Source organism: Alosa pseudoharengus, unplaced genomic scaffold (assembly GCF_046254945.1).
Source record: "Alosa pseudoharengus isolate Yale_2024_CS ecotype anadromous, Long Island Sound unplaced genomic scaffold, YU_APseudo_1.1 YU_APseudo_1.1_scf_3, whole genome shotgun sequence".
Lineage (NCBI taxonomy): Eukaryota > Metazoa > Chordata > Actinopteri > Clupeiformes > Clupeidae > Alosa > Alosa pseudoharengus.
Genome location: NW_027468718.1, coordinates 23,655,113 through 23,708,104, shown reverse-complemented (window position 1 = coordinate 23,708,104; position 52,992 = coordinate 23,655,113). Strand labels below are relative to the sequence as shown.

At 40.6% G+C, this 52,992-nt stretch overlaps 3 protein-coding genes across 5 annotated transcripts; 1 reads left to right on the top strand and 2 right to left on the bottom strand.

The window, feature by feature from the left end:
• Positions 1-1,389: 1,389 nt before the first annotated feature.
• On the top strand, positions 1,390-12,615 carry mxra5b (matrix-remodelling associated 5b). The gene is made up of 7 exons (XM_076263632.1): positions 1,390-1,809; positions 2,343-2,546; positions 2,807-2,936; positions 3,152-3,542; positions 3,783-7,709; positions 8,244-9,144; positions 9,449-12,615. The coding sequence occupies exons 2-7, from the start codon at positions 2,368-2,370 to the stop codon at positions 11,355-11,357; spliced, it is 7,437 nt and encodes a 2,478-aa protein (XP_076119747.1). The 5' UTR covers positions 1,390-1,809; positions 2,343-2,367; the 3' UTR covers positions 11,358-12,615.
• A 13,352-nt stretch (positions 12,616-25,967) lies between these two features.
• On the bottom strand, positions 25,968-33,190 carry arsh (arylsulfatase H). Of its 2 annotated transcripts, none has more exons than XM_076263630.1 (11): positions 32,810-33,190; positions 32,496-32,576; positions 31,717-31,869; positions 31,501-31,622; positions 31,292-31,414; positions 30,790-31,210; positions 30,554-30,690; positions 30,216-30,350; positions 28,744-28,906; positions 27,705-27,826; positions 25,968-27,583 (listed from the first exon to the last, which is right to left on the bottom strand). In XM_076263630.1, exons 2-11 carry the CDS (start codon positions 32,516-32,518, stop codon positions 27,213-27,215), a joined length of 1,770 nt encoding a protein of 589 aa, XP_076119745.1. In that variant the 5' UTR covers positions 32,519-32,576; positions 32,810-33,190; the 3' UTR covers positions 25,968-27,212. The 2 variants fall into 2 exon arrangements, with proteins under 2 accessions (XP_076119745.1, XP_076119746.1); XM_076263631.1 differs by having other exon boundaries at positions 32,496-32,573.
• A 524-nt stretch (positions 33,191-33,714) lies between these two features.
• LOC143100442 (uncharacterized) lies at positions 33,715-49,363 on the bottom strand. Of its 2 annotated transcripts, XM_076263628.1 has the most exons (19): positions 49,043-49,362; positions 47,499-47,534; positions 47,321-47,368; positions 46,926-46,973; positions 42,063-42,125; positions 40,431-40,481; positions 40,304-40,336; positions 40,153-40,203; positions 40,010-40,042; positions 39,773-39,820; positions 39,633-39,662; positions 39,401-39,451; positions 39,263-39,295; positions 38,573-38,617; positions 38,296-38,328; positions 37,679-37,696; positions 34,731-34,844; positions 34,560-34,613; positions 33,715-34,378 (listed from the first exon to the last, which is right to left on the bottom strand). In XM_076263628.1, exons 1-19 carry the CDS (start codon positions 49,101-49,103, stop codon positions 34,350-34,352), a joined length of 879 nt encoding a protein of 292 aa, XP_076119743.1. In that variant the 5' UTR covers positions 49,104-49,362; the 3' UTR covers positions 33,715-34,349. The 2 variants fall into 2 exon arrangements, with proteins under 2 accessions (XP_076119743.1, XP_076119744.1); XM_076263629.1 differs by lacking the exon at positions 38,573-38,617 and having other exon boundaries at positions 49,043-49,363.
• Between the last annotated feature and the right edge of the window lie 3,629 nt (positions 49,364-52,992).

Sequence of the window (52,992 nt, the reverse complement as noted above, 5' to 3'; positions counted from 1 at the left end):
CAGAGATAGCCTTGGGATAATTTGCATCTGTAGTCCCACTTAACATGGACAATAGCTTCATACAACAGAAGGAGTGAGACATTTGCAATAGCCATGTCCTCTTAAACTTACAGTACTATTATTAATGTGGTTGCAGATCACATCCACATGTTACCATTTTCTTGTTGCCATTCCTCTAAATCCCTGTTCTCCTCACATGATGGATTTAGGAATACCACATCATACTCTGAGTTATCAGAGTAATAAGTACAGTCTGTAGGTCCATACTTAGAGATGAGTGATTTACTTAGCCTTCACTTGTACAAAGGTTTTACAACAAGCGTTTCATTCCCAATCATTATATCCATTAGTCTCCGTCAGAGTTTCTCCACAAGGCTTCTTTCACCAACTGGAGATTATTGTACCAGACCCAGCTTTTGATCATGAAAAACCCTCAGAAGTGAAGTAAACACACATGACTCATTTAACTGCATGTGGCTACTGTTCAGTTTGTATACAACCAAGACCAATTTGATTATGCATTCTCCGCCAGCTATAAATTCTAGGGGAAAGTTGGAACTCTTGCAGCAATTTTCTATGGTCAAGTGTAGTGTCTTGCTCAACAAATAGGCAATGCAGATGTAGAATGTAGAAATGCAACAAATTACTCAGACCAACCAAATGAAATGACCAACCATGGTCATTTTTTAATAACTGCATAGAGAAGTGCAAGAGGCCTTGTGCAAAACAAAGTAGGGCCTATCTTGCTTTACAATGTCTCAGGTTTTCCATTTGTTATGAGTGTTTATGTACAAACGTTCAATAGTTCACAGATGAGTTCACAGTATCTCTCAATCATGACCAGTTTTTCATACAGCTGCATTGGCCTGCTAAAAACAGCCATTACAATAGCATTGAAGCAACTATCTAATAACCCATTAGGCTAGAGGGTATGCACATTAAATCCCATTTATTTTGACGTCCCTATACGGTTAGCCTACACTACTTCCTCTTCCTTGACAAATGGTTTATTCTTGGATGCATGTATTAATAGTAAAGAATGGTTTCAAATAACCAAAGGTCAAGGGAGTGGGCATTTTTTTTAAATAGCATCATGACTTACTTATGCAGGTTTCCTCTAGGGCTCAAGCAGCTTTCCCTTTTGTAATTATGAGTTTGCCTGAGCGTTTCCCTTCATATTACCACATATTATTGAACTGTTTGCAGTAATACATTCGTTGTTACAAATTAGCATTGTGGTTACTTTGGAAGTTGACTCAGATATATTGGTGTATTTGTGGCAGGCCCCTCCTCTATGATCGCTTTCTCCAGGCTGAACGTCATGATCATCTTGAAAGTCCACCTCTCGGTGGGACAAAAAACTTGCACCCCAGAAGTAGCGGCTGGAAATAACATCCTCTCTCATAAGTTTCACACCTCTGATTTACAAGCGCTATTTTGCTTCTCCTGCACTTTTGAAACATCGTAGAAATTGATCACAAGTTTGAAAATAAGGATCAATTTCCCTTTCTGACGATCACCAGGATTACAATTTCAAGAGGACACAACATTGTTCTATAGCTTAATCTAAAGAACTCGTCGGATGTATGCAGGATATAGCCCATAAAATATCAATCTTAAATAGTAGCCTAGGCTAAATCAGCGGAGCTCCAGAATTATCTCTATTTTTTTATAAATACCATACGTCAGTCAGAGGATGAGAAGACTCTAAAAACTGGATTTGGATGGACTCACACTCCAGTGAAGTGTGAAGTGCCAGCAACAGATGCAAAACTTCTACTAACCCACCACGGATTATTTAATTGTATGGTACGTTTGATGCGTTCTCTTTTTTACTGCAAACACATTTTCACATCCGCATATTGTCATAATATGTTCTTTTTTTTTAATGTTTTTGCTTCAATCAATAAATAGCTCACTCGGGAAATTTACCTTTGTATGTAGCCTACTCAGCTCTCATATTCGTTGGCATTGCTAGTAATGAGCCAGAAGTGACATAATGGCAAGCCTGCATATAAAGTCTGCAAAGTGGAAATTGAAGTGTAACTATAAATTACCTTTATAACAGTCACGTGGTTTTGTACCTATGTTGGACTATATTATTTGCCTTTGTTACTCATCTTTATAATGGGATGTGCACTGGGAAGCTGTAAGTGCCATTACTAGGTGTGATCAAAGCCTACTCCATTCTGCATAGCCTGGCAACATGAACATTAAAATGAAATGAATTTGAGGGCTAATGAAACGCCCACAAGTTTGGCATGTAAGTCAACCATAGGCCAGGCACTAAATCATCAGTCACAAGGCATTACAGTGGCTATGTGTCTGTGTGATATTGACAGGATCTCAGTTAGAACTTGGGTGAAGATGGGCCTCCCTGGCACGTGTACCCTGGCACTGATGCTACTGGGATCTCTGCTGGAAGTAGGACACTGTTGTCCACATCCATGTGCCTGTTACCTCCCCACAGAGGTGCACTGTACCTTTCGCTCCCTGCTCAGTGTGCCTGCTGGAATACCCAGACAAGTGGAACGCATGAATCTGGGGTGAGTGCCCCCTGGAAATTATTCTGGTATTGCAATGACATGCGTTAACTCAGTAAGATTGACAATGAAATTCGATTGCTTAAAAAAATAAAATGTTTTTGTTAGTTAGCTATAATAAGCTATGTTATTTCTGGTAAACTAAAATGAGGCCACAAGACATTTAAAATACTTCAAAAACTTCATATGCTTTATTATGTGTACTATGAGAATAGTTATATTTTATAGAATTAACATTTATAACAAATTCTTGCATCTTCCAGATTTAACACAATAAATCAGATCACAGAAAGCTCATTTGATGGACTGAGAAAACTGGATCTTCTAATGATGCATGGAAATGATATACATGAAATCCCCCATGGTGCCTTCCAAGACTTGGTGTCTCTACAGGTACATTTCCCCCCAGTAGATCACCATCTATACCTGCCTGTATAGTCATATCACTGCTTGCATCCTGTCAAGCTAAAATGTATGTACTTGTTCACAGAAGTCAGGACATACTAAAATACAATATTTTCTTAATTGTGACATTGAAAATATTATCACAATATATCACAATATCAACTGGGTACCAGCAAACCAGTAAAATAACTGTTTGCTCACAGGTGCTGAAAATGAGTTACAACAAAGTGAGAGTGATCACTGGGCACACCTTGTTTGGCTTGACAAGCCTGGTGAGGCTGCACTTGGACCACAACCGTATTGAGTTTGTCCACCCTGATGCTTTCCATGGAATGACTTCTTTACGACTGGTCAACCTGGAGGGCAACCACATCCAGCAGCTCCACCCGGCCACCTTCAGCACATTCTCCCTGATACAGCAGTTTCCCCTGTCCACCATCAAGCACCTGCACCTGGCTGACAATCTGCTGACCACTCTCCCAAAGAACTTGCTAAAGAACATGCCCCAGTTGGAAAATCTCGTAATTTATGGAAATCCCTGGAGCTGTGATTGCAGAATGAATCATATCTTAGACTGGACAACCAGCCATTCAGGTAATAAGGCATTGCATGTTGCAATATTTGATTCCATATTTCATTGCATTTTTAACTGCTTTTAATCTGCTGTTTTAATAATAAGAAAAATCTGTATAAGTCTACAAATGGAAAAATGTGTCGTTGGCTTCACAGGTTTGTTTTTTTTTTTAAAGAAAAAAACATCTGTCATAATAATTCTCAACACAGTAATAAATAACATTACATATTGATACATAGGTGATTTATTTTGTTTTTCAGGAGTTCTGAAATGTAAAAAGGACAAAGCATACCCTAAAGGCCATCTCTGTCCAATGTGTGCTTCTCCAAAACATCTTGTGAAGAAAACAATCTCAGACCTTCAAGACCTCACTTGCACTGGACCTGTCATTAACTCCTCAGAGAAGGACCCCACCCTTCAGCCGAGTCTGAGTGATTTACTCTCTGCTGAAGAATTGAGAGGGCCGTTTGGGAACATTACACTCAATCTGTCTGATGAACATGGAAACAAAGTGGATCTCAGTTGTCGCATTGAGGCACAAAGAGAGTCCACCAAAATTGCCTGGGAACAAATAGGATCTGAGGAGATTGTGGCTAACCTAACTCTCTCCCTTGACCTGGAGTGCCCAATAGAGCGGCAGGAGTATGAGAGATTGTGGAGACTTATTGCATACTACAGTGAAGTGCCTGTCCACCTACAGAGAGTGATAATGCTTAGCAAAGAACCCAAGCTGAGTTACAGATATAGACAGGATGTTGAAAAAGATGCTTATTACTACACTGGGGTGCAAGCCAATATAGTATCCCAGCCATCCTGGTTGATGCAGCCCTTCATGAAGCTACAGCTGAACAGACCACATTCAACCGCAAAAAATGTAAAGATGATCCTAGGAACCCATTTCTCATCAAACTGGGAGATAGAAATGATGAGACGACAGCGAAGGGACTGGGTAATGATTGAACACAACAACAAAACACAGACTGCCATGACTGCTGTAACAGGGGGCATGATAGAAATGGACTGCAATGTGCTAAGCTCTGGCCATGCATCAGTTCAGTGGATGCTGCCAGATGGCTCCAAAATCAAAGCGCCTTACACCAGCCCTGACAAGAGGATTGCTGTATCCAGCAGTGGGAAGCTGGTCATGAAAACACTAAGCCACTCCGATGCTGGTGTATATTATTGTATTGCTGAGGTGAGGAATGATCAAGATTTTCTTCCATTCCGCTTAGCTGTGGTGGAGTCCTCAGCTCCCCCTCCAGGTGAGAAGGCAGGGCCAGCAGTGACACACTCAGTTGGAGAGCCCATCTCTCTTCCATGCGTCACTTCTGCAGCCCCTGATGCTGAAATCAATTGGATTTTCCCAGATGGAAGTAAAGCAACCACCAAAGCCAATTCATCAAAGGCTTATGTTTTCTCCAATGGAACATTGTTTATACCACACAGTCAGCTCAGTAACAATGGCTATTACAAATGTGTGGCTATTAACCACCATGGTACAGACACCTTGGCATCAAAGGTAACAATTACAGGTAAGGAGGCCCTTCAGCCATTGAGAAGGTATCCCATGAGGCCACAGTCAGCTGCAGGAATCTCCACTAAAATAAAAGCTTTCATAGATGATGATGAGTCTTCAGGAGATTATGGCATATGGGACAAAACTCCAAGCAACCTGAACAATGGTCGTATAAACAGGCAGCGAGTTCCCCATACGAGAATACGAGGGTCTCCACAAAGACATCCTCAACGAAGACCTCTAAGCCCTAGAAAACCTATTCGAAAAGGATACCATGGACAAAATAGGAAACCTATTCCTGAGCCAAGGAGAAATTCTGGAACATCAAAAGCCAAAATAGACCCACAAAAATGGGCAGACATTTTGGCAAAAATACGTCAAAAAACAGCTCCTAAACCCACTACACCAAGCCCCGTTCACACCAGTTCACCAGTCCGAAAAATTAATCATAAAGACCTGTCCAACTGGCCTGACCCTGGTGACAGTGTAGAAGGATCGACTCCAGATGACACTGCTCTGCCAGAGGAGGGATTAAATGTTGTCAACACTCAAATTCCTTTGCAAATACCCCAACACCAAACAGTGGCAGCCCCTACTCATACAGAAGACCAGACTAATGATATTTACCAAATATATACACCTAAATCAAACACTGAGGTAAAGGAACAGACCTCATCTCTAGATATTGCTGTAAATCCTACTTTAGCATTGGACAATGGACTGTATGAAACTCCTACAGTAAAAATGGGAGATAGTCAGGCCTTCACTGTTTTACCAATTACTCTGCCACCAAAACATGCAGTAATAGAGGACTCAGTCATCCCATTGCACACATTTGATACTGATCTTGAGGTAAACACAAACAACAAAGTGAATGAAAACAGTCTCACTTCAAAGTTTACAACCTCTACACCAACTGCCAAATCTACATCTACTGCTGTGGCCAAACAAGGAGTCCCCATTAACTCAGTGCCCCCTAGATCAAACGTCCAGTGGAATTCAAGAAGGAGGTATGGCAATAGAAGACGAATGAACAGACTCAGACCGAGACCACCCATCTCACGCTTAGCAACTCCTAAGCCACAGCAGCCATCAACATCTACCATCCCCTCATCACATGTCAGATCTACAGAAGCTTCACCAGTCAGTAAGAGCATATTACCCACATCTGGACCTTTTACAAAACATACAATTACTCACTCAGAGAGAACTCTCTCAGCCCAAGATGACAAAATGCTCACAAGACAACAAGAACAACATGAAGAAGTTGAGCTTGGAAAGCAGCAAGTTCCACCAGCAAGCACTTCCTCAACATTACTGTCACTTGTAACAACACAAGGACAGCCTCAAGTATACGAGCACACAGCTTCTTCAGTAGCAAACCCAACGTCAGAGCCAGGCCACAAATCTGTCTCTGTGGCTGCTGGCCACGAGGAGTCTACAACAGCTCTGTCAGACTTGGAACTGAATGCTAAGATCATAAATGAAAATGTGGCAACAACTCTGACCTACATAACAAGCCATGTATCATCACAGTCAGGGGTAAATAGTGTACATGCTTCAAGTGAGCCAACCTCTCATACCGTCAGCCTAGGCGAGGACGTCTCCTCTGTCAAAGACATTAGCAATCAGAATAATAATGAAAAGCACCTAGAGGATTCCTCACCATACATACCTATAACCATCAAACCACCAACAACAGCCAGTGAATATCATGAGACTCCATATACTCCATCTAAAGAATCTCCACAAATAGTTTTGACCACTCAGCATAAACACAGTGTTGTTTCCCCAATCGCAAAGACACCTTTGTCAGGTGAAAACAAAGAAAATGACCTTCAGCCCAAACAAGACAATGATGTTGAACAAACAGTCATCACAGTAACAACTACAGAGCCAACAACCACAACTGATATTACTACTATAGCTGTTACTACAGCAACAGTATTAACATCCACCCCAACGTCCACAATGCCCACCACAACGTCCACCCCAACATCCACAATGCCCACCACAACGTCCACCACAACGTCCACAAAAGCCTCCACAACAGCAGCACAAAAAACAGCTGCTATGTCAACAACAGCTTCATCAATATTAAGACCTAGTGTAACATTACCTGGAAACAACAGGGTTTCCCATGGATCAAGGTATCCTGGAGGAAATTACATTCCTGACCGTCACAGTGGAAGAATACCGAGTACTAACTACAGATACCCATATTACTTCAACAATAGGAATCCATTAATCATTCACAGACCTGATAGAAACCGAACGCCATCTGTCACAAGTTCCCCAGAGCAAAATGGGAAAATAAACTCCAAGAAGTCAACAAATGGAAAGGCGCCAATTACTTCTTCAACTGCAGCCAAAACATCTACAACTAGAACTCCAGTGACTGTCTTAAAGACATCTGCTTCGTCAAAACCCAAAACTCAGCATCAAACAAGTCAGACCTCAACAAATCGACATTCCGCCACAGTATTTTCGTCCAACACATATAATGGGTCATCTCAGAGACCTGTCACAGTGCCTCGCCTAAAAGGAAAACCCAAGATCACCACCAACAATATCTACACATTTATAGTCAATGCTTCAACTGATGTACAGCTTCCGTGTGATGCTGTTGGGGAGCCTAAGCCATTCCTCACATGGACCAAAGTATCCACAGGTAGGGGGACATCTATTTGTAAGTAATGCAATATTCAGTTCCATACGCAACTATGTAAAGTAACATTATTATAATGAAACCAATAAAAAACACAAGTTCATAGCAAGTAGCCAGTAATACAAAGTTCTTTATTTTCCCCATGAGACTGAGGATTGTGACACTTACTTGTCACTATCCATAAGACACATGTGGTACGGTAAACGGTACACCCACTGAAATTGGAGACTGTGGTTCAAACCGAGGCCATGGGACAAGCCTGTCCAGGAGAATGTGCAATCTGTAGTTTTATGTGAACAAAATGGTTTTTCCTAGCCTCCTGGGCCCAATATTTTGTCTGTAAATTTTTAGCTTTGTAATGAATCATAGCCAATTTATCACAGAGGCAAAATAAAGCAACGTGTCTTCCCCAAGACTTATTACTTATAATGATTTCATTGTTATTGGATAATTAATCTTAGAGATGACTACCTCATGAAAATAAATGTATTATAAAAACATTTATGTCAAATGACTCTATTTTTCCATTTGTTCTAGGAGCTATCATGTCAGCAAACAGCAAGCTCCAGAGGTTTGAAGTCCTGCCAAACGGAACCTTTTTGATCCGTAATGTGCAGCTTCAGGACCGAGGCCCATATCTCTGCACAGCCCAGAACCTCTACGGGGTGGACAAGCTGACCGTCACCCTCTTTGTCATGGCGCAACAACCCAAAGTGCTTACCCCCAGGCATCGCGACGTGACTGTGTACCTGGGTGAAAGCACCAGCCTGGGGTGCCAAGCACAAGGTCTGCCAGAGCCACACATCACCTGGGTGCTTCCCAACAAAACTGTGCTGCATGCACTCAGCACTATGGAACAGCGAGTCATGCTCCTGCCCAATGGTACTCTTCAGGTCAAGCAGATCAACTACCCAGACCGAGGGATTTACAAATGCATAGCCAGCAACGTGGCTGGGGCTGACACACTCTCTGTGCGTGTGCACATTGCAGCATTGCCTCCTATGATCCAGCAGCTGCACCGTGAGAACATCACCCTCTCTGAAGGGCAGACCGTCTACATCAACTGCAGTGCCAAGGGAGCGCCCCAGCCAAGCATCCGCTGGGTGGTCTATGACGGCACGCAGGTCCGCCCCTCGCAGTTTGTGAAGGGAAATATGTTTGTCTTCCCCAATGGCACGCTGTACATTCGCAATCTGTCTGTGAAAGACTCGGGAAGTTACGAGTGCATGGCCATTAACGTCGTAGGGGCTGCAAAGCGGACGGTGAGCTTGGTGGTGAGGAAGAGCTCCTCCACAGCCAAGATCACATCCACGTCTCCTCACAGCACGGATGTGCTGTACGGGGGGAATCTGCGTCTGAACTGCGTGGCCTCTGGCGATCCAGCGCCCAGGATTGTGTGGAGGACCCCGTCTAAGAAGTTAATAGATGCACATTACAGGTGTGTATGACTGAATAGAAAAAAGCCTGAACATCAGTGTATGTGTAGTGTAATTAATTATCATTGTTCCTTAAGTCAAAGTTAAAAAAGGTTATCATAGTGTCATTTTGAATTCTGCTCTCATATCAAGGTCAGTGTCATTAAATAACAAATAAATGCATCTTCAAATAAAATCCAGACATATAGTGTACTGTAGAGTACATCATTGTAAGTCATTGTAACATTGTAAGTATTTCATTGTGTGTAATAGTAATCATTTACTTAATTTATTCATCTTCATATTTTGTTTGTTTCCCGCTTTCAGCTTTGATCGTAGGATGCGAGTCTTCAGTAATGGCACACTAATAATCCAAGGAGTAACAGACATAGATGAGGGAGACTACTTATGTGTTGCCAGAAACAAAATGGGCGATGATTATGTGCTCCTCAAGGCCAACGTGATGATGAAAGCAGCCAAGATTGAAGGAAAGCAGCTGAGCAGCCAGAAGGTCTCCTTTGGGGGGGACTTAAAAGTAGACTGCATCGCCTCCGGTCTCCCAAACCCAGAGATCAGGTGGAGCCTGCCAGATGGAACTATGGTTAACAGTGTTATGCAATCAGACGACAGTGGTGTGCGCACTAGACGGTATGTGGTATTTGACAATGGCACTCTTTATTTCAATGAAGTGGGAATGAAAGAGGAGGGTGACTACACATGTTATGCTGAGAACCGACTGGGAAAGGATGAGATGAAGGTTCACATAAAGGTTGTGCCTGAGCCCCCAGCGATCAGAAATAAAACTTCTGAAACTATAAAAGTGAACTACGGACATACCGTGGCACTGACATGCAGCGTCAAGGGGGAGCCTACTCCTACCATCACATGGCTGACTCCAACCAGCCGCATCATACCCCCCACCTCAGACAAATACCAGTTACATTCAGACGGGACTCTGCTCATTCAGAAAGTGCAGAGGTTAGATAATGGGACCTACACCTGCACTGCCAGGAACACTGCGGGTATGGATAGGAAACTGGTGAGGCTTGAAGTTCTTGTCTCTGCCCCCACCATCAACGGGCTTCAAAGCTCAGCCAGCTCCACTCAGGAGACAGCACTGAGGGATCAGCGGAAGCTCCTACACTGCAAAGCAGAGGGGACCCCGATACCACGGGTCATGTGGGTCCTGCCCGAGAACGTGGTGCTGCCCGCTCCATACTACGGCAGCAGAATCACAGTGCATCGCAACGGAACACTGGACATCCGCTCCTTGCGATCGACCGACTCTATCCAGCTGCTTTGCATTGCGCGTAATGAGGGGGGGGAGGCGCGTCTGCAGGTTTCTCTTGATGTGATAGATGAGGTGGAGAAACCCAAGCTGAAGGACCCCGCGACAGAATCTACATCTCTCACCAGTGGAGTTTCCATGACTTTGAACTGCACCGTTGAAGGCAGGCCAACTCCCCAGGTCACCTGGACCCTTCCCAATGGTACAACAATCATGAGTGGCACAACTCTTTACAAATTCCACCACAGGCCAGATGGCTCCCTGTTCATCAGAAACCCATCTCTGACTGAGATCGGAAGGTACCAATGTGTTGGCAGAAACTCAGCTGGCTCTGTTGAGCGTACTGTCACACTAGAGTCAAAGAAGAAGCCTGATATCAATAACAAATACAACTCAGTGGTGAGCATTATCAACGGCGAAAACCTGCAGCTGAATTGTCTCTCCAAAGGGACGCCCCTCCCTAAGCTTACCTGGACTCTGCCTGGTGGTGTTGTGCTCATGAGACCCCAGACAATGGGACGTTACACAGTTCTGGAAAACGGAACTCTTATGGTGAAGCAGGCATCTGTTTATGACAGGGGGACATACCAGTGTAAGTCCACTAATGAGCACGGCACATCTGTCCTGTCCGTGCCAGTGATTGTCATTGCCTATCCGCCACGCATAACAAACGGTCCTGGAGCAGTGACTTATGCCAGACCTGGTGTGGCCATTCAGTTGAACTGCATGGTCATTGGCATCCCCAAAGCAGAGGTGGCCTGGGAGATGCCTGATAAGACTCTGTTTAAAGCCGGCACTCAGCCACGTGTCTATGGGAACAAATATCTTCATCCACAAGGCTCCCTGGTCATTCAGAACCCATCCAGTAGAGACACTGGTTTCTATAAGTGCACTGCCAAGAACGTTGTAGGAAGTGACACAAAGTCAACATATTTACATGTGTTTTAATGGAAAATAATTGATGTTATACATGCCCACAAAACTGCGCAAACTCAGTGCACAAGATACTGTTCACACAAGCACATATGAGTCATTTTACTACAAAAGAATGCTCTATATCTGGAGCTGGTTTATTATTTTAATTCCATTTACATTGAGTTTAAGTTTCAAGCATCTTTCCATATCTCAACAAATGTCTATGTGATAATGTATGTAAAAATGAGCTTTTTAACAAAAGCTGAATTTATGGATTTATTGTCATGAATTCAAATGCCAAAACTCGACATATTGAATTGTAGACATCAGGGAACAAAATTGTAACTGCTGTTGCAAAATGTCATACATTATTCACATAACTAACATGATGCGTTATGTCCTTCACAGACATATTTGATATTCACATCTGTAGGCTACTTGTTATTTTTATTTTGTAAACTAATACCTTATAATACAAATTGACATGTTTTGTGCCATATTTGAATAAGAAGGGAATGTTTTTTACTGTTAATGAAATGGACCAGTTCCTAATCGTGATTTGATAGTTTTTGTTTCTTTTGTTACCAAATAAGCTTTAATGTTTGTCAGATGAATTGTGTGGACATCAATATTACATTTACTGTATATTATTTTAGGAGTCTGTTCACTCTGTGCTACTACATGTTTATTTTCTTAAATTATTTGTCTTAACAAGACTGGTGAAAAATAATAACTGTTATGATTTGGTGTAGCTATATTTTTAACAGCCACATCCACATAAAGGGCAAAACAAACGTAACATGTTTATGTTTATATCCAAATTAAAATGATCAAGTGCACTGAATTTGAACCTTTTCTTCAGCTTACTTCTATGCGCCCCACATGGTAAAATCTGATGACTTTGATAAATTGAAAAAGAAAAACTTGATCATTTTAATTTGACCACCAAGGTGGTCAGATATTTTTTACTACTGGAGCCACTTTCAAGTGATGAGGATTTATCAAATGTGATTGGATATTTTCTCCCACAAATAATACAATATGTGATCTATTATCAGCAGGTGTGTTTCATTGATGTCACTGTACATCTGTTTTCCTTGGATCTCAGGGCTGTTTATGATTATCTCAGGAAGCGAAACTGCTTCTCTCAGCACAAGCTGTCTAGAAAGTATGATATAAAATAGTTTTCAGGAGGTTAAAAGTTCCTAAACACAAAGGTCTTTCATCTGTCTCATTAGCTTGTTGCTGCATAACTATCTGAGCTGATAACCATTATGTCGCACAATTCAAAGCTAAAAGCTAAATGCATTTATCTGTCACTTTGCAAGAGACAGAGGGCAAAAGCTGCGCCTCCAGCCATATGTTCAATGAGAAGAGCAGCTCCACTGTGCCTGGTTAACCTAAGGACATGCAGGGTCTGTTCAAGCCCAACTCCACCTGGAGTATTTCAGCAGACAGCAGTTCTCATCTCCTTTGCCAGGTCATTGGGTCATTAGAAGCTCTGTTCTCATCTAATAGCTTTACCTTACTTGCCTTACACATTGAAAAGAAATCCTATGGGACATAAGCTTCACCCCTGATGTGCCTGCAGAAAGGAAAAAAAGCAGCACTCGCTAATTTTCCATGATGACAATCCTATGTAAGGGAAAGGTCATTAGGTCATCTCCTAAATTGTTTGACTGCAGCCTGGATTGCACACTAATTGCAATGGTCAGGTGCCTGCCCGATCCCTGTTGTTAACTGTAAGGTTCTAGGCTTGGCTAGTGCATGCGTGGTTTGTTGGTGAATGGGACAGAAAAGGGAGGGAAAACAGGAAAATGATTCAGTCTCCCTCAGCAAGACTCGCCTCTAGGCCTCTAGTCAAAAAACAAGAAAATGGCACAAATGTGTTTACCCACAAATATCCTATCTCTACACAAAGTCACACAGGAGCTTCATTGCAGAGAGTTGCTGTAAAGCAAAAGTCATGGCTACTGTAGTGTACTACACTCCTACTGTGAAATCTCATTTTGAAGTGAGTTGTATGTTTGATTTAGTTGGAGCACTGATACCAGAGGGACACACGAGAGGGTGATACCCAGTCAGAGCCAGAAAGCAGCTAGCAGGGGACAGCAGGGTGCACGAGCAAGCGAGCAATAGGAGGGAGTGCCACTAGCTGTCCACACAAGATGAAGAGGGCTAGGGAGACAGTTTCAGTGACACATCTTTGGCTTTTCCCCTCCCCGCCCGCACCCAGGGAAGTAAGAGGGCCAGCTGTTTCAGCTGGAGCAGCACTCCTGCCTCCTGCTGCAATAAATTGGGGAGAATGACTGACACTTTAGAGATGTGGGGCTATGCTTAAGAGAAGGGTTTGGAGGGAAAGCAGAGAGATAAATTACAGTCTCCATGTTAGAAACAGCTGTGAGAGGCAGCAGCACCCAGAGTGCCTATGCCTGTCTAACGTGGGGCTAGTCCTAAAATGCTTATTACAAAAGGGAAAATTTCCAAGAATGCAGATGATCTATTCATACTTCACAGATTGACAGAATGAGAGACAGTCAGAGAAGTGACACTAGTGACTAATTAGAAGATCCAACTTAGAATGATTAGTTCCACAGACATGAATTTCCTCCATTTATACAGAGAGTTAATTCCCATTGGCAACAACATCTTGTTCTCTCAGTGCCTACAAAAATCTCAATGAGTATTGATTCAAGCCGTCTTTGGTCCTTTTGATGCGTGTCCTGTTGTTATCACGGAATACAAATAAAGCCCCCCCTCTGAGGGACAACAAAAGGAGACAGAGCACACTGTGCCCCACTGGCAGTGTGTGCTGCAACTGCTTAGTGTCTGGGCTGATAGGGGTGGATGTTTCCTGGGTCTCGCTTTTGCTTCTCTGATTCCTCTTTGTACTGGAGTGTGTCATCTGTGACCCCCCGAACCCACTCAAGACATCCTTGCTTCTTTCCGACAGCAGGCTTGCATTACCCGGCATTATAACACAGCGAGAACAAACAACCATTATGAAGTTCGACGTTACAGAAGACTGCGGCAGTGAGCACATATGGGATGCTTTGCTCTGTTTTGCATCAATGGAGAGTGGAGAGCACAGGGGCTGCTCTGACCTCATTTATGTGGGCCAAAGTCAGCCTGCAAGTGTCCACAGCATGCAGTACACTGTGTCCATGGCAACACAAGAAATGCTGATTTGCTGAAGCACCGTCAGCAAAAATATATGCAAAGTAGTTTACTACGGTACTTTTAAAATTATTATATTAAAGTTGTTCACTGCTTTATAATGATTATATCTCTCTGAGGAATAATTTCACTCATTTTCAATTTTTATTTGCCATTGTCATTAATGTGAAATAGTCAAGCACTTCACACTAACTCACCCCAAGAGGAACTGGAGATGTGGTAGTTCTAAGCTTACCACATGTGTCAATATTATAATAGTATGAGACTTTGAGGATGTTGATCTGAGTCCATTTGCTGAGCATGTTCCATGGGACCACAAACTGGTTACACTCGAGGAAATAGGTCAAGACTGGGGAGGAGCCCACAGAAATACGTAACTCGTCTCACACAAGAAATTCTGTGCAAAAATCAAGGTCCTGAGAGTTATGACAAAATAGTGGAAACATCTGGGTTGCAAGAGAAAAATCCCTCCTTCGGCTTACTGGGTCACTGTCAAGATATGATTTGTGGTCAAAGCCTTCAGTTCATCTTAGTTTATCCCAAAGAAGCACCTCTGATGCCAGTTTGCATCAAAGACTACCTCCCATCTACTCAGTGCCACTCTGTTGAGGACAAACTAAAACAGTATCACACATGTGAATGTTTTCTTCAAGTCTCAACTCATTAACATTATGGCTAAGGTTGTAGAGGTCATTAACAAGACTGTAACAGCCTTAGTGTAGTGTGCCAACTGTAATAATAACAATAAAGCCTGTGTTAAATATTACAGCAAAAAGAACTACCTCATTCTAGCCTGGCTAGCAGCATGGGAACACCCAGGCTAACCTCCTTCAAAAAGCACAACTTGTGATGAAAGCACATAAACATAGCATAAGAGTTAAAACTGCAAATCCTATACTGCACTGAAATGGGTCTATTAATGAAATAAACATGAAAGTAAGCACTAGTGTCTTAATTTGCACCCCGGTAAGACTGGCCGTGCACACTGTCAATGTTGCTACTTGTTGCAACTATGAATGAGATTTACATGGTGTCCTTTGACAACATAACTTGCAACCTGAGGCAACAACAGGAAAATCATGCTGTTGTTTGCAATGTTTTTGCTTTTGTGTTTTGGTTCGCAAACAACAGCATAATTTTCATTGATACAAGTGTGTTAACATTCTGATGTGATGTGATGACAGTATATCGTCCTTCCCATTTCAATAATCTGCATAGCAAATATTTTAAACAATACAGGATATGGAGGGTATCAAAAATAATCAAATCAAAACATGAAAAAGAATCAGGACTAAAGAATTGAAACAGGAAGTACCAGTGTAAGTACCAGATGACATGACCATGTATCATCTCACAGAAGGCAACTGAGTGAAGGGATAAAGGTAGATAGCTAAGGTAGTAAGGTAAAGGTAGTAACTAACTGTTAGCTGCACTGTAGTGTTAAGTGCACTGGACTGAGAGGCATATTCCTGGACTAGAAAGGAGGCTAAATCCACTGGAGCAACTGTCACATGTCTTTTTCAAAATGTTCCAAATGTGTATCACAGACATAAAGGAACAAAACTGGTCAAGTGGTCAAGTTAGAAAACATTGAACACTAAAGTTATAATGCATGAGGAAAAAATCAAAATGGTTTTGCCACTGACAAAGTTCTAAAACTGAATAAAAGTGACTTGAAGATATTGAGAAGATCCCTAATGAGATGACCTTGTCTGTTGACCTCTATAAATGAAAAGTAATGTTATAAAATGACTGTTTGAAGGTCACTTTACCTGCATCTTGGGTCTCTGACATATTCGGTTCCTACATGTAGTCTACATCACAACTACTTCTTAGGCCTGCCTCCAAATTCTCTGGGCTGCAATTTTTCATCAACATCTGACTGGTAGGCATGGCTGTAATAGGCTACCACAGAGTCTAATTACATAAGACATGTTTATGTTAAACACATTATTTCCTTGCTCAAACATTATTTCTATGTTGAAGTCCAGTTATTACAGTCCGCTTCAGTTGTTTTACCTTTCTTGCTCAGTCAAAAACTGACTCAGAAATAAATTAGTGTGCAGAAATGTATGTGTTTCCTGAGGTTATTACAGATTTCCAAATTGTACTAAGGAATTGCTCATTGACATTGTTTATTGTCCTGAGTTATAGACTCAGTAACCCACAGGGTGTCACAAAGCCATAATATCTCCCCAGGAGATATTATCACAGTGAATTTATATTATTCAGCTTCATGTTCGCTTCTAAGTTGGCTCTTACAAGAGTTTCATACATCATGGCTAATTAGAACAACATTTATCTTGTAAATAATCAGTGTTACATGTTTGACCCAGATTTTCTGTCGTTGGAAGAACAATGCAACAAATGGTAAATAAAATGACACCATGGGGGTTTTGAGGGAGGAAATGTTTTCAGCCATCAACCTGACCCTGTTGTGTTTCATTGCTTGCAAGTAGTTCACTGTTGGCCTTCTCCGTGGTAGCACCTAATCAAGCAGAGCCTGTTTTGGTGGAACCCACCAGCGACCAGTCTGCAGCTGCTACAGAGAAGAAAAAAGAGCCAACAACAATGCAGTTTGAGAGCATGTGATGACCCACTTGGACAGACTTTGATATTGAAAATAAACAATCTCTTTTTGAACTGTTCCAGGCCAATGCTGTAAGTCTGAATCAATTTGCTTGACCATGCAATCTTTATGTTGTGAGAAGCTGCACATATGTCTTAATTGAGTTTGCAAAGAACAGTTATAATATCTCCAAGACACTTGTCATCTCTTTTAACATCCACCGTTTGCAGTTGTCCAGCATTTTGGCTCAAAAACTCTATTCTTATTAAATAACTTTATTGTAACTAAAATTTCTGTGGTAACAAAACAAACTTAATGACATATTTGCACAAACTAAAAGATTTCCCTCATTTCCCTCAACTTATTTTTCATTCACCTTCTCCGTTAGAATATCAGCCTGTAAAAACAAATGTTTGGTCTGAAAACAGAATGCCATATTTTCGACAAAACAGCATCCGGTCTGCTTCTCCGAACTTCATCAAAGGATTCCACACACATCTTTATTGATTTTTGTCTGCACTGATACAACGGCTGTTTCATGACTGGAAGCCGGGGATCAGGTTTCCTCTGAGACAGTGAATTTATAGAAAAGCAGTGAGTTTATGGGCTCCACCTGCCATATGGTCCCCTTTAGTTCCAACACATGCTGGCGCTAATCAGCGCGGGCCGCCCCGGCATTCCTCATCCACAGTGACCGCACATCAAAGCACCGCCATCAGAGTTGGAAGTGATGTCACCAGAGAGCATACCCCATATCACTCTCCAACAGAATACCTCACGGATGTTGTCAAAAGCAACAATTGGATGTATAGATTATAGATTTATCCAGGTTGATCCGATTTAAAGTTTATAAAACAAAGTCTAGCATAAGAAAACCTTAGATTACAATAGCTTTAAAGACATTGATAAGGAGATGCCTGTTTAACCGTACACTCACCATGCTAAAAGGAAACTGTTGCCATATTAGGCCACTAGGTTTACCATTCATCGGCCTGTTGTGTGACACTGAAATGATTGTGATTGATGACTAAAATTACTGATGCAAGAGTATCCAAAACTGGTCAGGATTATCTTTGATTCCATGGGCTTTGTCAGTATCCAAATTACTTCTCTTCATTAAGGCTTCCTTTGGTGAGGGAGAAACAACAAAATTGTGCTGTGCTGTGCTGTGCTATTATCCCATGCATGCCAACTGTTTAACATTTGATAACTGTTGTCAGTAAAAGAGGACAACTCTACTGATTGGTGCAATCAATAATCCAGCACAACAAAACAAGTCAGGATGTTTGGGTATGTTGCATGTCAGTTTTACTGAAATACTTTCATCATAGACCAAACTGTCACAGACCAAATCAGAGAGTGAATGGAGAAAGGAACCACCACAGGAAGGACGCTTTTAGGCCATGCTGTATCTGACCTGCATGTGACCATAACACATGTCAGGGACTGACATCCAAACAGCTGAGGAAACAGCAGACCACACAGAGCACCAAGGAACCCTGGGCTATTTTCATGCTCTCTTCTCTTCTCTTCTCTTCTCTTCTCTTCTCGTTTCTTTTATTTTATTTTTTCTCTTCTCTTCTCTTCTTCTCTTCTCATCCATTTCAGTGATCCACTAATAAACAACAGTTTTTGTTCTGAACTGAGTGAGCTGTGATGTTCCTGAATAATATATTCATTCAAGGACCACTGGGGCGTCTGAGTCTGAAGTGTGATTCAGAACATTTAAAACAACTAAAAACTATAACAATCTCAATGTTGGAAGCAGCACTTACCATATCATGTATTTGAATCTTTTTCCAAGGGCAGTTTCAGTGAATCAAATCCTGGAGTTAATAACCTATACTTTTATTCAATCTCATGTTATTGTTATGACCGGAGGATATTGTGACAAGTCTTAATTGCCTCCATATATCCATACAATTGCGATATTTAACGTTAACCCAAAGCAAAAGTGTTCTCATTTCAACTTTAGAGAAAATGTGTTTGTGGTCATTCATTTACTGCTGTCAACAGACACCTTTAAATCAGTGTTATATCTGAAAACATTTATTAAAAATCATTCTTAAGCATAGCAAACAGACTGCATGTACATCTGTAGAGGGGCTTCTGTGTCTGTGGTGCATTGTAACAACTCAGGCATCCCCAATACAGTACAATGAGCCCCTTTCTAATAAATGGGTCATAGGGACCACTTAAAAGACTGTGTATGTGAACAATGATCTGAGGCAAGCTGTTTTCTCACTGAACTGTGTATGGCTACACAAAACCAGACGGGTGGCGCACACATGGAAAGTAGTCAATTTACACCTTACAAAAATAGTGATTAGTGCTGCTGTACTTCATGTATTTGTATTGGTGGATTTAATATACTCTGTTAGAAGTTAAAGGTCCAGGTCAATAAGTTAATGTTTCTGTAAAAATGTTGTTGGGATTAAGAACATGTGGACTTCATTATAGCATATCAACACTCACCATAGAGCTCAAAACCCATTCTTGCTGACACTTGCTAAGAAAGCCCCTTGTTAGACCCAGTTTACGGAACAGTGGTGTTTTTTGTCCTCTTTTTGTGTCAAAAGTCACTTATTTTTTGGAGAAACACTTAAGGAAGGTGACACTTTCAGCAAGACATTGTCATCTGTTAGAAGAGATGATCGTTCATGCTCAAGTCATTTGTCAGCCTCCCTCACACCTCACCTATTTGACTTGTCTGTCAATGACACAGAGTTTTCTCATCTCCTTTGGACCACCGAGCTGTTCTCACTGGCCTTTTTCAAAGGACAAACACATTCAGCAATGTTACTGAAGCACAGAGAGAGATCCTGATGGATTACAAGGAGACAGAACTGAACAGCTTGTAAATTGTATTCATGTAATCATGATTACATGGATTTCTTTAGAATGTGAATGTGGAGCTTGAACCGAAAAGTACAACAGTGTATAAGAGGGGAGATGCACGACATGTTAGCAGGTGACAGAGAAATGCATTAGTGTGTGATTATTAGACATATCTCATAGAGAGGTAAAAATGCATACAGACTGGTTAAATGAGAGAGAAAGCTAAAGCTTTGAGATCAGTTAACTGTGCCTTATGGCTCTAATTTTTGCTGCCAGTTTCTAAAAACCCCATGCTGCACAAACACATGTTGATCTTTTTATGAGAGCAATATCAGCAAGACAAACACAGACGTATCTGAAGACATGAAAGAACTAGAAATCAAGAAATGCTACACGGTGTCTTACAAACACAGCCAGATGCATTATTTAAGGTATAGGCTTTAATCATGAAAATAAAGCCTACACATTTCACTTCACTGCTTTTGCAACATTAAATCCATTCAACCTTACCAATTTCACTTGATAGCTCAACGGCAAGATCAGGCTTGCCATGAGAGAAGATTGTGAAAATACAAAGGACAGCACTCTGATGTGTGTGTGTGTATGTGTGTGTGAAACAACAAAGCCAGCTTTGATCATACTCTAACCCTATTTTTATTATTGTGATGGAAAAACAACCAAATAAACCTCAAACCAAAGTGACTGTTCTCTGAGCCAAGTTAAGAATGAATGGATTTTAGGGGTGCTATTAGAAGCCTCCTTAAAAACTCATGCATTTTTATACAAACCTTCTAGCAACTTTTCTTCACAGAATATATCTCGACAATACTTGGCTCATCTGCATTAATGCATATCTGAGGCTCTAAGGTAGATCTGTGGGTGACAATCCAGTTGAGGCAACTCAGAGACCTACCTCTGATTAACTCAGAGATATACAAATGGAACTCAAAATGGCAGTGTCAAGTTCAGTACATGTGACTACATGCAACATATGTAAAAGGTTTGAATAGAGAGAAACCCTGTAAGTCACAGGATGTTGCTTTGAGCAGATACAAATTGTAATTATTTTAATTGTGACCAGGCCTGTGTACTTCCTGCTGCTTTTATGAGGGCATTTTTGAGGGTACTCCTGTGTTCTTATAGTTTTCTTTTTTCTTTAATGTAAATTGGATTCTGGCTATAGGGATAGAATTCTATATTCTGAGAGAACACATGGCATGCATTCAAAGAAATCTAAAAGAAAAAAAAAACAAATGCCTTATTTTTTCACAAACATTCATATAGGCTGAGTTTGGGGCCATGAATAGACATAAAAAGTGTTTAAATGCTGTTATTTCAGGGGCTCCAAAACTGCTACCGTCTCTACCATATCATTACTGTTTTTTCTGGTATGTGAAAGGTGGTGACATTTCAGACACAATCCTTATGAAAATTTTGTCTTTCTGTTCAATGATGACAAATGACTAACAGCCGTCTTTCGCTCAACTGCAAACAATTGTGATGTGCCATATCCTAACCCAAAGAAATATCCAAACAACAGATGTCCCCATGGGTTTTGTGCTATAGGCAACTTACATAGCTAATATTCCTCCTCCTCCTCTTAGAAAAAGTTGATTTATCTCTTTCTATCTCTGTATGTGTGTGTGTGTGTGTGTGTGTGTGTGTGTGTGTGTGTGTGTGTGTGTGTGTGTGTGTGTGTGTGTGTGTGTGATCATACATGTACTACAGCCATTGGCCATTTTCAAGTCAGCTAGACCCATAACTTGTCATGGCCAGTTGTTAGGTTGTCAGTCAAAGCTGACAATGATAATTAGCTAAATATGGCAATTAACCAGAGAAATTAAGTTCTAAAGACCTTAACGTGTCATAATCTTACAGTAAAATGACATGTTAATGATCAGTAATAACAAACTTCAAGAAAGTGCCTGCTAAGCTGGCCCCTTAGCTGCCTGGGCTGAATTGATGACTACTTCATCACCACTGCAGTGGTCTTCCTGTGAGCGGCAGCTCGTTTTGACCCACTCCAGAGTGTGAGGCAGGCATCCACTGCCACAAGCCATACTCCCTTATGATGAGCACCATAATCTTGACCAGATGGCTGTTGTGCACTAAGGGTCTTTAACTCCAGACCACTAAAAGGCCCCTCCAAAGCTCACCAGAGGCACAAACACCGATACCACACATGGATAACACAGTCGTTGTTAAACAAAAGGCCAGAGAAAGGCCAAATTCATAACAAAATGAGCACACATATGAACACACACTTGCAAATAAGGTCAGTTTTGAGTCTCTTTCAGCCCAGATTGCTATGATGAATAGACTAGAGTTGTGTCGTATGATCTCATACCTATCCTCCCTCTCATGTGGTTAAAGGGAGAAAAAAAACTCTGTCAGAGCTGTCAGAGCACATTAGAGAATCGTCTTAGAATGAGAATCATCTTCTAGAAATACAATAGGATATCATGATGATTCATATTAGGTGCTTTAGTGTCAATGAAAGCTACCCCTATGCCTGAGACATGCTGTTTGTTTTTCCCATGTTCAGAGCAAAGGAGCCTAAGCTTTTTAGCATACACATATAATGTACACCTAAAGGACTGTGATCATTCATTTGCCGAAATGGACCAAAAGTGTATTGGATTATAATCATTGACTGCACCCTAAAGTGTTAAACTACACATGATTTTTCCATTCCTGACCTTTTAGTGATTGTGATATGCAGCATGGTATCGTCAACTTAAGTGCAATGTAATGCACATGCATTTCAGGTAGGCTCAAATGTGATTTCCAGACAGTGTGTCATCATGAAGTTGATGTTAATTTTCAAGTAGGCCAGACATTCTCTAAACCAAGTGCTCCCTCTCATTACTGCAAACATAAACTGCAGGGTGATGCATAGCAATGGTGTAAGCCTTTCCACTGAGCTCAGGCCTTATGCTTACATATACTATGAATGTGCTTTTAGTGCTGATGCTATTTGGTGGATGAGACATTAACACTCCTCCCTATGGTTGGAGCTGAGGAGAGCTGCTAACGCCCTCCGCTCTCTTGAACCCTCCTCTGTCATCCACTCCCTGTGTTGCATATGGGAGCATGCAAAGATAACAATCAGATATTCTGAATCCTATTGGAATTGCTGGAATAACCATGTTTACAAATTATACACAAGTGTTTGCAATTCAGGCCTATAGTGTCAAGTTAAGGCAAAGTGGACCTCTTGGTGAGCTTTCCTTTTTTTGCTATGGACACATGTGTTAGTCAGAGTCAATGAAAATTACAACCTTTAAAACACTTAAGGAAAGTTTAGGGGAGGTTAAATGAGCCATTGGATTATCAGAAACAGTGCCAGAGAAACTCCACATCAAATAGAAAGTGCTGTGCAAGGGGGAGTATTATCATGGGTGGAATCTTGGCACAACACACCATCTTTGTTCTGTGGACAGAATATTCTCTAAATTGATCGGAGAAGGTCCTTTCAACATTTAAGAGCATTTTTTGCAAGTAGGCACGCACATAGTCACAGGTGTATAGGAAAGTGTTACTAAGAAAAGTCAAATCCCATCACTTCATAACTTCGCCCTTTCGACCATTTGTTTGATCTTTCAGTTCTTACACAACTTGTCACCAACACAGCACCACACCTCACACATATTTTAAGAATAACAAAAACATTTATCCAAACCATTTGATCAGTTTTTAAATTGTTTTGAAATGTGTGCCCAGGCAAGGTCAGCAAACTACAAACACACAGACTAGTGAAAATTCTGTTTGGATTTAGATTAAATAATTTATGCTAAGAGGAATTAATGCTACACGAACCAAGTGACAGCACGATTTGTAATATCCTGTTACATGGAAAGGTCAAAGTTGGGATTTGAGTTCTGTAGTCGTATGTTAAACGATTTACAGAATTGACTCCCTGTTGCCAAACAACACACAACAGATGTATTTTTCTTTTCTCACACAGAATAATAAGCACATAAAACATGTGACCTTTTCCTGTCAGGCACAATTCAAAGATGATCATAAATATAATGTATATGCTACCCACAGCTTGCATTTCCCCTGTTTGCCACTCATGTGTCCTACATTCATGGAGGTTATTTAGATGTTAATTTGAGTCACATGCAATGCCACTGCAGAAAGGCCTCCAGCAGCAGAGAGAGGAGAATCTGGTTTTAGGCAGCACAAGGGACTTAATCTCCAGTTTTGCGAAGGATGGTAGGCATCAACTGAGATTAGGAAGTGTCATGTTGCATTTGCTAAGATGTATTTTATATAATCCCCTATATGACCTTTAGTTTGCCTTCTGATTTTCTAGACTATCTTGGAGATGGCAAAGGCCGACGATCCCACCAAATACATTAGTTTCTGTCACTAATGAATGCACTGCAAAACACTCTAAATCAAGATTTTACAAAAAACACAAGACAACATTGTTGTGCTTTAATGCTTTTGCTTTTCATGGTAGTGTGTAAAATTACAATTACCCATCTGAATGAGAAGTTCTGTGATTATTTACTGAGGTTGCATTCATACAGTAGGCTATGCTAAATTTGGCAAATTTTAAGAATACCCTTCCACATGAATGTTTTTGAAAACAAACAAGAAACAGGGTACTCTCGCCCATCTGAAGAATGTTATTAACTGGCTCCAGGCTTCTTTCCCAACACGCTACTCAAAAATGAATAATTGTACTTTTAAAGGGGGTGCTAAAGGGCCTCTCTCTTGGTAGACATTTTCAGGCATAACTGGTCTACAAGCAGCCCCATGTTTATTTTTTACTGTAGATACACTGCAGACTTCGGGTGTATGGTAGCCATTTCCTCACAGATTTACACAAAAACCATCTAAACCACCAGATACGTCAAGCCAGTTGAGAAAATGTTCTCTGTGACAAAAAAATAGTCATTAGCTCCAGGTCACCATTTAGGTTAGGAACATGAGTAACTGCAAAGCCAAAAACACTAAGGGGGAGTGATGTAGAACTGGTGACTCTTTCATGTCAGAATGGATTGCAGGAGTAGAAATGAGACGCGGATACAGGGGGCTACACTCCATTACTTTAGCCACAATATCAATGGAATCTCTAAAGAAGAAAGCACCCAGCCCCTGAAGATAAAACTATTACCAAGAAATATGTTGCTGTAGAAAAAAAAGATAAAAGATAAATGGACACTTTTTTCCATTTTCCCCACAATCAGTTATGGCCCCAGAAGTAATTCAGTGAGAATGAAATAGACATCAAATAAGTTAGTGGAGAACCACTATAATAGTCTACCTGGCCAATCTCCACTATATTGCACTTTAGGCTGCAGCAATTTCATGCCGTTTCCCCTGGTTGTGACTGCAGATGGGTGCATCTAGTGCCAGGCCCAAGTGTTACTGCTCACTCCCCGTCAACATGGGTTCCATCTGCCGTCTGAGGGCACCTCCAGCCTCCCTCCGTCTCAGTCCACGCATGCCTCACACTGACATCTGGGCGCTAACACTACACACAGAGCTTCCTTTACTCATCTGTCTGTCTATTTGTGAGCTACAAACTGTCCCTCCAGACAGCTACACAGTCTTTTCCTCCATAGGGATCTGAGCTGGACTATTGCCCAGTGGCAGAGACAGTGAGACACTGACAGGAGAGGGTTAGGGGAGACAGGCTGTTTCCAACTCTGCCTGTGGATAATACAGTGCTATTGCCCTTCACCGCTCTGCATGACCTGTGAGTATGATAAAAGCACAGCATTTCTGTATCTGGTTAGGATCCCAGCAGAGGTAATGGTTGACATCTGTAAGGAATCTTGCCCAAGATCCTCAGAAAGGATATTAATATCATTACATTTTTTTTATCATTATGCATGGCCTTGCTGCATTACAGTAAGAAAGTGTGAAGACACGATTTTATCTGCATATCATTTCCATGAATCAGTGGATGAGACTTGTCCAGGCATTGTCTAGCACTGTCCCCGTCTCTCTGATCTGATATGTTTGAGTACTGCACCCTCTGCTGGTAAAGTGTCACTTTGCTTGAATAAATAAATCTACACACAAAATAGACCTTCCTATTAATTTGATAAAATTATTTTAATGAATACTTAAAGCAAATACACAAGGTGTCCAAAGAACTGGTAAGTTGCAATAACAAAGCAAATAAAATAAAATAAAATGATTTTGTTCCCATGAGCAAGGGGATGGTTATGCGTTCCCTTTTGGTTTTGACACCTAAACTCTGCAAGTTTGGCATAATACTGTAATAGTCATAATACCAGCCTTCACATTTTAAAGGTTTCTCTTCTTCAACAGTTCATGAATAATATTTAAGATGGAGTTTTCACTTTTCACTTCCTTTAATTATCCTTAAAAATGAATTAATATATTCCCTCTTTAGATGTAAAGAAAAAAATAAAATTCACAGCATACTCCCTTACAAAATGTTGACACACATGAATTAAAGAACACAAACGAAGGACTGGAGTGCAGTATGCAGAAGTGTTTCCACTGACCTGGGATATACTGCCACCTCCTGGTCAGCTGTGCAACCTATTCAATCCTACTTTCAGTCATGTTCCTCTTCCAACTGAAGGGAATCAGAATAACTCTTTGGAGGCAATTTTGATAGATCTGAAAGTGCACTTGCATTATAGATTAGCTTTGTATTTAAAGGCAGCCACTCTGAAGTAGTCAAAGGTGATTCAAAACGAGTCAGAAGTTGAGACAGGACCCATCGTCAAAATGTTGGTGTCCACCACTCTAGTTCATCCCTAACAAACCAGAAAAGGGACTCAAAGTGCTAAATACCGGAATTATCCTTTAAGTTGTTCAATATAAGCAGACAAAGAGAATGTCATTGAAAAACAGACACTTTTAGTTTAAGTTTGAATTCCCTGATAAAATCCCTATAAAGCATGATGATATCCATTTCCCACCATATTTGAGATCAAAAATGATTAGAGATACAGTCACTGATTCTGGGGAAAGGTTATTAGTGTTTGAGCTCAGAAGCCAATCAATTGCTATCCCTCCCTTCCATTCTTCTGAAGCAACTAAGCCGGAGTAGTGTATGACTTGGCCACTTGGTTTTTGTTCCATTTAAACACACACTGGACAGACAGCTGAAGGAATGTGAGAAGAATTTAACCGAATTCACAGTAAATTCACAGTTCTGGCTTAGCATTTACAATTATCAAGGACTACACCTGCATGCATGGGTAAAAATTGCCCCATCACGAACACTTTTACCCATTCTGTGTTTTGTTGTGGAGATGAACCCGATGGCCAGAAGCCTGTGACCGCTGTTTACTGTGCTGTGGTCATGCTGCAGATGGCGCTGTGCCGTTGGCCTCCGAGCAGGAGCAGAAGGGAAAGGTTCCGCAGCAGGGCTGAAGCCAGGGCCGCCACAGGACGTTCTCCCACGACAACTGGTTGGACATGGGCTGCAGCGTCCGGCGGTGCTCCTCCACAGCATGGCTGACCCTCTGCAGCACCTCAGCGTAGCGAGGCTCGGTCTCCGCGGAGAGAGGAGTGCTCTCGGACGGGTCCGTGGCCAGGTTGAACAGCAGCGGAGGGTCGAGGTAAGTGACAAACTCTTTGTGGCACATGCAGATCCCAATCTCATAGCAACCGCCTGCTCCAGGCGGGGAAAAGTTGGGAGTGAAGAAATGCACCTTGAAAATGGCATCACCTGCGGAGAGAGAGAAAAGTGAACGGAATGAACAACATCGTTGGGACAGTAAAGCCACAATAGATCTCACACTGTGGAGTGAGACACAATGGCATGCAGTGCATGTGTGCATGACACTCACTGCCGGGTGGATGCCAGCGGACAGCATTGAGGTACATGCCACAGTAGTGGAACATGAACTCGTGTTCGGACCGCTCCGTTCTGCCCTCCATCAGTGGCATCAGGTCATGGCCATCCAACACTCTAAGAGGTAGACAAGACACAGCTCAGTTTAGGTACTCCTTCAAATACCAGAGGGATATCAAGGGGATTTATATGCCAAATAATTTAGTATAATTTAGTACTTAGTTTAGTAGAACACCGGTCATTATTGGGAAAATAAGTCCCGACAGGGCGAAACGGACCCCGACGCGCAGCGCGCAGACCCTGAAGGGACTTATTTTCCCAATAATGACCGGCGTTCTAGACATTATCCCGCTTATTACACGGCTACTTGCCAAAACTAAACAATAAACTCCCCACGCTGTGACTCTTTAGCCTCACTAACAAACTAACAAATAGTTCGCAACAGCACACACTGAACTTGAATCAAACATTCTTTAGAACACAGGGCAATTCCATGGATTTTTTTTTTTAACCTCCATAACACCAATAAAATGTGATGGTATGGTATGATGTGAATGATGACACAAAATTTGAGCATTTGCTATTTTAGGCTGAAGAATGTACATGAGAAAAAATGCACAAAAAAGGAATGTTATCATTCACATCATACAAATGCCAAGGCATTTCACTGGCGTTATTGATGTGACAAAAAGTCGATTTTCCGTGGAATTGCCCCACAGCTGATCAACCGTCTGCTTTCACTTTTGAATGAAGTTCCAGTCCTTGCGCAGTAATAGGAAAGACGTAAATTAGAAGCACAAAGCCCATTTTCCTTGACAGCGGTCTATTATACTTAGCAACGGTCTGTTATTGAGAATTAGCAGACCACCGAACGTTGGGAAGGCCCATTCAAGTGAATGGAGCATTCTGCAGCACTCAGAAGAGACATGTAATAATAGCTTTTATACATGTAAAACACAGCATAAACGCATTAAGATGTTTTGCCTTCATATTTTCACTACCCCCACTCTCCTCTTGTATGAGTGCCCGCTCACCTGTCCTTTGGCAGCTGTCCTCCGGCAAGGTTCACCAGTGTGGGGTAGACATCCATGAGACTAGTGGGCTCATCTATCACCTTTCCTGCAGCCAGTCTACCAGGCCAGCGGAATATTCCGGGGACACGGATTCCCCCCTCCCAACCACCCATAGCTTTTCCTCCTGTAAAAATGACACTGATCGAAACGTGTTCTTCATTTCACAGACAGAATTCATCAAGATTGTCAACCTTTGCAAACAATTGTTTGAAAAGTGTCTTTGGCAAAAACATTAACACAACTACAACTAGCATTACTATAACTACTACTAAATGTGACTCCTTGGATTTGAAGAAGTACTTCAGGAGATATGAGGCATATTTAGTCAGAAGTCTGGGCTGAGACACTGTCAGCTTTGTGCAGCACATGGCACAGGAAATAAAGGGCCTATTATGGGCGGCTGTCCCGCTGGGCTGCCCTGCAGTGGAGGAGCAGACGTCTGGGGCTACTTAGGGTCCTACGCTGAGACAAGGGGCCGGCATGTGGACTCACACATCCTGTTCCTCCTAAAGACTAAATGACTGGAATAGAGTTTCACACAGAAACATTGTCCAAAGATGTCCGGAGCAACCGTGGGGTGTGGAAATCTGGATGTCTCAAGTGAAGTGAATCCGAGAAGGTCGCTAAGGAAACTAGAGGAACTTTGCTGCATTAAACAGACACATGTCTGAATTGCTCACTATAAACCCTGATCAAATGTTCAGGGCTACTTTTTTCCTTCACATTTGTGTATTTGCATGTTCAGCTATTCAGAAAATAATTCAGTAAAAACAAATTAATAACTGATAAATCAGTTAAATATTTGAAAGCTATTTACAAAAGATATAAAACAAAAAAACATTCTCCTTCCACCTTTTGACTCTACCCAGACCATCACAAGCTTTCTCACTGTTGACTGACATCCTTCCAGATCAGTCCATAATACTGAACCCTTATCTTCTAAACAGTAAAACTGAAAAAAGTAAAAGTATATTATGTTAGAAGAGCCCTGAAAGTTTTCGACAATCACTGATGTTCTTTAGGTTAAAGCAACACCAAAGAGTTTTTTGTACCTTAAAATAATGTTTCCAAAATCGTTTCAGTGGTTCATCAACTCGTAACAGGGTGAATGGCACTTCTGCATTCGCTTTGCGACCCTCTATCGGCTATAACCGCACTATGCAAGTTGGCCAGATCGGGTAACGGATCTGTAGTTCGATGGAATGAGACATAAGAAGCTACAAATTTGACTTGCTTCTGATGTCGCAATACATCATACTTTCATAAAACCATGCAACATACTCTACCTTGTCTATGGACATCGTTATTTGCGAAGCCGGTGCTGGATAATCAAATAATGTGCGTGCGACAGAGGAAAAGTGCTTTGGTGTTGCTTTAAGTCAACACCAATTGACAGATTGAAATGTGGAACCGTGGCTGCAGGCATGTATTACCTCTGTAGATTCCATTCCAGCCACCTTTCTGTCCATGTGCATCCGAGTCCTCTATGAATCCGCCGTGGTCTGAAGTGAAGTAGATTAGGGTCCTGTTGGACAGGTTGAGCCTGTCAATGGCATTCACCATCCGGCCTGTTGGGGAAAGGAAACAGACATTTTATCAGTCTAGACCAGCAGATTCCTGAACCATGTTCTATTTTTTCCCCTCACATAACATGCGGATACATAGATGACACTTTCATTACAGCTGTTGGTGAGTAATGAGATAAGATTAGTTTTTTTAACACTGACCCATGGAGGTGTTGCTCATTGAACAACCACATGATCTGTCTTACCTATCACCCAGTCCACCTCTTCAACATTGTCTCCATAGATGCCATGTTTGCTTTTTCCAGCAAAGCCTTTGGATGTGAAGAGTGGAGTATGCACATGTGCCAGTGACAGGAACAGCATGAAAGGCTTGTGCTGGTTTCTGTGACCAGAAATGAAAGATCTCACTCAGAAGCCCTCAACGGCATGATTAAAGACACAGGGAGACAACATAGGGATGCAATTGGCATGTAGTCCTCACCTCTCAACAAACTGCTCAGCTTCATTGACGAGGCGCTCTGTGAGTGTTTCGAGGTTCATGGGCTGCTCTACTACTTCCTGATTTCTCATAAGGATACAGTTCCAGGTGTGGAGGCGAAATGGCATATACCACACCCCAAAAGCCAGGAGCCAGAGAAGAGCGACGAGCACCATCAGCATTCCACTAACTTCCAACAGGCCAGCAGCACGCACACAGACTAGAGTAAGCAGGCCTAGACCAAGCAGGACAGTAAGATTCCACAGCTTCAGTTGTATGTCAGCTAACACATCTGAGCCCTCTCCGAGCTTGCAGTCATTAAAAAGGGTGAAAGGAAGCCCGTAGAAATAGTTAAAACCGTGGTTGTTGGGATGATGGCAGTGGTCATTCCTGCTTTCACAATTCAGCCCCAAATGCCATTTTCCTGTCAAAAAAGTAAAAATGTGTCTGGTAATGATAACTTTAACAAATACATCAACAACAAAACCATGAGTATGACACATACCAACAATAGCAGTCGTGTAGCCCTCTCTCTGCAGGAGCTTGGCAAACGTTGTCTCACTAGGAGGGAGTCCTCCAGAGCCACCCAAAAAAAGAATCACCTGTACTCTTCCGACAGCCCCAAGCCCTTAGCAACAACAACAAACCTGACATCAGGAGAGATGCATTCAAGCCTTTATCAAAGTCTTTTTTGTTTTCTCAGAGCAGTCCTACCTGACCGCAGGGCGTATCGGCCCGTCATAAACGCAGCTCTGCTAGGGGTACACAGAGGAGCGGCAGCAATGTGCTGGCTCAGTTTCACTCCATCAAGAGCCAGTTTGTCAATGTTTGGGGTCCTGTTGAGCCAGTGCGGTAGGGTAGAGATTGACAAGTAATGAAAAAACAGAGGTTTTGAAAGAAATAATAGCCTATTAAGGAAATTATGCCTACCTGATTGTGTCATTTCCATAGCAACCAATGTCTCCAATACCCAAGTCGTCCACCATCATGAGGACGAAATTGGGTTTGGGACTGGATTCATTGTCCAGTCCGACACAGTATCTGGCAGAAACAATGAGGATAAGGAGTCCCGATGGTAAGCACCTTCAAAATACATAAAACAAGCTCCATTAGGTCTATATGTAGCCTACAGTACCAGTCAAAACTTCAAAGTTTTGGACATAGCCTACACATTCAAACGTTTTTCTTTATTTTGACTATTATTTTCTATATCAATAATACTAACATAAGACATAATATAGAAATGTTATGTTCAACATGGGAACTCCTTACTACTGTAAAACATTGAACATTTCAACCTGGAGTTGCGGCTACTTTATAATCCATTACTTTCCCTTGCCCATAGATTTGACCTTGATTATTAGCCTATTGTAGGCTACAATGTAAAACGAGTTGTTTAGAAATACGCTAAGAAAAGCCCATGATTGACAGTGTCAGTTTTTCCTTTTCCCTTAAAAAAACCCACTGCAAATGTCAAACATGTTTTGGGGGATTATGTGTAGTAAATATGCAGAGGATAGCCTACAGGCCCACTTTTAACTTGTCCCATAACTGCAATTATTTCTGTCAGGGTTAATGAAGTCATTTGTTGAGGGAAGCTTCCACGCATTTGTCCTCGGTATTCATTCACTCCGGAGTAGCCTAATGAGTAGGCTACCTTTGTACCGATACGTTTTTTAGACCCACAAACACACACTGACTTGACTTACCACAACAGACTAAAGTGCTCCATGGATGCATTCAGTGTTCACTCGTGCTTATAGCAAATGCAAAATGAATGCAGTAACCTGCTAAATAGAGGACAGAATTTGAGCTTGTTTGTAAGTTTGCTATTTTCAAAGCATGAGTGACACTTTGCCCCTTTCAGCGTTCCCATTGATAGACAGACTAGCTAGCATAATAACAAACTAACAACATGAGTCTCAAACTTTAATACGAATCCCAAATAATTCCCACATCACGTAAATTAGGTAATGTAGTGTGCATCTCAGACCATAAATGACTTATAAATCGACAAGACTACCTGTACACGTCTTCAGTTTGGATTTAGGCTAGTGTTACATTTTATAATCGCAAACCATGTCTGCAGCAAAGAATGTAACTGTGTTACCGATTCGTTTTCCTACCGTAATTCCTGAAATAGCAGCACACCATTTCTGTAAAATCAAGGGCACGTTTTACTAACTGCGGTCTGAAAGGTCAGGTAGGCCTACCATCATCATGAAATGCATAGGCGGCCTAATGCACTTTCACATGACAACAGTATATTCAGTGCAGCCAATAGGTAGCAATTATATTATATCAACATAACACCGTCATTATTGTGTGCAAAACATATAGCCTATTTCACAGAGAATGTGTAAATAATTCAGATTTATCACATTTGTGCTTGGGCCTATTTTATTATTAACCACCAGCCCAGTAAACATAGGCTACTTATATGACCCGAGTGAATTCAGAAAGCAGATCTTAATATACATGCTGTCAAGAGATCATACCCATCATGTCTATTATCTGTGAATTACATGGTAATTGTATGTACTGTGACCTTGAATTTCCCCTGGGGATCAATAAAGTATCGATCTATCTATGTTATAGGTTTGAAGCAATACTATAATAGAGTTTTTGTCTAAAACTAGTGAGCTAACTTGTATGCAAAACTATTCAAACACTACCAACTGCCAAGTTGGTACTATCATGGTGTCTCCTGTCATGCTGTGAGAGTTTTACACTTTTGCATACATGCTCCGTCTCATAACCACATAACTCATCAGTGCTTGGACTGCTACTGTATGTGTTTACCGGTCCTTTACATGAGCATACAAAATTAATGTGAAGGTGATGAAGTTGTTTTTGTATACAAATGCACTTTTGTATACTTTTTAATATTTTCCCCCAATGTACTGTACAAAATGGTGTATTTCAGACTGGAATTACATTTAATTTAATTGTCTTTTCAACCTCAAAACACACGAAAATCCCACTTTATTCAGTTGATCAGTATTTACAGCATTCCAAAAAGTAGAAGTGCTACAAGTCCAAACAATAGCATGACAAAATTGACAAGGGCTAACATCATAAAACATAAATCAGACATGAATAATGTAAAAATCTATCAGAGCATCTATTGAAAGGAAAGTGCTTCTCCCCAGAAAAAGCTATAATACCAACACATTTAAATTATTACCTCAAAAATGTTGCATGTTTAACCAAACCAGTCACCCAACCAATCCAACATTTATACATTATTGTATCCTAAAATGTATAATGATCATTAGACAGACTTTTATCTAAAATTTACTGAAGTTAAAGATAAGCCGAATGCTTCCTTTCCCTGCAGAAATAAGGCACTACTTGGAGGTAACATTAAAGATGGACCAATGTAACACTTTTTCACATTCTTCGCCAAATACTCTCAAATATCTGCCTTCAAATTACGCACATTCCAGCTAATCTTAAAATCAACATTTCACATTTAGGTCCTAAAATGATATACTTCACTCCAACTACAACTCAGTAGACATCAGCATTCATGTTGCAGACCTTTCCCCAACAACCACCATTTATGATGAACTCAGAAGGCTGCTGAGAACTGTGGGAAAAGTGCACAAGGATTTAAGTGAACTGGACATTTTTTACAGGCAGTGAGTTCATATTCATAATATTCATATTATATTATGTAGTAAGCACACATTGATGATGTCTTGTCCATTCATAATTTAAATATCATATCAAGTAAAAGCATAGAGAACACTGAAGTTAGTATGACGTACCCTGAGGCTCAGCCTGTGTGGCAGGGTCCGCTTTATGTGCGCTCTCTGCATCAGCTGTGGGAATGGAACACTGTGTTAGTGATACTTACGCCAGAGGTTCGTTGATGCCTTGCATAGAATGTTCATGTTCAGAAGACCATAAAGTAGAGAATGAGATACAGCAATACAGACCTTCGGGTTTGAAGCAAAGCTTCTTCTTTTGGTAGGCAATGTAACCGGAAGCTGCCCCAACAATCGCTACTCCAACTGCAGCCAGAATACCAGCAATTTTACCCGATCCAGCCTCTGAAATGCAACATAGTCTTTAGAGATCGAGCTTACAAACAGAAGTAGAGAATTTGTAAATGAAGATACTCATTTCTATATGAACCCATGTATGCTATCAATCCACAAGGGGGTGGTATGGTGCTGTTAAGGATCATAAAGTATACAGCTAAAGAATAATATTTCAGCAGGCTAGCTGTACACGTGATGGCATATTTTGTTTCCACTAAAAATGAGTTATAATAAATTAGTTGTATAAATGTTAATATATTTAAGAAAGCAACTACTAAATAATAGCAAAAAAACTCAACAGCTGAACAAATCACAATGAAGACAAATCTGGGCTAAACAAAAAAGCCAACCATACACTACATGACCCTAACACTTTTTAAATGATCGGTTCCATTATGTAACAGAGAATCAAACTGTTGTGAAACCACGTCTGGATTTTTCCAGGTGAGTCACTTTAAGGAACTTCATTAATATTAACTACATTAACATTAACTTTTGTTAACCACATCTGTACATTTAAATTCTACGTGACTGACTGAAAGTCAACAAAACACATTTTGTCTCTGTAATAGCGGTTGTGGTCAGTGATTCAACACATGGCACTGAAGATATTTTACATAGCTTGGATGCTGTACATTTTAAGCATGCCAACTAAGATTCCACTAAAGTGAGGTATAACTGTAGTATAACTAACTAAAGCCTTATCACCACACACAGAGAGAGTTTGGGGGGGGGACTCTGTGTTCTATATCATTCTGGTACATACAGAACATCAATCATCGTATGGGCGAGTACCTATAGATCATATATCCTTAAGCACATACTCAAAGTCTTGCGGAAGACGCATAGCAATGCTCTGAGTACCAAAGCATGAGTAAGGGTGTTACAAAAACATGTCTCTTCTCATCATCAGTATACATTTGACATACTGTTCTACCCACACCTCAGATCTCCCAGAGTAGCTGTATAAACAAATTCATTATTAATTATTTGATTGACCATTTTTGATGGCATGTGACTCGAGATGAAATAAAAATACAGTGGCACATTGCCACCCTCTGAGGCTCTCTTGTTCTGTATCGCTGTCGCACTATGCCCTCGGGGGCCATGCCCTTTCTATAGTAGAATAAGGAAACTAAACCTCAAAGACAAGACGGGCAAGATTCAGCCTGATCTTCCTACTACTGTGGTAGCATGAGATGATGGTTTTGCATAACCCTCAGAGAAAAAAAAATCTTATACACATCAGAATCAAATAACGTCAAATCTAAGAGAACACTTAATGCCACAGGAACAGCTTCAAGGATGCATCCCTCTAACATCTGATGCTACTAGACAGGCTAAAGAAACTAAGCACAAATACAAAGACTTTGAAGTTCCTTATATTGGTAATAGTCCATTGGCAGAGGGCACTAATCAAACACAATGCAAAGCTGTGTTAATACACCTACAGTGCCTACAGAAAATCATCATACCCCTTTGAAATAGTTACTTTATTTGTCATACAGCCTGAAATCAAAACACATATCTTTTTCCAGTTTTATTATTTATATTATTAACATGAAAATAATGGAAAAAGGGCAACAGTTCTGAAAATTAATAAAAAATGAAAAGCTAGAATAACAGGGTTGGAAAAGTCATCAATCCCCTGATTTAATACTTCATAGAGCTTCCTTTTGCTTTAATTACAGGCATCAATCTGTTTGGATATGTCTCTATTAGCTTTGCACACCTAGATTGGGGAATATTTGCCTATTCTTCCTTGCAGAATTGTCCAAGTTCAGTCAAATTCTGTGGGGAACGGCGATGGACTCATCCACAGATTTTCTATAGGATTTAAGTCAGGGCTCTGACTTGGCCACTCAAGGACATTCACCTTCCTATCCTTAAGCCAATGCTTTGTTCTTTTGGTAGTATGTTTAGGATCATTGTCGTGTTGGAAGGTGAATGACCTGCCCATCCTCAGCTGTCTAGCAGAAGGACGCAGCTTTTCCTGAAGAATTTGGGTGTACTTGGCAGCATCCATTATCCCTTCTATCCTGGCCAATTGCCCAGTCCCCCCTGAAGAGAAACATCCCCACAACATAATGTTGCCCCCACTATGCTTCATAGTAGGCATCCACATGGTAGCAGAATATTCCAGATGTGTTTTTGCATAGTGCAGACGAGACTAAGATTGAACTTTTTGGACTGAACACAGCACACCACCCAAAACACAGCAAAGCTAACTAAGTACAGTACAGCTAAATTTGTAAATAAAACTGGAAAAATATATTTTTTAAATGGGTTTTGATTTCAGGCTGTATATATGACAAATAAAGTAACAATTTCAAAGGGGTATGATGATTTTCTATAGGCACTGTAGATACACTTATGGGGTGGGGGCTTGCGTTTCTTTAGAGATCCGCAGTCTTGGTTTGTAATATTAAGTGACACATACACGTAAAAGTGCAGGTGACGTTCCATAGCAATTATCAGCTGTCTGCAGAAGCAGCAATGGCATTGAACGGTTTTTGCAGGTTGTGCAAAAAATACATGAAAGTGAATGGTATTTACACCCACTCGATCAATTTGTTTGCTAACCTAAAAAATACATTGAGCATCGTCGAGAGGTTAAAGGGAATTGGATTGACGGTCGTGAGAGACTTTGCCGTCACTTCTCTATCTTCATCGTTTTAAACCTACCAATAGCATGCCAGGTGGATAAGTCAGTTTGTGATTGGTCCCGGCAAAATTGTAACGGAAGTAGCAGAGGTGCACAGGTTTCCAGCCTGAGCTGCATGGCAAAACAGAAATCGCCGGCAGATCAGGCTCGGTTTACCCAGTCTAAGGATTTACTCTACCTTTGTCTTCAGCAGCTCCTACAGGAAATGAATAAAAGATCATTTCAAAAGATTAAAAAAGAACTGAAGATACAAATGAACATAAACATCTTGATATTGGTATGCCATGCCAATTACATACATACTGTATTTTAGATCCTAGATTTCATAACAGATTGCCATTGTTTAGAAAGGAAGATGAAGGAATCTATGTTAATAGTTTTTTTTTGGTCAGGCTTAAAGGCAAAACAGCCAGATGTATTTTTCCAAATAAACTAAATTGACTAAAGTAAATAGTTCAGTTGGAGACTACATGAAAATGACTAGTGCCTTGCTGACGATACTGTGTTAAAAATATAGACCTGAGCACAATATATTTTGTTTCCCTTACTCCGACAGCACTAGCCATCTTAATCACAAACAGCTCATACAGCCTGTCACATCTCTAATAGCCCTGGTAAAAGCTGATATGCATACTCTTAAATAGGATTTTGTAAATTGATTTTGGATTTTGTCACTACAATTACAGTTCATTGTGTGTGTGTGTGTGTGTGTGTGTGTGTGTGTGTGTGTGTGTGTCCATGCGTGTGCGGGTCAGTATGTTACTGAGCATGTTTAAGTGGTTCTAAGTGACATACCATCCGGGCCAGATGCAGCTCCAGCAGAGCGTGCTGCAATAAAGAGCCAGAGAGAGTTTTTCAAAACACAGCGCTGCTACTTTGTCCAGACAATATGGTGATTAGAGTTAGCACAGGAACATACAAATAATAGTAACTAATATAGATGCATATAGATAGAATTGGTTAATGACTACCAAAAAGACTTGATGACAAATCAAGTTTCAGCGGGGCAAGCTCTGAACAGAAGGTTAACAAAGGAGTTAGTCATTTGCTATTGGGCTAAATATTACTGTACCTCCTTTGCCCTCAACAGGACCTGAGTCAGCAGGGGGGTCATTGGCTTAGGAAGGACAAAGCAAACATGCTCAATGAGTTATTTGAATATCAATCAGAACACATTCATTAGCTTCATGCCACACAGCTTTCGCATTTCGCTCGTATTATAGATCAGGGGAAATAGAGCTAAGAGTGAGAAGATTAGTGATATGCACAAGAACAATAATGGTGCTTTTGTGTTTCAAGCATCACATTTCGTTAACATGCTCTTCAGTCCTATAATTATAGACTTTCTGCCTCAAGGTCAAGCCAAACGAACAGGCTGGTTTCTGTAACCAATTACACCAGCTGGTAGGGAAGCAGTTAACAGGGAAACAGACAAAACACCAGGAGACTAATGGGAAACAGAACAGGGACAGTTAAGGGTGGAAGTACCCTGCTGCAGAGACAATGAAAATGTTTCCACAGTCCAGCTCAAAAACACTTTTCAAAAGATAAGAGGACATTCTATGACATGTATAGAAGTGCCTGTAGATTTTCAGCCAATGCTGTATGGGACATAATAGAATTTTGAGTGGTATTCTAGTATAACAGCATATACTTTGCCAATAGTTCTGACATCTAATCGACAGAATAGATTAACCTTTTCATTTAAAACTCAAAAAAGCAATCATTCCATCACTAGGGATAAAGAGCTAATGAAATGTACCTGGTTCAAGAGCATCACCTAGATCAAATCCACCTATTAAGGAAGAACAAAATATACACATTTGCATAAATGTAACATGGATAATGAGGGGACTACACCATTTTTTTTTCAGTAATTTGTTGATGCATTTCTGTCTACCTTCAACAGGTTCCACTTCCTCCTTTGACACTGGAGCTTCTATTGCAACATCTGAGGACAAACATTGATATGCAAATTATATGAACATTAGTAACCTGTTGAGCATGTCTGATCATTTCTCATGACAATCTATGCAACATCACAGGGGTTATGAATTCCCAAAGATGTTCAATGCTCTGCATTTAACCTTTTTCCAACATTCAACATTCTAAAATGTGGCTGTTGAACCTACCGGTCTCCTCTGTGGCAGGGTCAGATCCACCTAACATTTACAAACACAAAATATTACACAGGATGAGTACAGTATAGTAGGCCTATAATATAATGACTGTGCAGCTCATTTTCACAAACACAAAAGAGTTCTGCTGCCACCTTCCACTGGGGCCTCCTCTTCTGACGGTGACGGTGCTTCAGTTGCCTCTGCGGTTGATAAAGAGAAACCGGTTAATATCTCCCAGGCACCCAGCGCATTCCTATTTTACAACATAATTAGCTTGGGTTATGTGATTAAAATGCTGTATGTAGTATGACTCATTTGTTAATGCAAGTTTGAATAAAGACACTCGGCTGTGACTTTGCAAGTCACTCAACTGAAATATATGTACCCACCTGGAGCAGTTTCATCAGCGGAGTCAGCTTCACCTGAAACCAGCATTAGATGGGAACTCTTTGAATGACTGTCACCTATATTTTTCATATGTTCTTTTCATTTTTTGTCACACTACAGAGATCTTTTTGTAGTCTTCTCCTACCTTGTGTTACCCCCTCTGCTTCTTCCTCGGCTGGTGGAACTGCAGTTCCCTCTGAAAAAGTCAAGTAATTACTGCATAATGTCCTTTCATGAACAGCATGTTTGTTCAGTGTTTTGCCATACTGTACAATTTTAGAGGAAGAAAAACAGACCTGGAACAGCTGTATCGCCTGTATCAGCTTCACCTGTCACAAAATGTACATAAAAAGGCAAATGCTTGAGTAAAGGTCTGTGACACCTTTGAGTTTCACATTTTTCTATAAAGCCTAAACGCTGTACCTTCTGTGGGTGCCTCTTCACCCTCTGATGTTTCTGGTGCTGCTGCAGTTTCTAGAAAGGAATGGATAGTGGTAATAACAAAGAGGTGTACACTATGCTGCAGGTCGATGCAATAAATGTTTCAATAAATAGAGGGCCCCACACCATAGAGAAAAAAACAAAGATGCTTGCTAGAAGAAAGTCTGTTTTAAGTTTATTTATATAGCACATCATCATCACAATATATATATACCACTGCAAATTTGAATATGACCGTCAACACAATTGAATGTCACTCAACAACCGTAGGATGACATCAGAAATGTGTGCAGTGGTCTCTTATAATATACACATACAGTATATGTGACCCAATCTGTCACATATCAACACAATCACAGTGACTCAAAATGATATCTTGGTCAAAGTCATATCTTGAATTGTTATATAAGATATAGCATTTTTAATTGTGGCCTCCAGCCATCTTTTTCCAATTGAAAAACTGAGAAAATGTGCAATTTGAATTTACAGGTTACAGGCAGGTAGAGGTAGGAATTGCCTTGCCTGGATGCCAGCTGAATTTAGCCCTGGCCACATTATTTGAGGTCGGGAAGTTTGGTCTGGACTTGTCTTGGACTCCTTTGTGGAGACACTATAGACCTCTGAAGATCGCCTACAAAAAAGGAACCAAAGCTGCCTCTTTGCCCATATAAGGAGATCCGGGTATTAATTGAAGCTAACTACCTATTGCAAGTTGCATTGTAAGTTAGCTCTGGGGTAGCAATGATCAAAGTGTGCTGTCTTCACGTACCGAAGATCACAGTATCCACTTGATCCACTGGACAGATGAGCAACGGTGCCTCATCCATCACGTCATCTGAGCAGCTTAGGTTGATTTTGTTTGCAACAAAAACGCTGTGGCTAGAAGCTAGACTAATGGCTTCTAAGACCCCATATGGAAAAATGCATATTTCCATGCGGTTTGGCTTTCATTTACACAAAAACGGACGTTTTATCACTGAAAACGATTATTTCTGAAAACTTAAGCCAAATAAGTGGACATGTGGGAAAACTCTGGTTTCACTTTCATCAAGGGAAAACAGCGTGTTTGCATTGTGACTTGTTGTTCCCTCTTTTGTTTGAAATCTCTAATTGGCCACCTGTTTGCTTGAGGGGTTTGCGACACCCTTCTCCACCATATTCCTAGCATTGGTGTGAACAAAATAATTTTTTAAAATGAAGGAGGGGATATATCCGTTTTCCGAATAGGCTACCCTGCTACGTATTTTGTTGTCTATGATTTTGCAATTGGGCATTGTACAAGACATTGACAGCGCAATAACTTTTTAAAAAGACAAGAAAACAATTGTTAAGGCATTAGTGGAGAAGAACGGTTCCGGTGTTCTTCCTACAGCTCACATAAGCTTTTTTTGTTGCTCTGATTGGTTAGGTCTATCCAATTGAGTACAGACCCCCCCCCCCCTTGTCAGATCGGGTCACATATACAAGTAGCATCGTTATTACGGTCATAAAAACTAAAACAACAAAAGAAGAAATAATCCCATATGTTCTATTTAGCTGAAATTATGGTCGAGTCATTTAGTACACAGACACATGAAGCAATACATTCAACCAGAGTACTGTTACAGTACTGACCTTCTACTGCAGCCTCTTCCTCTACTGCAGCCTCTTCCTCTGCTGGAGATTCTGTGGGTGTTTCTGTTTAAAGTTGAAATGGTGGTTATTGTGCCAATTTAACATATTGAGAATATTTTTTTTTTAATTATATCATGGTTCGAAAGAATTACAAATGATATAAAGATACTTTCAGTATCTTCTTTGACTTCTGAACCTAAAAACAAATGTATATATAAAAGTCATAAGAAAATGACTATGAAACTGTGAAACCAAAGTTATGTAGACCTACTCAATAAAGATAATCTGTTATGGAATTCTACTACTGCTGCATTCAGTTAGTGATAAGTTGGATTATAGCACACATAAACAAATCTGTAGAGAGGGCCCTAAAGAAGATAAGGGCATCACCTTGACTAAACTTAATTGTTCATAGGTATAACACAGAATACACAATGCACAAACAAGACCAGTACATCAGGATTGTGTTCAACAAACGTGCATGCCTTGCCTTCTATCTCCACTGAGACAGAAAATGAGTTAAGACATGGGCACCAGAACTCAATCTAAGTTTTTATGACAAGTTGGGGCATTTCCAAGGATATCAACTCCACCATGAAAATAAAATATCTACACGTGAGCTCATCAAGAACAAACATGTTTGGGGCCCAAGTCTGGAGCACAGCCACTGAATTGGCAAGCATTTGTTTTGAATTGGTGCTGGTTTTGTCTAGTGGTTCAGATTCTACTTGGGTTATTGCTGTTATCTAAACCACTGGTTCTTAACTGGTCTAGCTTTGGGACCCACAATTACCCATTCTTTTAGTCGCGACCCATATGTTTTAGCGTTCAAGCCAGTGGATCATACCGTGAGCTACATAAGACATGCAAAGTGCCTGTAGCCCTACTTGTTTGGAACATGCTGATGTTTGGCATTACATTTGTGAAGTCTTCAACTCCTGTCACGTCACCTTTCAAAGACCTCGACGGGTTTGTCTTTGACAGGGGTGCTTAGTTTCCATGTGGCATTTTGGTTTTTATGGTTTCATGCTCTCATGTACTAGGGTCATTCCACGAAAACGTGCCATTTTGCATTCAAAATATCTAATTTTCAAAGTACTGTTTTTAAAATCTTGAAGCACCTATTTTGATGAAGTAGATTCTTACCTCTCAGAAAAACATGCGGTGCCATCTCAGGCTATCTTATTTATTTATTTATTTACTTTAACAAATAGTCAATGGAGGTATGTGTGCTATGTCAACCCTGTTACCAAAAAAAAATTCATGAATATTATACAAATAATTATGTGTTACATAAATAATTCTGGAGTTGAACACATGAATTATTAGATTTTAGGATTGACAGTAACAGGGTTGACAGTAACAGGGTTGATGAAATATTGTTATCGGCAGCCATTACTAGCCATGTGGTGGACACCAGGACACCACATGGTGTGCATTCAAGAGAGGTTAAAATGCTGTTAAATATTTACATTTAAATTTTCAATCAAATTATTTTTTAATGCATGATTTTGTGGTAACAGGGTTGACAAAACTAGCTTGTCCCCTTCTGTCAGACGGAGCAAAACCGTAATAAAAGTAATTAAAAGAGAACAACACTTTTCTGGTCTTTTCACCATTAACTTCCTGGAAGGCAGGGGATATCACTTCCTGAAAATGATGTAACTTTTGGCACAGTTCATTTTCTCCAAAGGGGTTTTTATCCAAAAGTAACAGGGTTGACGACAACATGGGGACAAATGTAAAATGTTGATTTTTTCATAATTTTAAAAACATTCCAAATAAAATTGTTTAATGATCCATGAACAAACACTTGAGGCTTTTTGTACATGTATTTATTTTTATGATAATTTGACTTTTTTAATCCTACATAGCCAATGATACTAGACAAGTCATACCGAGGGACAAGCCATTTTTACAGCTTTTGCAATATTCCTAATACGAAAAGTGCTTAAAATCCTTTAAAAAAAAAAAAAAGATGTATTCTTAAAAAGTAAATAATTTATTTTTACCATTATTATATTTCCTAAAATATAAAATAATTATGAAAAAAATATTGTTAATTCAGCTTTGCAAGACACTTTTGTTTGAGGGACATAAAATGGCACGTTTTCGTAGAATGACCCACTAACAATTCACTGCACACCACACACTAGAGTTTCTGTCCCATTTTGTCCTCAATTTAAGTGAATCCATATCCTACTTCAAATATTCAGGGTCGTAGCCTACTAGCATATATCGCTAAACTGATGTAGCATGACCCGTCACATTAACATTGTCCATGGCAACGACTGACATATGAATAAAGTCGATCAAAATAAAGGTCCAATATTGGATCTGATAAAGTAGCACTTAAAAGGGGCGGGTTTTTTTTTTACCCACAAGCTCCGCAACCCACCCGGTCGTTTCTAGAAAAGTTAGCAATGACGTTGCTCAACCACCATGGTACGCCTTGCGACCAAACAACGACATTGTTACACTTGTTTCCAAAAAGCATCGTAGGCTACCTGTGTCGCAATTCGCTACCTCCGACGTTCGAACACTGTAGTTCCAACAACGTTGTTGATGATGCAGCGATACATATCATTGGTGGAAACAGTGGCAACGTGTAATACCCCACCCCCTAGAAATGTTCTGTCACGGCCTATGTCGACATTTTTCTAATCTCAACCGAGTGATTAATGCTGGCATTGTCATTGCCATCAGCCAAAACCTAAACCTATTGCAAGTATATAAAACAGTTAACTTAAGCTGACCAAAATGAGTCATTATTATTTGTGTTAAATATCTATGTTGGAAAAAATATATAGCCTGGACGAATTTCTGGGTATCGCACACTTTATCAACTGTCTCTGGCTTATGGCTTCTACACACAGTTGCATTCCGTCAACGCATGCCGGTGCAGCAATAGCTGAACGCGAGTGACGGGAGAAACGCGCCGCAACAGACCCACAATTCAGCTGTTGCTGCACCGACAGACGGCACCGGCCAATCAAGCCAATCTACGGACAGCACCAACCAATCACATTATGGTTTTACTTCAAGTCATTTGCATAGCTACTGTCGGGAACACCCACTGGCATGCGTTGACGGAACGCAGCTGTGTGTGGGAGCCGTTACGGAATGGGATGCGTCTCCAGCACTGCAACGCACCAATCAAGCCAATCGACGGACGGCACCAACCAATCAAAGCAGCCTACGGTTATACTTCAAGTCATTTGCATAGCTACCGTCGGGAACACCCACTGGCATGCGTTGACGGAACGCAGCTGTGTTTAGGAGCCGTTAACGGTACCGCGTCGGTGCACTGCACTCGGCCGGAGTTCGCATCCTAGCTCATTCTTTTTACCTAGAGTAGGCCATGGTCATACATATAGTGACTCTACATCGAGAGACCAAAGACATCACTCAAAAACAATTGAATCTACGTGTCACACTAGTTCACCTGCAGTTAGCGAGAAGCAAGAGGACAATCTCACATCATAAGAAAATCGAACCTACAACGCTGGGATAACAAGTCACCTGCTTTAGCCAATACACCATTTATCACTGTGCTGATTTAAAGAGTCTGTGAAGATTATAATTACTAGCCTATCAAAAAGCAAGGCAATACTCAATATATTACATAATATTTATATATAGCAAGAATGAGCCAAGTAGGGGAGTCAGTCTCTTAATCAAAATTAAGCTACAGGATAGATCAATCATTAAGTCACGAGATAAACATCCAGTAATTTTTCGTTTTCGTAATAGTTAGGCGGTTGTGATTTTTGGTTAGGCGCTCTGGACACCAACTGGAACTACCAAGGAATGACACAAGTGGGACTGCCCAGGGGCAGTAGTTCAAACGACCAAACTTTGCGTCCTTGTTTGCGATTGAGAGTTCGAACTTCCTTTTCTAGAAACACCAAATCCAAGAACGATGGAGCGAACTACCAAGGTTGCGACGCAAGTTAGCAAACAACTCTTTCCATAAACGAGCCCCAGAGCGGTTCCGCAACCTACTTTTGGGTCCCGACCCACCAGTTAAGAAACTGATCTAAATCACATTCCCCTACCTATTGCACTGAGACACACCTAAAGGAACTCAGTAGATGTATGTTAAATTACCATTTCAGTATTACATTTCAGACAGCACCGTAAATCATAAACAGCAGTACAACACAGGAAGCAAAAGGACAGCCAGATTAAACAAGCTAATAATTATTTTTTAAAAACATTTTCAGAAGATTTTCTTTCATCTAAAAATGTGATTTAGTTTCATTGTGTGGTTACAACCATTGAGCTTTAACAACATAGTTTGTGTGCAAGCAGTTCATTGTTTAACTATGCTCAGACCCACCCAGAAGAAACTAAACTCTGTTCAGGTATATCAACTGATTCCATGGCTAATTATTCTTTATTCTAAAAAATAGCTATATTAAGCAATGTTCTGATATATATTAAATTCCCCATTGCTGAGATGAGGGTTCAATTCAAATGAACAACAAAATATATATATATATATATATATATATATATATATATATATATGACTCACTCAGCTAACAAATACAATGTTTGAAGGAGTCTTATACTTTAGTGAAACCAACCTGCTGCATATACCTCACCATTCCACACTGCAAATACCTAAAGAACATGAAATGTAAGATCCTCAAGTTTTCTAGACAATGGCATACAGGAGACTGACCACATTGGAAGATTATGTGTGCCTGCAGCAACAGCAAAGCATGCTGATCTTATAGTTTATTTTCATTCTATAATAGCTCAATTTATAAAATGTCCTAATCAACCACAAAACTCTAAAAAAAAGAGCGCCTGACTAACAACGCCTTAACGACTTATCTATCATCTACAACATACCTTCATCTGGTGCAGCCGCGTCCTCTGGGACAGACTCTGTTGGCGAACCTTAGATAGTAAAATAAATCTATATTAAATGTTGCTGTAATGACTCACCCACACGCTGTCATTGAGCCATGAATCTTGCTGTAGAACAAAATATCAGAATTTAAAAGTACTGAGTTGATTTAACATTCAGTCCAATACAAACCTATATGTACTGAAACTGACTGTGATATCCCCATGTATGAACCTCATTGTGAACTATCTCAATCAGACATACTGTACACATAACAAATAAAACATGGCCAGCTTGCCCATGTTACTAACTTGATGAATAAATAAGACAAATAGACATGGTTACAGTACCATCAACCAAATAGCAAGATACTACTCAAAGTCAACTTAAGACCAACCTTCTTCAGGAGCGACTGCTTCCTCAGGAGTTGAATCTGTTGGCAATGCTTTAAGCATAAGGACATATTAACATAATGGTACTTACATACAAATATTCACTAAAGAAAGAATGTAGACATGGAGAAAAAATGGTTTTAGTTGATGTAATATGCTAATTTTCATTCTGCATCAACTTACCTTCTGCCTCTGCTACATCCTCTGAAACATCTCCCCCTGGACAGACAAAGTTGGATAACAAAACATGGTCAAAGCAAACCAGAATAATAACATAAAATTCACTTCCTTAGACATGTACAATTAAGTAATGTATGGAGCTTGATAGCATGTATGTTTTTCCACTGAGACAGGTTTGGTCATGTAAGCTACATGGGTGACAGTTAAAAGCTTTGTCAGAACATTGTGTACCCTGGTTCATTTACATTGTTTCACAGGGGGGGAAGTGGCTTATCTATAGAAAGTGTACGTGTGTTAAATCTTTGTAGGTGATTATGTAATCCTTGCTCCATATTCACTTCGCATTATGTTGGTTGACCCCTGACATTGCCATTAAATGTAATCCACTTGAGACGATACTGTTCTCCAGGGCTATTTTCCGCTCTTCTGTTTGAACGTACAGTATATGATATACAGCAGACGTTCCCTATCACTTCAAGCTGTAATCTATGATGTAACATTGCATACTCATCACTAACTGCTGTGGTGTTGTTGGGCATGGCACTTTCATTACCAGAACGACCTTTACCTCTACCTAAAGATTCTCTGTATGCATTTTCCAAACAAGTACTCTGTTTTGCCCTGGCAGCATATAATGTCACTGTTTACAGTTGGCAAATATATACACATGAACAGAGGAGGCCAACATCACACCTCAGACAACGTGCATCAGAGGCAAAACCAGTACATTTCATTTCCAAATCAGTCCAAGAAAACATAAGAGTTTCAATTTATTTACCATATCCATGATCAATCTCCTAAGGACTGAATCCAAAACATCCCTTTCTTTCATAATTCTAAGTTCACTCTAAAGGGTGGGGTCTGCAGCAGGAGTAGGATTGGATTTCTGACTGCACCCTGTCCATTCTCTCACTCAGTGAATGAATGGGACAACTATAACCAAAATAGGCCTATAAATGAAAGATTGATGCATGCTTGCCAATCTGTTGAATTTCCACTAGACTTCACTAATACACAGTCAATGACGTAGGCCTACCCAGTTAAAATAAAGGTAGATAGATAGATAGATACTTTATTGATCCCCAAGGGGAAATTCAAGACTAGGCTATAGCAAACTGGCTAGTGAGACAAAGCAAGTGAGGAGAATATACGAAACATCTAAAGAATGTTTCAGTCAGAGTCTGACAGAGTCCATACAACATAAACAAAGCTGCTATTATCAAAGAAAATGTAGTTATGTTTTAAATATGATCAAAGGACAAGGTGTTTAACGAGCTTAATGTTGCGGTTTCTGCATAGAACAGGTTTGTCGCATTTTGGATTTGAATGGTTTCATCCCCCTGGACATTGTGTTCTAGAGGGTAAAGAACAACATACGTGATGCTATGATGGTCAAAGAAAGGTAGACTATCAATTAGAACATCAATCTTAAGTGTTGCTCGTCTTGTCTTGCTATTCTTTGTGATACCTTTGTTGTATTTTTTTTAAAAAGTTTTTCCCTATCCCCAAATCCAGATTTGATATCCTTAATCCTGAAGGAGGCTTACCTTCCGATTTCACTCCCGTAACAATAGTTGCAAGCAAGAAAATCCACAAGTATGACATCATCGTGGCTTATTAAAATAAAACCGATAAACGTTTCTATAACTGCAGAGCTTTGTTCTAAGCTGTCAATAATTTGTGCCAATGCACTTCTCCAACGTGTGCTCACAACACTGTCAAGTCTATGACTAGCCTACCGCACTCTTTTGTTTGAACATTAGTGAGAAACTTTCTTGGGTGTTTCCCTGCCCCGCCAGCCAAACGTATGACTGACTTGTTCGGGGTCCAATTGCACGTAAGGAGTTTTCCTAAGAGTTTTCACAAGAGATGCTAATGCTCGCCAAACATAGGTGTGTTTTCCAATGAAGCGCCAGCAGGCATGGTTTCAACCGCACGCTGTCTGACGTCACTGTTGCACGCAACTTAATGGGATTTAATTCATCGCACTTATAAGGCCTCTCTTGTCTTAGGAGCAAAGTCGCCACTTTCACGTTGAAACTTTTTCAAATCAATATGGGACAATGGCATCTAGTCAAATCGAATTCTTTCAAAAATGACCGTAACCTAAGCCTAATGCATTTTCTTACACCTTAGGCAAGGTTTTTGAAAGCAGATGGCTATGTCTTAAATCATATAACTTGAACAACAATTAGGTTCGTCTTTGAAAACTCTCAAAATGACGTTTTCATTGTCATTCGCTCTGAGCCATCAAGCCTACGAATTCAAGCGTTGCATCCTTTGAAATGACATGGTGTGCCACCTAGCAAACAGCAGATGTACTGCACTTCACTCTAGTATATACCTATTTTTTACCTGAAGTGGGATTTGTGTGTGTGTTAATTAAAATAATTAGGAACTAATTATCAAACTGTAGGCTATATAGACATATAGGCCAATCCAATTTCTGTTGACGGTAGAACTTGAGCATCGATGAAACAGTCAAAAAAGCCTATGTTGGTTTAAGGTATGAAATAGAATTATCAGTAGTTATAGGCTAATCAATGCGATGACATTGATCACGGGGTTATTCGTGGCAGGAATGCTGATGCTAATTCTTGTGATGATGTCTGCGTTGACGTGGGTTTCCCTGAAAGACAATGTGACCATATCACACAGAGCACCTCCGACATCCTTTACAATTGCGACCAAGTTGAGTGAACGGACGGAGGAACTGTTGAATAGGCTACATCAACCTGTTTCCCAACGCAGTAACAGTGTCTATTCAGCTGAGCTGGGTGGCAATTTTCACGCTCAATAGGATATAAATTTACCTTTTACTACTTTTTTGCCCAAGCGTGGTTTCATTGTGGTTCGGTCTTCATGATTGCGCTGTGGATTTCAGCTTCAGTCACTGAGGTGCATCTCGGAACACAGCTCGTTTCCCTTTTTGAACCTCTATTCTGCTCAACTCTTTACTGTCAAAAATCGGAACCGCTTTTAAAGATTTTCTCTAGCTTTACTGGAGACAGACGTTGTCCATCCCTGCGCTTCTAAGACTTGTTACAAACTGTGCGTCGCTCCTCCGACTGGCTGCTGACATGCAGTCTTTCATATCTCCGGTGACAAAGGCAATTTTAGTGGCTTTGTTTATTTTTGCTATTTTGCTTATTCTGTATGTCATACTGTGGTACATATGCCGAGATGTGGATTGTGATCACGGCATCTGATGTTGGAGATTCATCGAGCATCACTGAAACGGAATAGAGTAGATGGCTATGGAGAAGTCAGGGTGACCCTGGTGAGTCCAATGGTATGTCATCAATCGCTTTCCACGGGAACCGTTATTTATTTATAACATTTTCTGTTACCTTTGGTATTTTATCCAATTTCAGCGGCGCATTGAAATACACATTGACGTTATGATGAACTAATGGGAGATTCTTTCTCGAATTGACAAAAATTTAAATGTTTGGTTTTGATTGATTCAAGCGTGTGTTCCAATATAGGCTTATTGTAGCTGCACCACTGATTAAAAAAGGTGAATGAATTGTATTGTAAAGGTGAAGATTGAGACTGACACTTTGGTGGGTTAAAATAGCACCATAAAGAGCTGCCTTACGAAAACACTAAAAACATAGTCAAAATAGCCTATTGGACCAAGTCAGGCGAATTTAGTTAAAAGGTCAGCTCCTTGTCAATATACCTATGCCCTTCACTCAAGTTGACAAGGTACTCAAAGGGATCCCACAAATCATATTCAAGCTTTTTTTACTTTCATTGCAGTGTTCATTAAGCAGAGTTCAGCTCTGGCATAATTGACAGGCATCTATACTGCAGACACTTATTTTCTGACACTCTCAAATACATTTCCTGTTATTCATTCAAGAGACAATGTAGCTTGACTGAGCCATGGCAGCAATATCCATCAACAACACCTATATGCGTTGCCTGTTTTATAGGAGCAATATTTCAGGGAAAGACGAGTACATATTCCTGACTCAATGTCAGTTATCTCTCTGACAGTCCCCAGTTTCTGTAACCATTTATCTAAACCATTCCTTCATCATTCACACAGCTCTGCATGGGTCATCTTTGTATTATTTGTTTCCTATTTGTCCATGTATTCATTCTTAGAATGTATCAGGTTAATGTATGAATTTTTGCATGTTTGAATCTAATACATTTATGCATTACACATAATGCAGTATTTTCCTACTGAATATATCTTTATATCATATATCAGGACATTGTGTGTAAATAGAGTGTAAGATACCTCCAAGGCGTGTAATGAAACTGTCCTCCTTTCAACAGACATGAAAAGTCTAAGACACAAAAAATGCACCCAAAGGCATAAATGAAGCAATCATCACATAGTAGCCTGCCATGTCTGTCTTTTAAATTAATCCCATTCAAAATGCATTTGAAGAACTTCTGTGTGTTCAACGGCATTCAGATGGTTAGGTTCAGTCCACACACATGTAAACATAGACAACCAACTGACTCACAATACATTAAAGCTACCTGATGACCTTCTTCCTTTCTTGCACACACGCACAGAGAGAGAGAGAGAGAGCGAGAGAGAGTGTCTGTGGAAATAGTCTGGTATTTCAATGTCGATTTATAAGTACCTTAAATACTAGTCTGCTAGTAAAGACAGCTGGGGTGGAGGATAGTTTTAAATGTCTGTATCAGTGTGAGAATGGAAGTCATAGAAAGTGGGCCAGTAGCTGTCCTCTTGGGAGTTGTTTGAGAAGTACTTCTATTCCCACAATCACTGAACATCATATTCAGCTGCTGCCAGGCCAACTGTTTCGGCCCACTCACACGGCTCTGTTATAGACCTATGCACTGACAGATGTGATTCTCTCACTAAAACAACTTTGTTGGCAAAGACACCCCTGAACCTAACCCACCAGGAAGCATTAATCCAACGGAACCGTTTGAGTGCCCATTTGGGGCAACACCTATATAACGGGAAAAAAGCCAAAGGTTTCATTTGGTTTTGATCAGTTTTAGGCAATTAGGTTATATTATTCTGATGACCCTAAACATTATTTTCTTATTTATGTCTTTAATTCCTTATTCTTCAATTCAACAGCAAACTGTGCCAATTAGCGTACAATGGGTTGATACGATGTTTCAAGTTTCCAGTAGGCTATAAAGGAATGAAGATGTGCAAGACTATTGGTGAAACAGTAGATAACAGTAGATCTGAGACCTACAGACTCCTTGTCTCCTTATCAGTGGGATCCTATACAGCACACCACTAACAAGGCTGGGCAGCCGTGGCCTACTGGTTAGCGCTTCTGACTTCTAACCGGAGGGTTGCCGGTTCGAACCCCGACCAGTAGGCACGGCTGAAGTGCCCTAGAGCAAGGCACCTAACCCCTCACTGCAGGCAGGCAGGCAGGCAGCTCACTGCGCCAGGATTGTGTGTGCTTCATCTCACTGTGTGTTGAGTGTGTTTCATTAATTCACGGATTGGGATAAATGCAGAGACCAAATTTCCCTCACG

Coding starts and splice junctions, on each gene's coding strand:
- mxra5b (XM_076263632.1), top strand. CDS start 2,368: ATGGGCCTCCCTGGCACGTGTACCCTGGCACTGATGCTACTGGGATCT. Junction 2,547..2,806: donor GTGGAACGCATGAATCTGGG/GTGAGTGCCCCC, acceptor TGCATCTTCCAG/ATTTAACACAATAAATCAGA. Junction 7,710..8,243: donor ATGGACCAAAGTATCCACAG/GTAGGGGGACAT, acceptor CATTTGTTCTAG/GAGCTATCATGTCAGCAAAC.
- arsh (XM_076263630.1), bottom strand. CDS start 32,518: ATGGAGCACTTTAGTCTGTTGTG. Junction 31,415..31,500: donor CCGATACGCCCTGCGGTCAG/GTAGGACTGCTC, acceptor GTTGTTGCTAAG/GGCTTGGGGCTGTCGGAAGA. Junction 30,691..30,789: donor GCTGAGCAGTTTGTTGAGAG/GTGAGGACTACA, acceptor TTCTGGTCACAG/AAACCAGCACAAGCCTTTCA.
- LOC143100442 (XM_076263628.1), bottom strand. CDS start 49,103: ATGATGTCATACTTGTGGATTTTCTTGCTTGCAACTATTGTTACGGGA. Junction 47,369..47,498: donor GGATGTAGCAGAGGCAGAAG/GTAAGTTGATGC, acceptor TTATGCTTAAAG/CATTGCCAACAGATTCAACT. Junction 40,482..42,062: donor GGAAGAGGCTGCAGTAGAAG/GTCAGTACTGTA, acceptor ATTCCTTTCTAG/AAACTGCAGCAGCACCAGAA.